Genomic DNA, 72,089 nt, shown 5'->3' on the forward strand with positions numbered 1-72,089 from the left:
ATGAATATGAGTTGGGCCCTAGTCCATGGCGATGGTTAAACTTCGGAGAGAGAGGAAGATCTACTTGTTTTATGACCTTCTTGAGTGTAATGTATATTATATTTGGTTCATCACATCATGGAAGTATATTCACGACTTCCTCAACCACGTCACATATTCATTATTCAACCAGAAGCCGCCCATCCATAGATATATGTCTTGTCCAACATTTGTGTCTATAATTACAAACTTACAACCCCATACACATGTATCTAGAATGATGAATTGACTAGTCTAAGGATATGAGACTTTGAAATCAATCTCACTTGGAGAGATCCATGTTTTGTTTAATTTTGATGTTATTTTTGTGTCACATGTAATACAATTGTGCATTATAAAGCTTGGAGACTTTATTTACAAAATGTAAAATTGGTGACATTTTTTTATTTTTTTTCCAAAAAAAATACTACTTCCATTAGTTAAGAAAAAGTACATAGGATAATATACAACTCATATGTTACAAGCCAATTTGAATGGCTACAAGAAAACAACATGTATAAAGGAAACAACAAAGCCTCAACACAGTATTACTCGACAGAATCCCCTCTATATCACCAAAACCAGTGACACTTATATATCACCAAATTGATATGTTTGCATGCATAAAACATTGATAACATTGATGACTTTCATGATTTTATTAATGATGTCAACATAATTGTTGTCTACGATTTTTACATATAAGTTTTCCCAATGTATGACAGAGAGAATTTTGGGCCTAAGGTTCATTAGAGAACATTGTAGCGTAAAAAGCACTATTATTAATTTCCTAATTATAACTATAAAATCTAGGTTCAATGTAACCAACCGCTTAGGGTTTAGACTAGGAAGCAAATTCATTGTGTCAACATTTTTGGTGAGCTAGAGCTGTCTATTGTGTTGCCAATATTGATCAAACAATGGCATAAGAGTTAGGGTTACACAAGATTTCATCAAATTCATGAAGACCTAAATGATTCAACGTCATGACTATGTGAAAAGATTGCAAACAATGACAAGATCACAATAATAATGCAACTACTCAAGACACAATAAGATAGTACATGGATTCAATGGTTAATGCAAAGAAGGAAACCTTACTGATAACAATATTATATAGTACAGGAACTATTTTTTTTCTTTTTGTTTTATAATATTGTAATAAGCTTACTCTAGAGGTAAGTTGTTAAACTAATAGCACTTTGGAGACGCACGGTGGCTTTAGGAGGAGCCTAGGAGGTCCCATTCCCTCCCCTCAAGGGAGCCATGAAAATGCGGAGATTGCTAGCTGAGGCAGTTGATAGGGTTCTGATGGGGGAGGTGAGAGAAGATGTTTGGTTTGGTCTCTTTGATGAGGCTGTAAGGGTTAAGGCGTTGAAGGGCATGAGCGGATCGGGAAGAGATAAGAGTTTTGGGGAGAGTCAAGTAGGGGCTCTTGGCACCCTATCCGCGTGGTGGCGCAGGTTGGTAACATCTGGAAGACAGACCCGGATGTTGCTAAGGTGGAACACCATTGGAAGTTATGGGTATATGGTTGTCGTCCCCTCGTCAAACTAGAATGGGACCCAGGGGATTTCAGGTGGAAACATGATGGCAGATTTCGCCATTTCTTTGAGTACAACACTAAACTAGGTCGGGCTTTTCAACTGCAGCTAGACGGCCCCTTACGCAATGGCTGGCGTACATTGGGCATCCCTGATGAGGTGCTCATTACCTTTTGGAAGGGTCTTTGGCGTCTCCACTTACCGTCAAGAATCGGTCATAATGTGGTTCCCGTCAAGAATGGCTAGGTAAACATGGTGGCCCGTTAGGTTGCCCACTTTGCCATTCACCTATTGAGACTCTGAGGCATTGTCTGTGGGATTGCCCTCACGCTCAAAAGGTATGGGATAGAGTGACTCGCCTGCTTGCGGCATGTGAAGTGGAAGGAACAACATCGTGGAGTGCTGTGGCATGGCTTGATCACTCTGTTGATAGGTGGATGGATGCCTTCAATGCGGATAGTTGGTGCTATGTATGCATGAGAGGAAAAATCGCCAAGATTCGATTTGAGAGAGGCTTGCAGTCCACATCCCCTAGGTTCCCAGACATTTGGATGCTAATCGCAGGCTTCACCTTGTGGTATGTATGGAAAGCGCGTTGCCTAAAGGTCTTCTAGGATCTGGTGTGGCCCCTGGAGGAAGTGATCATGGACATGTGGTTTGCGCTTATTAGCTGCCTACGAGGGCAATTGGACGAGGTTTGTAGCCATTCCTCTGACGTGGGTACATCCCATTTGCGCTTTTGGCAGAAATGGTGGAACACGCCTATGGTGACGCAAGGAGGAAGTGGCCCAAGGTGGAACTACCAGCCCCCACGGTGGTTGTTTTCGGCTCACTTACCACCCTCCCTTTGTTGTCGACCCCAAGAGTTGTCTCGTACTAGCCAATACTGCAGGGCACTGTTTTAGTTGTAGGTACTTACACTAAGTAGTCAGTCCGAAAGGCGATGTAACTAGTCTCAATTTCTTGAACTTGATCAGAGGGAGATTCCCCGATCTATGTTTAAGCCTCCTTGTACAGTCTCTTTGTAATAATCCTACCTAACTAATGAGAAAGTAGCTTCATTTTGGGAAAAAAAAAATAGCACTATGTCTTGTGTTTGAAACCCAATTTTCTCACCTCTCTATTACTCCTTACTTATATCTTAATTTACTAGATGCCATCGTGGAATGCTTACCAATTTAGACGCACACTGCAAATGCTTACCAACTGAGCTACATCCATCTAGGCTCTCTCTCTCTAGCCTATGGGTCAATATTGGCCTCTCTCTCTCTCTCTCTCTCTCTCTCTCTCTCTCACACACACACACACACACACACACACACACACACACACACACACATTGCAAAGCTCAAATCTAAAATCATAATATGTGGAATCATTAGGTAATTTCATTGTGATTAATGTTTCCATCAAATTCCATACTATGTGGAATTATTAGGCAATTTCGTTAGGATGCCCTTATTGACATGGTTCTCACAATGAACATAGGTTCCATGTTTAAATAAGTTAGCATGTTGAGATACATTGGCGTTCCTTTACTATGTCATATACAAAATAGTGTTGGAAGTTTGTTAATAAACTTTTAAGGTGTTTTTGTTAACACTATAAAAAAAACACATGATTTGAACACTTGCTTGATTATCAATAAACATGCTAACAACCCAACCAAGTTACTATCGTGAACTTGGCGCATGCTTCGGTCTTATATTCAGAAGGAACAATCTACTTGAGAAATAATATTTCCTTGTTGGAATCTAAACATAATGCTATAACTTTTGAGTCATTTATACATGTATGGTTTTCCAGCTTGAGTTCATTTACAGATTGTAGCATTACACAATAAGACTTTTCTCATTAGATTAAGGAAGCAAGTTAGATTGATGTAAATATTTAATAGACGAAAAGGGTTCTTTTAACATATGAATATAGAGAGCAAGGATCAATGAGCTTTTGGAGCAAGGAGGCCTTCGCTAACTGAGAAAGTACGGAAACGAGGTGAGCAATGATGAGAATGAATGACAATTAGTGTACACACTTGTGGAATGACACCACAAAGTAGGATCAAGGACTGCTAGGGTGCCACCTAATAGTCTTGACATTTAGTGAAGACAACACAAAAGAAAAGATAGAGGATATCCTTGCTATCATATGATAATGAGCAGAAGATCTCTCAAAGACATAATGGAAAGAGACCTTCCCTAACTTAGCTTAAGCATAGGAATGTGAAGGGCCCAATCCCTACACAACAATTGTATATTTAATGTTGGTTGGATACCGATTGCAATCTATGAGACGGAGCCTAGCCCATGCCAAGGATAAAACCTAGGTTCTCTCAAATTTGACAAATAAAAATAGACTATATTCTAAGAAAGTTTCGTCAAGACTTAATCCATAATCCTCTTACATCAAGGTCTTTGTTCATACCACCAATTTAGACTAAATTAGTTATAATAAAGTCAATATAAATTATAAATGTACTTAAAAAGCTTTTCAAGTGCCATGCATGAATTGAACAAACAATAGTATATAAGAACCTCACATCAAATAGATGAAGATCATCATGAAAGAAATATCCGAAGGATTATTATAGTGAGATTATATTTGACAATAAGTATGAAGATGTTACATTGATTTATTGTTAAGATCTTCTCTATCTTCTTTTTCTCTATTCAAAATATAACCAACAAAATGGAGGTCATTTTCTCTTTTGAGGGATTGAGATTGCATTGTCATTGGAATATGCTTAGTGCTTTCATGTTAGATGGTACACACGGAATTAGGGCATCGCTATGGAAGTTGAAGGGTGATCAATAAGGAAACTCTATGGAGCATGTGGAAATTCTCTCTCCTCGATGATGTGTTCTTGCGCATTGACGCTTCAACATGTCCCATAACTACCCACAAAACATTGAGCGACATTAGTTGTAATAAGTGTTTTTCAAGTGCAAATCTCATTGTCGTGTATATTCAAAAAAAGAAAGAGAGGAAGTCATATATATTGTGTATGAGAATTCGTCTTGGAAGTTCCATTTTTATCTCTTTGAGAGCAAGAGGAAAATATCTCCAATAGAAAGAATCCCTCATGAAGCTTTATTTTGTCTATGAGGAAGCTCTATTTTGTCTCTATGTCCCCATATGTGCTTGAGACCAAGAGGAAAACATCTCCCAGAGAGAGAGAGAGAGAGAGAATGTCTTCTAAGACCAAATTTGGCCCATGAGACAATTGGTTACAATAATGGGATATGTACCCAATCATAAAAAAAACAATAACAATGTGTTATAATGGAATCTAGTTGGAACTCAACTTGGGATCATCGTGATCTTCACCCAATTTTGATCGACAACTTGCTCTCGTCGATTCTCCCAGATAATAGAACAATGATTTTAAGTACAAAGTAAGTGTCTTGACTATATTATTTAAAATGCCTCTCAATATTGTGACCCTTTTCTAAAGTTAATATATTATTTCTTCGAATTACAAGTGGTAGTTTGTAAATTGTGTGTTTTGGGATACTAAGCACTCCTCCCCCCATTAAAAATAAACTCTTATATGCATTTGTAATATGTTGAACTCATACTTAGGCAATATATTAGGTTAGTTTAGTCTAGCCACTTCCTCATTAAAATGAATATGTCATCCTATACAATTGTTTGGGAGCTGGATCCAAGATTTTATTCCTCCATACATGCTCTCCTCATTCGAGGGAACCTAGGCTTTCTAATCAAAGCCTATGAACTTACTATCTTCGATATTATTTTGGTGCACATGGTAAAAATTCACCATAAATTACACATCAAACAAAATCTACACGACATAGGCTATTCTCCAATGGAATTTTGGAATGAAGCCTTATTTAGATTTGAGTAAAAGTGTCTCATTGCTTTGTAACTTTTGGATTTAAGAGAGTTCCCTAAGCCAGTCTAGTACTCTAAATGTTCACAGTGTCGGAAACAAAAAGCTATGCCAAATTTTTAAAATACCATCATTTGAAATTTGAGGAATTATTTGATGGTAGCAAATTTTAAGGTTTCTCTTCTTGATTCTCTCAAACATGATTGATCTTTAAGCTCATAATTAAAAGCTGATTTCCAAACATTACAAGTAATAGGTGTGCAAATTACATAAGTGGGTTTTTTCTCAAATGTTTCTCTATAAGATTTATATGGAGCTATTTAAAAGAAGGGCATTGCCCAAGGTATTTTACTCTCTAGAAGAATTGAAACTTGCAAATTTGGACTAGTCTCTAGTCATAGTTCTAGCCCTAGTTCTAGTTCAACATATGAAGGTCGCTATCTATCTATCTATCTATCTAATACTCATTCGGAGTTTGTATGCATGTGAATAACAAGTCTCAATATGAAATATTGCATAGATGATGAAAAAAGAAAATGGCTTTTTCTAGAATGTAAAAGGAGGTTTTTAGTGAAATTTAAGAATAGAAATGAACAAAATGGAATTAGATGCTAGAAAATTATTAATTAAGTTAAAGTAAAAAATACAAAAAATTTAAATGTTAAAAAGAAATCCAAGAGAATAAGGAAAAGGAAATAAAACTACAAAAAAGGGGGGGGAATAAAAAATAAATATGAAAAAGTAAAAGCAAATTAATTTTAAGCCAAAAATGAAAAGAAGAAAATATAATTAAAAAATATAAATAAAAAGAACATTATCATTTTTTGTCCAAAGAGGAAAAGAAGGCTGAAGTATAAGTAGTGGTATTAGTAGTAGCTGTTGCAATAGCAGTTGCAATAGGAGGAAAGTGAGAGACATTGTTGGGAGAACTTGGGACGTGTCGGAATGTGTATGTGTGTTGCCCGTGGGTTCACATGGGTGGGGGGGGACAATGGAGCACACCCTAAGGCTAAGGCTAAGCCTAAGGCCCCTCTTAAGGATCATGTCATGTCCTTACATCATGCTCTACTCATTTCCACACCTATAGAGAGACATACAAACTCTAGAAAGAGAACTTCCAACACTTGAAATCTCATAGAATTACATGGCATCACATGCTCATACATATGCGTTTTTTGGCTTTCGCTTTTTAACAAGACCTTGAAATCTCCCTACACTGACTGGACCTTGTTTCACCCGCATCGGTTGCACCAATCCCAATCTCGATGTGTTGTCGATTAAGAAACAGAACTCTCGAGAGAAATAGCTCATCACCAAGAGTACGATTTGTCCACAACAAGAAGAACAAGAACAAGGATGCACTACCTTCAGAAAGGCTATTCAACATCGGTTTAGGCAATGATCGTCAAAGTTTGGCTCATACTTGCTATGACATCTAGGTGAACATTCTCATGTTGTTTCAAGCAAATAAGCGAATTGGGCTCACAAGTTCACATAGAATAAAAGAGGAACAAAGAATTCCATGTTTGTACAACATTCATTTAACATGGACATTGGTTGTCCCTCACACCTAGACCTTGATTTCATGGAGGTTGATACATTGCATATGATCTCTCTTATGTGCTCATCCATCATATCTTCATTACAACAGCTTTGAGACTACATAAAATTTTGTCACCACCTAGTTACTTTCAAGCTTCAATCAAATAGAGCAATAGCATTTTCCCATTCATATTTAAGAGTTTCTATGTTGTTTCCTCGTAAAATTTACCAAAATTGCATTTTTATGCTATTAAAAGACTCATCTCTTCTTGAGATTGTGAGTCAATCTTAGGGTCGACAAATTATTATTTTAGGTTTAATTAAGATGGGCGGATATGTTCCTATTTTAGGCTTCACTCAATCCTACTTTTTGCTCACACCCCAAAGTTAATGAATTCATACGTGTTCTTGTGAATCATGGCTTACATATAATTTGTACTCAAGTGCCTTTCAGTATAATTACATGAACAAGCACCTTGCATTATCCTAACTTCCCCAACCTTGAAGGGTCCTCTATTGACAACAAAACTCTCTCTAAGAGTTATTGAGAGAAAAGAGTACTCTTTACCTGTAAGAAGAAGAAGAGGAATGAGGATGAACTACATTCCAAAGGGCAAATGCATCTAGAAAGAACACTTTCGTGTTGTTTTGAGCAACGCACAACGGGATAAACAATTTCATGTTAGTATACCATTTATTAAATATGGACATTGGTTGGCCTTTGAAGCAATCTAACATTATCATGGATTTGTGGAATGTCTTGAGTTCTCTCTTATGGACTCATCTATCATTTCCATATTACCAAAGCTTTAGTTTGTGGTACTTCTTATTCATTTCCAAAGTCAATGATCTTATATGTGCTCTTGTGAATCAAGGCTTACATACAATTGGTACTCAAGTGCCTTTGATGATGTTCCATCATTTTAAGTCTAGTTACATGAACAACAATCTTTATGCAACTTATTGGTGGCATTTTGGGTGAAATTTTGCTCATAACAATTGGGAAAATGGATATTCGAAAGACCTAAAACTACTAGCCTTGGAAAAGCTCGACACACTTTTTAAACATTCAGCCTTATGAGAGCTGTCTTCTGAGGTTAGAAAACTTTTCTTTCCCAAAAATACTTTATAAAAGTTCATGCACAAGACCATTTCAACCAAATTGAGTAGTTGGATCTATGGTACCAAAAAAGAGAATTCTTTCCTCCATCTAAGTTAAGACATTATTTGCAACATGTAAATTGTGCCATTCTATTTTCTACGGATCCAATTGGACTTTATAGTCCACATGCTAGGTTAATCAATCCATTTAGTTGACTAGGTGGAGGTCCTTACCAATAGAAAATTATTCATGTATGATGTGTCCATTATTATATATCCATTCACATGTCACAAATGAGAATTGTTTCCTCCGTCTAAGGTAAGACGTTATTGGCAACATGTAAATCATGTCATTATATTTTCCATGGATCCGACCGGACTTTATGGACCACATGCGAGGTTAGTCAATACATTAAGTTGTCTAGGTCAAGGTTTTTACAAGTAGAAAATTATTCATCCATGTAAACTACGGCAACCACATTCCGTTGATTTGTCTATTATTATATATTCATTCACATGTGCATCCTAGTAAATATTCTATAATCCAAATTATCCCAACCAAACCCTCAACAACCTCCAATTATTCCAACACATCAATATTGGGAGCTTAATTTCTAGTTGGCACAAGACATCAACATATGAAGACATATTTTTCGCATTGATGAATGCATTGGTTGTAATGAAATTCCAAGACCAAGTAGTTTTAGGCAAATGTTCATTCTAGATTTTGGTAAACCAAAATGAATAAGGAAAGCTCATTCTAGATTGTGATAAACCAAGTGCGATGTTATTATATCATGTCTAGAGATATAAAGTATGGAACCATATAAAGGTCTCATATAAAGGTACATCATGAGAGGAGGGAAAGGAAGGGGGAGATGAAGGTACATCGTGGTGTACCCTCAATATTGTCACCAATTGTCCATTAGCCAAACAAAAGTTCTCTAACTTGATTTCTTAATGCAACTAGGCATAGGGTTTAGATTCTAGACCAACAATTAGTGGGCACATAACTTTAGACCCATATACCAATTTCTATTTCACTTAATTTCATATTCCCATGAATACAAGATATCTTGAACTAATCATCAATGGACACATGACACATTAACAATGTGAGATTAGAAAGCACTAGGAGGAACGATATGTGCATGGCAAGGGGAACAAATAAGAGTAACACATTATGAGAGTAGTGATAGCACAAAAACATAGAAAGTAGTTAAGGAAACGAATAATAATGTTTGAATGAATGCCTATACGGTGAGGCTAAGGTACAAAGCCCAATGTCATTGCATGTAGAATCTAGATACAAAAAGTTATGTTATGGTAATGGTGCAAAAGAGGGATGGCTGGGTTTGGAAGGTATATTGTGATGGTGATGTAATGTAAAAGATTATAAATATTTGAAACATATCACATTGAACCCCATATGTGGGGACAAACACATACAAGGATAAACGACAAAAACAAATGAAGGGAGGGAGATTATAACTTGTTCTATTCTCGAGGCGATTGCCTAGTGTTTGCTAACGGAAGAGCCGACATTATGTGTGTTATGATTTCAGCTCACAAGTCGGAATAATGTCGATGTGAGTTGCACTCTCTACTTTGATCCTCTTCACCATTCATCACAATAGTTAAAAATCCACTTCTACTTTTACTATTACTTGTTACTTCTACTTGCATATAACATACCTACCCCTACTTCCTCCATAAAAAGGGGAGCACAAACCCAATCCCAAATTCCAACTCATCATTCCTTCCTCATTTCATCCTAGTGCTTATCATGGTACCTACCCCTAAGGTTCCGCATTTATTTGTCACTTCACAAGAGAAATTGGCCATATTCCCAGTGCAATTCCGGCTTTCATCGTGGTATATCTTGAGATGAGATGTAACACTACTGGTGGGCACAAAGTTTCAACAAGCAAGAGAATGTCGACCTTGGATTTGGATGTGGGAGTTGGTACCCCCAAACCTCCTACCCATACCTACCTAACTAGCTATGTTGTGTCTCAAATTAGAAACTCATAACGATATTCATAAGTATGAAAAGTTGATGGCACTGAATGTTACAAGACGCCCACGATATTGAATGCCATTTCTAAGAAGCTCATAGAATTGAACGTTTAAAGGAATATTTAATGAAAGGAGGCTATTAGATAAAATAAAGAAATAGAAATAGAAATAATTGAAACTCTTGTGTTTACCTTTGTTTTTATCCCTTCCCACAAGTTTTACATTTGCTAATATTGTTGGATCCCCTCTATTGGCCACCTAAAAGGATTTTCCCATTCCCTGCATATTTTCAACCACTTGGACCATTCTTTCTAGCATTTAGTCATCATTTCAATGCATAAATACCAATTCATTGAATCCACCCCTATTGAACTTTTGGTGCACCCAAAAATTGATAGTACAAATCTTGTTTTGCAAAAGCCCAAATTTGTTATTAGTTGTTGGCATCTTAGATCTTACTGTTTCAAGCAATGTCCAACATTTTCACATATATTCTTTGATAGGATGCTAAAATCAATGGCCTTTCTATAGGTTATTCCTTACCACATATGGTCTATCTAAGGTAGAAGATGAAACAATGGAACTTTGGTGATTTTTTGTCTTCAAAGTTCCCACATAAAGATATTCCCTTTAGATCTTAATTGAAAAGAATTAAACTACTCATAAAGCCCATTCACACAAATTATAGAGACTTTATCTTCGTGTTTATGCTAGACACAATAGAGGAATATCTTATTTCAGCTCCATGAACGCTTGTGCTTATAAACTTTATTGTTATCAACAAGTGCACGTAGTGTATCGAGAGCCTCGAGATTTTAGAGTTGTTCGGCAATTCACCTGGCACAATCCTCAAAGATAAGTCATTAATGAACGTAATAAAATATAACATGGTAACACATGCATAGTTACCTAACTGTAACTAATTTATAAGGAAGAGAGCCTTTTCATATACACTTTTATGTACATTACCAATGTAAGAAGATGAGAATGAGAACTTTTATACTTATAAATTATTGAAAAATAAGATGACCTATAAACACATGATAAAGATTACATCCTATGATCAATTTCATCAACCACGCTAGCAAAAACCTTGTTATGTAACTACCATGCAAATGTTGGAACAATTTTAGAAAACTTTAAAAGTATCGGGAGACACTCGACTTTAAGTGGATATGCATTGCGATCAGTGTGCAAGCATTACTTATACATTTTAATGTGAATTTTATATATATACACGCTCATATTATTCCATCGATTAGGTTTTCTTTTAGTATGATTGTTGACTGTTCCTATTCTCAAAGTCGAAAGTTCTCGTGAAGAGCATGTTTGACGCAAAGGACATGAATGGCAATTTAACAAATGTTCTGTATAAAATAATAATTTGATTTACAATTTTACTCTACAAACAATGTGCATGAAAAGGTGTGACCAACAACTTGATCCACACGTAGAACCTAATAAGCAAGTATAACCAATCAAACATGCCAGGAAAGATCAAACTACCATAAAATTCAATCACAATGCTATTCATGATGCATGGAATTCCTCAATTCTTTGATGAGCATTTAAAGCCACTTCGATTAAATGGTCAACAAAGATATTTAAAAAGACATTTTAGTTTTCGTAGGGTATATATTGTCAAGGTGACCAACTTACACGAGATGAATCAATTTTGTTAAATTGTAGGTAGCCTGACTTCCTTTCTTGATACTATCGGTTCCACATTAAAAATAATCAACATAAAAAGAAATAATCTATGTTAAAGAATCCACAAATTTTTGTTTAGTGTCTCCACTATAAGTGTGCTACGTTCATTGTGTCTATTACTAATATATTGATGCATCGTCAATCAATGTATATCATAAGTGTGTTGGTGTACATGTGATCACGCATATTTCGGGTTTATAAAGCGTTTGAGATATAAATGTGAATGCTAATGAATATAATAAGACCCGAGGTAAGTGTGAATGCTCCATTTGGTATGCCACCTAGTAAAAGTATATCATCATCCAAAATAGATATATTTGCAAGAGAAAGGCTAATCTTGCAAAGAACCAAAGTAGTTTATACCAAGGATTGTGTAGATAAGACTTATGTTAAGCAACATGAGGTATAACAATACAACAATTAATCAACATTAATACGTGGAAAAGAGTTGGTTTATTTGCTACATTCTATGTGTACTTATATGGAAGCCTAAATCATTTTGTCATTAGGGTATACTGAGTGGGATATCATAAAGTATCCATTCCATTCAATATATATTCCCACATTTTTATAGAAGGGTGGACTTTTATGTGTGTTATTAAATGATTGTATTCACATTCAAAAGATGAGTGGTTAAGCTTGACATCTCAACAAAAGTCACGCCCATTGTGGGGAGTTAGTCATATTGCTCATAAAACTCCTAGCTCATAATATGACAATGGATCAAGCTTGTTTGATCAACATGAAACTCCTAGCTCATAATATGATCATGGATTAAGCTTGTTTGATCAACTTTTGTTGGTAGTGTTGTGAACCTTGTCTTGCATTGGATATTTGCGCGAGCCCAATACAAGTTGATATTTTTGTACATTTTTGTGAGCCCTCCTTAGAGTGAGGCCTCAACCATTTTTGTGTTGATCACGGCCAATCCATTTTGGAAAACCCTCATTGAATCAATTCCCTATCCATATCAATGAGCCCCCTTTGAACCAATGCCTCGTTCATTTCAATGAGCCTATTCTAGTAGTAATGTTCACAGTCTTGATTATTTACATGAGCCCAATATGAGCTTAGGCTTTGTCTAACTTTTGATTATCTTATCGATGCTTTGTTTCATTTTCACAAACCTTTCCTAGTTTTGTCTACCTTCAAGAGACATGCTAGGATCTTATTCTCTAACATGATTGTACTTGTGAACCTATAAAGAAAATTACCAATACTCTTGATAGACATGGAATTCCATCACGACTAACCAAAGAAGCCTTGCTTGCGTACTCGACACCATGATCTACTCACATCATCATCATAGATAAGGGAGGGTGAGACAAATTTGGGTATCATACTTGTACCAATTAAGATGACGGTCACATGATTGCACAAAGCAAGGTTTGAACTCACAACCTTTTCATTTCAAGACCTGAAAAAGTGTCAAGTGAGCTAGCGGTGCATAAAGTGCATCCACAACATGAATGTCACATAATTGTGTTTAGCATTATGTGTCCAAGGTTTTCTACAAACATTTATTCTAAAGTGTTTACATAATTGTAGTCTAGTGGAAATAACGTAGTTGACGTAATGGAACTCTGGAAGTTTTGATATTAATAGTGGAAACATCGAAGGTCATGCATGCACTCAATCACAACTGCATTACAATATTTCAATGTTCAGTATCCTCACACAACATCAAAGCTTGTGTTTGTGATACCTTTAGTTATTGGTATTTTCCTAGCGACTCATAGCTCAGAACTTCATTCACTTGCTTCTCACCATCACAAGGTAATATTTGTGGATGATAATCCACTCATTTATTCACATTTTAGGCTTCACAATAATGTTCAATTAAATTAGACAGGAACATTCGTCCATGAATGATAGCATTGGGATCATGATCAAAACAGAAGATAATTTTGTGATAAAGGTAGAGTATGAGCAGGGGAACATCTTAACTCCACACCATCGGCTGTGACAATATATCTCTCGGGATCAACACAAATGACTGGAGTAGCTGAATTCAATTTCATATCCTTCTTTGTTAATTTTCGAACATTTTCAACACTAGCAACAATCTTATTCAATCCATACTTTTTTGCAATGCCAGATTGATGGGCAATCTGTAAAAACAAATAAGAAAACGGCACTGCATTAATGTGCCCATCTAAATGAACATGGTAATAGTGGCAGATGATTAAGCCCTAGTCAATTCACATAAACATGTTAGAGGCACTCACCTTGCTAACAAACGCAATGGAGTGTGAACTACTAGCCTTCCCCAAACCACCAAACATTGGCTTCATTCCGGACTAAAGAAAAAAGCATTCAACTAGCTATCACATATAAACTCCAAAGGATCATGCATGTTTTTTTAAACAAGAAAACGTTGGCACGAAAATGCATTACCGGCTGGGGTGTTGGTATACTAGCATTAGCATCTCCCATTTGTGCCCATGCTATGCTACCACCTTTGATAACCATTTGTGGCTTCACACCAAAGAAGCCAGGATGCCATAGTACAAGATCTGCCATTTTTCCAACCTAGAAAGAAAGAATGGTATATTAATATCTCTTAAGAGGCCAAAATGGACTTTAACACAAAAAACAAGAGTATATCTTTACAATGTTTTCTGGTCTTTGAGAACAAGTAATAAATATAGCAAAACATGGGGTACTGAAGAATTTTCGGATATCCTGAATTTAATCTGAAACTTCGGTCTTTGAAATATCTCCAACATGGGTCTCTCCAAGATGGAGATATCTTTAAGGTGAAGGAAACACTTTTGGTGGGTGATGATGGCCTTTATTGGTCGGTGACAAGGGTGACAAGGTTGTGGTTCAATGGTTGGAGCTTACATGAATGGCCCATTGCTCGAGAGGGACAAACATGTCCATCTTATATTCACTATACATGCAATATGCCCTTTCTAAAACATGTGTACTTAAAACACTTTACATAAAACAAATGGCGAGTGATCTCACCTCAACCGACCCTAGCATGTGTGCAAAACCATGAGTGATGGCAGGATTTATTGTATACTTTGCGATATAGCGTCTGATTCGCAAATTATCATTGTCAACATCGTCAGCATCATGAAGTTGTCCTCGTTGAACTTTCATTTTATGGGCAGTTTGCCATGTTCGAGTTATAACCTGCTCAGTGAAACGAATGATTTTTTTAATCTATTGAACCTGATAATCTTTAGTTTGAATAGCTATGATAGAAAGTTTAATGTTAACGCTGATAAAATCCACCTCTCCAATTCGCCCCATGGCCTGAGAATCAGATGACATCATGCTGATTGCTCCCATATCATGCAATATATCTTCAGCTGCTATGGTTTCACCACGGATACGAGATTCAGCAAATGCCACGTCTTCGGGGATATTTTTATCCAGATGATGACAGACCATCTAACATAGTAAATAAATAATCATTTACATTAATGGTTGTGAAAACCAATATTAATGACTTTCAGTTAAAAATTAGATGTTATTTCCACTTTAACTGCAAAGAGGATTGTTTACCAACATGTCAAGGTGTTCATCAACAGTGTTTATAGTATAAGGTCTTGTAGGATTTGTTGATGATGGTAGCACATTTGATATTCCACAAACTTTGATAATGTCAGGAGCATGCCCTCCCCCAGCTCCTTCACTGATTCGATGGATGGAAAGCATCACAGTTACAGTAGTTATTTCCATTATACATTATTTACCTTCTTTATCAAATAAATGATGACCTGTGGTATGTGTGGATAGTACGATTCCCAAATGCTTCTATTGTATGCTCCACACAACTTGACTCATTCAATGTGTCTGTGTGGATGTTTACCTACAAATCAAAGTAGACTTAAAAACTGGCGAGGAGAAATTCCATCCATGTGTTTGGTTTTTAGAAAAGGATATTTGATTTGTGAGAAAAAGAAAGAAAGAAAGAAAGATTTATGAGAGATATATTAATATCATGATTCATGAGTTGGACCAATGCAACTGGAATTCTACAACTCAAAAGATTGCGATCAAGAAAATATCAGAGTCCCCTGCCATCATATTCTTTATGGAAAAAACCAAAACCTAACTAAGCTTTCAAATATTAACTAGGATATAAGCTATGTAGTAGTGAATTGTGCTCCTACAGAGGGGTATTATGGTAATTTTTCAAAATTCAAGGATATTCAGGTAGATACCCAGCAAATTAGGAGCATTTCGATGTTTCTCACCACTAATCACTGCAACATTTTCTTGTATTAAATTGAATTATCCATACCTGCACGTCATACATATCTGCAACATCTAAGCATTTTCTTATAGCAGCAGGTGTAGTTCCCCAGTCTTCATGAAGCTTTAGGCCAACTGCTCCTGCTTTTATAATATCTTCTAAACCTTTGGAATCTGATGAGTTTCCCTAAAATCCACCACACAAATTCCAATGATTTTGGGATACATGTGAGATAAAAACAGTGTTCCATTATTGTAAAAGATTATATATAGCATCATATGTTATAAAGAGTGAGTCTAACCTACAATGTTACTGTAAATGATTAATAATATCTATCTAACATTACATGTAAAACCATAACATGTGACTAGCAGCATGCTAGACATCGATCTAGTGGGATTTTGATCCAGGCACTGATGCAGCACAGAGACCATCATATGACATTGCAATACCATGCATATAAATTTTTTGGCAGAAGCCACCGAATGAGGAAGTTGATATGAGACCTAGAGAGGTCACTGAATATACTGGACACTTTCTTTAGTAACAACATGGAATGATTAACGAACAGGAGTATCTATGTATTTATCACTTGGACGTGTTCAATACTCGAGATATAATTCAAGATTCCATAGATAGAGAGCAATATGTAACATTCTGGGCTATAAATAGGTAACATGCTTTATTTGTACATGAATAGTATGACTATTGGTAGAAAGAATGAAAGAAAGAGAGGTCCTATCAATAGCCCAAAAACAACAAGCCCAAACAAGATAACCATGGATCCATAGACATAACCAACCCTAGATGCCCAACCTCTAAATCTTCATTTTGATGTTGATAGTCCAATTAGTACTGACCCGTTTTCTTCACGTATTTTGTCTCAATTCCTAAATGAGTACTTGAAACAGTTACTTCAACGTTAAGACTGTAGTTGATTAATTCAAAATGTTTAAATTACACATAAAACTTGAAATTTTGATGTTTGAAATCATTTAGGAAGAACTTTATGCTAAAAGGCAGGACAAGATGCAAAAAAAACCACCTTTCCAGTAAAACCAATGTTGACAGGCATATCATCTGTGGCCCTGAGCATCATTTCAATGTGGGCAGGAGCTGGTGTGCAAGTAGTGGCACATGTTCCATGTGCTGGCCCTGTACCACCACCTATTAATGTAGTTATACCTGTTGAAGTATCAAAATACTGATATTAATACCAAAGATGTGGCAAATAAGTATTGCATCACATGTTTTACATCAAGTGTTAGTTGCTCAACTAGGATGTATCTCCTATTATATAATTAGCACATTTTTCATAATATGGCTGGGATTACAAATGTTATGGAAAAGTCTGAAAATTCTCTTGAAGCATTTCGGCAATAATCTTTCAGGTATACAGTGTCATATGCACAACTATCACACAGCTTTATGTCATCTCTTTTTCATTTCTTTATACAGAAGACAGGCCGGCCTTTTTTACCTTTTTATGGATTTTTGTTAAGCCTCTATGCTGACTGGTATTCAGACTGTATTCTTCGATAAGTCATTTTGTAACAGAATTTCTTTTACTCAGAGAAATTGAGAGATTGTTAGCAGTTGACGATTCCTGACAGTTGTATAATGGCCCTTGGTCACAGACATAGGGCAATGTTATTCATATTCTCTGTAGGAATTTAGATAGAAGAGATATGGCCATCAAAGGTCATAGGTACCCCTATATATTGTTTAGGTTTGGCTCTCTTTTTGACGTTTGGAAAATAGAAAAGATCAACGATTCCATTCTGGATGTTAGAACAAAACTCTTATTGTAAAATACCATGTCTGCAAAATAATCAAGCCATTTATACATCATAAAAAGATGCACTGATAGGATGTCCTATTGTCACTGTCCAGTAATATCATTCCCTACAGACGAACTTAAGAATAAATTACAATAGCAAATCCATAGTACAAAATTTTCATATACTTTATGGAATGGGCCTTCAGAGTGATGACATGGATTGCATAGAAATGAAATGCTGAAAATATAACTGAGAAATTTACCACTTGCAATCGCCTCTTCAACCAATTGCGGACAGATAAAATGGACATGTGCATCGATTCCTCCTGCAGTTAAAATGAGTCCCTCACCAGCAATGGCTTCAGTATTGACCTGTTATAGAAATCTTTTGCATATGCATCAATAACTCTTATATTATGTGAAGTACATCTTTTTACAGAATTCTCACCCCAATAATCATTCCAGGTGTCACGCAGTCCATTATATCTGGATTTCCAGCCTTTCCAATGGCACTTATAATGTGGCCCTTAATTCCAATATCAGCCTTGTATATAGATGTGTAGTCAATTACAATTGCATTTGTTATAACAGTATCAAGCACTTCATCAGCATTATATCCACTTGCTTGGCCCATGCCATCACGCAATACTTTCCCTCCCCCAAATTTGCATTCTTCACCATAGATATTGTCATCCTTTTCGATTTCTGCATACAGATCTGTGTCACCAAGACGTATCTTATCTCCAGTGGTAGGGCCAAAAATATTTGCATACTCTTCACGCGAGACCTTACAAGTAACATGAGCATCTTCTTCTGTAATACCATATCTGTAGAAATGATGATATTACATAACAAAAAGGAAAATAAAATGACAATTCAGACATTAAAAAGAAATTGCATAAGCCAAGTATACCATACGAATATTTACAATATAGACAGAATAAGCATACCTTGCATTCTCTTCAGCAACATGCAAAACGTTTTCTGCTTTTAGTTTATCAGGTAGGCCTGATAGCTCAGTTATGCCTCTTGCAATATTATTTCCACCTTTAATAATCTTTTTCCCACCAATTTCTACGAGTGTCACTGTCTTCGTCTCACCTGGCTAAAAACAAAGTTAGAACACAAGGTCTGCACAAATAAAATCAAGCATTATAGGAATACAAAATGAACATAAGACATTTAACAAAAATATAAGTAGCATTCAAGCTAATCTTCAGGAAATAGCAAAAATATATTTCAAAAATGGAAACAAGGTTATACTTTAATTTGGATTAAAAATTCTATTTGCTAAGGGAAGCAAGAAGATACCTCAAAACGAACAGCAGTACCCGACAGGATATTCAAGCGCATGCCAAAGGCCTTCACTCTATCAAACACAAGATAGGGATTTGTTTCAATGAAATGATAATGACTTCCAACCTGCAAAGAAGAAACAACAATATGATAAGTCTATCCTCCAACAAGTGTAAAAAGAGGCGCTCCAGAGTTGATCCAATTTAATAATATTTGTTTGGACTCTTTCTTTCCAGTCTGGTCATGTCTAACTATGAGTAATCAAGCTATATTGCAAGGGATACTGTATTTGTATTCTTGCAATTCAGCAAATCAACAACGATTATATTCCAACTCTGCCAACTGTTTTGATAACATAAATTACCAATACTAAGTACTGTTGTGATTGGAGCTCTCAAATCTGTTGGATATGTATAATTGATCAGAATAGTGTCTCGGTCACTATCAGGACTGCTCTCAGCTCTGTTCAGGTTGTATCATGGGGGACCAATGTGTTTCTCTTTATCATGCAATCAATAATCAATACTAAAGGCCTCTCCATATCTGTCCACTTTTGTGCCCTATGAAGGGTCTGTCTCAAAGTGTTCCACCCCATAGAAGAGATTCAGTGTTGCATGGTGTTCTTGGAACAGTATGTGTGCGCATTGTCTGTTAAGGGCCTCAAGGGCTACATATACACTAGATATCTTATCTGAAGTCACCTTCCATAGGGAAGAACCGTGGCCCTGTGAACATGGCTCTTCCTCAGGAATGCTCCTGAACTACCCAATTTTTCTATGTAATCAGACACCTCATCTATATTAAAAAAAAGAGGGTGTCAGAGCATATGCTTGTTTCACTCCAATCGTGCCAATCACTACCTCCAACAACCCATTAGAGGCACATACTTGTCCTGACATTAGTTCATATATTGGATAGCATATTTGGTGGAACCCTGGGGGCCTCTTGTCACTTCAGAACCAAGCATATGGTACAGTGAGAACCTTCTGGAAATACACAAAACAGCCGATTCGCCAGAAAGAAAGAAGGATATACAAACATTTATCAAAGGTTATCTATGAGACTAAGGCATTTCACTATAGATAATAAATACTAGATAGTTCAACACATTTGAAGCTAAAAACTATAATTTCCCCTCAGAATGTCTCTTAATGGATGTGCTAGAGCGACGGGGTTGAAATAACGTGGCATATGCCTTCTATGACAAGCAATGATGAGTTGATCTTTCCAAGATAGTGAGCTTGTGGTTCAGACCCCTGCTGTCGTGGCTATTTTGAAACGATTGGTTGGTTCATAGAGGTTGTGGTTGGTGATGACGATCCTGAGACAAGTATTATTACCAAGATGACCTACAAACAATACTGATCCCTAAGAGGGGATCATCTACACATATTACTGGAGAGAAACTCTACAATAGCCATTCTTTAAAATAAGCTTTTATGATAGCTTGATAGACTATGCTAACATTCTCCTTGTGAAAAGAAAAGCTCAAAGCTGCTAAAATTGAAACTAAATGTACCACTCCGATGAATGAATGGTTATCCTAGAGATAAATGAAAGACTACTCTGGCGATATACATTTAAGGATTATCAGCAATGTGTGAATCATGATAAGAGATACAAGACACAAGACACCGGGTAGGGGGATAGTCATCCAGAAGCATTCCACATAGCTTCATGGGCAACATCCTACAGATATGAGCTTCTCCTCATCCAAGGGGAGTGGGAGTTGTTCCTGGAAAGGTGATGATCTGTATTTGTTGTCCATTTCCTCACAGGGCATTGACCAAGTGACTGTCGAATATATCCTCTCAAGCCCATAACATCTATATGCTTAGATGCAACAATTGTACAAGACACAAGACACCGGGTAGGGGGATAGTCATCCAGAAGCATTCCACATAGCTTCATGGGCAACATCCTACAGAAATGAGTTTCTCCTCATCCAAGGGGAGTGGGAGTTGTTCCTGGAAAGGTGATGATCTGTATTTGTTGTCCATTTCCTCACAGAGCATTGAGCAAGTGACTGTCGGATATATCCTCTCAAGTCCATAACATTTATATACTTAGATGCAACAATTGTTTATCTACTTACAAGCTTATAAATACATACCAATTGCAAAAGGATGAAAATTTAATTTTAAGGTAACAATGAATGTGGTTCTGAAATTAACAAAATCATGGCTTTCTTAATGAATACCTGGATTGGACGGTCTGCCTGATTTGTTACAGTGAGCATGATAGCATTCTTCTTTGGATTAAGTAGAATCTCCCCTTGTTTCACAATAAACCTACCTGGTGCATTTTCTTCTGGAAGATGAGAGAATTTCTCTAGATTTGGAACTGGAAACATAAAAGTTGATATCCAATAAATTAGCTTTTCTCAGATGAGAATCAACTGGAATGTGATAGCCTTGATTAATAAGGTATTCCAAGTACAGGATAAAATGAGCTTATACATAATATTCAGAATGTCATGTTTTATATAAATTAATCATTAATATGTAATCTCAAAACAAATTCATGAGTTCTTATCTCTCTTCATAACCATGCTACCTTTACTGAAAATGCTCCAGTGATAACTGAAGTTCTGAATTCATATATTTTCTACAGGATGAAAAGCAAGTGGAGAGATTTACTTGGTAAAAATGAGCCATGAAGTGCCAAGGAAAGGTCTCCATCTTCTCTTGCAATTGGACAATGGATTGTTACAAGTTTTGTGCCATCTGCAAAAGTGCCTTCAACCTGCAACAAAAAACATTCATTGTGACTAAGCAAAAGCATTCTCACGGCCACAAAGCCAGTATAAAAGCATCTCAAAGAGTAAACTGACCTGAACTGTTTCAATAAGATGAATTACGGCAGGTAGGACTTGGCGTCTGCAAAAGCTCACCTTTAGAGGATAAAATATATCATCTAAATTTTGCATTCAACACCTGAATGTAGGATGCAACTATCAAACTCTCAAGTTACAAAAAGAACTTAGAGAATAGAAAACCTGTAGTTACCTGATACAAATTCATCTCTTCCATCTCTATTCTTTTTATCTCTAATCTTGCCAAAAATTAGAATAAACTTCTGGAAGCTTTGCTGACATGGAATAAGAAGTGATTTCGGATCTTGTATGTTGTGAAAAGAACATATAATAACAAGAAACTAATCCATTCTGGATACAAAAGACTGATTCTGGATATTGGCAGAAGTCAATCATGCACTATAACTTATTGACAATATCATGCTCAGATGTACAAGGCCAAAAGAAGTATGTTACTATGCAGTCCAGCAGAAGTCATCAACATAAAATAAGTTTTACAAATATCATTGACAGTGTTTTAAAGTTTTGATGAGAAGAAAATCTAGAGTGAAGTGCACTAAGACGGTTTCTTTAATACCTATACTTAAATGGCAACCAAATGAAGATAAAAACAGATTGATAGGGAAATGGCCATGCTGCAATTGGTTTAAGAGATACATGCTATACACCTAAGGGAAGAGGTGCAACTCCATGAAAGATATACACGTTAGTAAATCTTTGTATAATACACAAGTCCCAAACTGTATAATTCTCTCTTTCATAGAACAAGAATTCTATCTCAGAGGATAGGCATATTATGCAGAGGTACTATGCCTCAGAACACTTTCATGATGAATGCAGAGAGATAAGAACCTGAATGCAGAAAGTTTGGTCTCACAACGCACAGCCAGACATGCATTGTCCTTCATCACAGTCTTCTGCAAAAGAGAGTGTTCCAAGCTCAATTTAAGAGAGATCTAACATTTTTGATAAGCGCAGATTCCAGGGAGGCATGTGACTTGTGAGGAAAACCTCTCCATCTCCACCTGTTACCTCTTAGATATGTGGTGGGAGTGTACAACTACTTTGTTTCATGTAAGAGTGCAGCCACCTTTACTAGATCCAAAAGTGCCCTGCCTTCCACTTCTACTTTCTTAGGGGATGGTAAAGAGGCTATAAACAGGTTTTGTGCGATCAAGATACATAAATATTTTTTCAGCGTCTACAGAGAGGCCAATATTGATCCATGGAACCTGAGTACATAAATTTTCTTGAGGTGTGTCTCCTTCCTAAGAAGGGATATTCATACTCTTTAGAACTACTGTCTGAGGGCTTTCTTGAGAATTGGGAGTGCTCAAGTCAGGGGACCATGCATTGACCACAAGGTATTGCACTATCATGACCTAGTTGCAGGCATCCATATTTGAGCATGAGTAGAGAAGATGGATGTACCTTAAGAGTCGAGGGACTGGCAGGGATTACCAGGAGATTCTCCACTTCAATCATATCCGAAACTAAGGACTGTTATTGAGGAGGTTTGAGCACATAGCCGATGGATTTAGTGTGTCTCAGAGGATTTCCACAAAGCTTCTAACAGAATCTCTAGCATAAGATTGATTAGCAGGTTACAGGATTCCTTGGGAACTCCAGGAAATCAAATGGGGGATCATGGAACTCTACCAGAAAATAATAGGCAGGGTACAGACTTCAGAGGGACTTTTAGAGCCAGTTCATTTCATTATTGGAGTGAAACACAGGGATCCCCCCCTCTCTTTATAGTCTTTGGGCCCTGCGGATAAGAATTCTAGCAGTATTGTGAGCAGGGAAAGAGGTGTCAATTGGTGAATACTTGGACACCTATTCGGATATATGCATATGATAGTTTACTTATAGCAGGCTCTCTAGAGGACTTAAAAAGACATGTGGACACTCTACATTATTCTGCAAGAATAGTAGACTCTCAATGAATCTTGAACAAAATACTACATCTCAGTGGATAAGGAGATCAGCGTATGATATTAAGGAGAGGGTATATTATGAAGAGTATTAAATATGCTGCTTCACAATTAATTATGAGATTCGAGGACATTTTCACTCTCAAGAACCAGGATTTATGGAGGCCTTTGGACAATTCTCAGGTCATGGACTTCTACGATTTCATTATTTTTCCCTCCTTGCAAACCTACTAAATGTACTAAATGTATTTTATTTTATGTATAATAATATATGTCATAATTCAAAGAGCAATGCTTTGACAGAAAATAAATCTTGACAAAAATAAAAAAATAAAAAAGGTTCAATTTTTATTACAGATCCACAGATTTAGAGAGTGTCTCTCATATTTAGACATAAAACCTGATTCAAAGTCCCTTTTTAAAATCCTTCGTATTAATCTTAAGTATTAATCATCACTAGCCTTGTCATATACTATCATTCAGTTCCTACAATGTCGTGTCATTCAGCTGATTGTCAGCTTACTGTCAGTGTATTTGTAAGTCGAAAATGAGATTATCAATATATCCCAAGTAAAGAAACGGCCACTTTCTGAAGACATAGTTGCACTAGATATAATAGAAATACTATATGTGGTCGGAAAAGAAACCATGATAAAATCTCACTTTAACATAGACATTAAGTAGGATATCAATACTCCTCACCTTCCAAGAAATTGCCGGCCCAGATCCATAAGTTCCGCAACATTCATTCCTTCTCTTATAAACTCCAAGACCTTTCATTCCACACACAAAATAAAATATTATAAAATTAAGAAACTACACAATTCCACTAGGAAGAGCACAATTCACCATCATTTCATTAATTGTAAAACATAACAGAAGCATTGTGGATCCATTTCATACCAAGGTATAAGTGAACATTCACGAATTCAACAAACACTATCAAGGCATTGAGCCGAAAATTTTCTTTATGTTAGGTACATAGAATCATCTCACGTTATCACACAGCATCATGAAATAAAGAGACACAAAAGAAACGTGTTCTCTAAAATCACATGGTAGATATTAAGTTCATTCAGCATATGAATGAACTATTCATACTAGTCTTTTGTAACAGTTTGCTCTATCCATTTAAAAGAAATCATGGATCACTCTGTTCTTCCAAACTTGAGCAATGTACATATACTTGCATGTTTACCTTTTATAGTCTATCCACATTAAAATATATCATGCATCACTATAATTGATCATCTAAAGGTTCCACCATTGTTCTTTTAAGCCCAAGACATTCATGTTATCAATCATCTGTAGTTTAGCTATTTATTTGTCAGTTCAACATCCGAAGCTTTATTTTATTGGTGACTAGTGTCGTTTTATCCATTTACTGTGCCATGTAAATGATATAATATGTTAGAATAGATTCCAAATATATCCTCTGAGACTGGTTTTTGAGATTTTGTAAACAATTTTATGTATTATAAACAATGTGATCAACCCCCCCCCCTCTCAACTCTAGATATTTTCTCATAAATGATCTAAGATTTTTATAAGATTTAACAAAATGATTGGCAAATACCCCAAAGCTTCTATGGATATTAAGAATGAATTCTAATTACATGAAAATTAACAAGACGTGCATTTGTTTTACGACTAGTTAATCCGTCGAGAACTCCTCACAAAAAACCAAAAACAAAAAAAGCAAACGAGAGTAAGTTTTACGTATATATTTTTAACTTACTTGGGATGCAATGAGGGCAACAGACTCGGTGTAATTGAGGCGGAGGCCTCGAGCGAGTCTCTTCTGGGCAAGGAAACCTGCCTGATGCAGGCCAAGCTTTTCCCTTTCTCTAGGTAAAAGCTTCATCTCTGCGGTCGATCGACACAAACACAGAGACAGAGACAAAGAGACAGAGAGAAGAAGAAACAGAGTGATTAGAAATGGAAGGAAGAACAGAGTGTTTTGATATATGTTTGTATTAAGTATTATTTGTGTTCTCTTTTTTTTTGCTCTCCTTTTCTTTTCCTATTATTATTACATGATAGATAGATCATAGTCTATAGATATTATTATTTCATGTTTTTTGACATATTGCCTTCCGGACTCGAACCTAGAACCTTCACATATATGGCGATAGAGCGAATCCAACATCACCCTTGCTTGTCCGATTCCCCCCCCCCCCCGATATAACACGAAACAAAAGATCATATGAACTATGTACATATGTTGTGTATCAAATGCATTGCAATGCATGTCAAGCGCTTAACATCCTATCTTGTGCATTCATTACATTGACTGAAATCGGCCAAAAGAACACACACTATGTTGTCCGATGGCCACACAAATGCCTCCAAACCACTCCTTACCACGTAATTGAGTACATATTGAAAGATTAATCGCTTTCTAGCATTTCGATGACAATTGCATCTGGCTTGCATGTTCTGATCTTATCTGGTATGTATTACATGAGCTTCTTATGATTGAGTTGACTGGTTGGTTCTTCTTTCTTGAACTTCAAGATTAGTCCACAGTTATGTCTTATTACATAAAGCAACATCCAACCTCATCGTTGAAAAGGTAATGCTTTGAGTTGTGTGCATTATATGCAACGACTTTGCTATATGTATTAAAAAAATAGTTAGCCATTGTTGTAAAAGGTAGTTGTAGTTTTATTTAAATAAAAATAATATGATGTTTTACTCGTAACGATTAGATGCCCACATATGGTTCATCACACAAAAATAATATTATGTTTACTTCACTGATTCTTCTCGTTTCTACCCTCTATCACATATATTTGTTTATAATCCATCAGTACATGCACATATAAGAGGATGTCCATCACATCACATTTTACACTTTTTTATGCCTTGTTCCCATTATATTCACTAAAATCTTCGAGAATGACATACATTTTGTTGCTGCTAAAATGCGTCTCCTTTCCTTTGATCAATCAATTCACTACTAAGGGTATTGATTAATTAACATAATTTATTTTGTCATGCATATCTTAATTTATGTTACTTAATTAGTTGTATATTGATTGATTAATGTTGATTACATACTTATAACGATTGGATGTAGACATACATATTAATATTCATTAATTGATTTCTTAATATGATTGAGAATAATAAAATCAAATGGGTCATGGGTCCTCGGATACGATCCCTCTTCCAACTAGACATTTCATGGAACTTCCCCATGCCCATGTAATTTGTACCAAATTGTACAATCCCTTCACCCATCTAAGATCTTGATTCCATGTACCACTAGAGTCATAACCTTATATACTTCTTCACAAAAAGTAGACAATCCATCCAAGTGTGGGGTTACAACCTTGCATACTTCTTACCAAAAAGTAGACAATCCATCCAAATGAGTGCCAACTTTATATTCTAATATGATGACTATGATGTGGCAACAAATCTTGATGGGTAAGATGGGGTGCTTTTACATTAACCCCACACTAATCTCAAGGATGGGAATAGAAAAAGCTAAGAGAAGAAGATGCATTACAAGTTTTATCAAGAGATCAATCTACATATGGCATGTTCGGAATTACTATTTCCATCAACACTACTTTATTCTCTTTGATAGATTGTTATAAATTCCTTTAGAATTTCAAGTTCGTACTTCCAGACTCCAATTTCGTTGAGCCTCAATCTCTCAAAATGGAGCATTTGAATGCTTGAATATGAATCCAAGAGCATGGAGCACAACATATGTTTTGGCTTTGTACATTGTGAAAGTCCTCGACTCTCATGTAAAAGTTTGGCACACAATCAACTAATGCCAGTTGGGGTTCAATCAACACAAATCCATGAAACAAAGAGAGATGGCGAGCAAATGGGCAACGCCTTCTCCGCTAGGTTCCAAATATAAGTAGGCATACAATGGCTAAGTATGCAACATTCACTTAAGGTCTTCGGTACATTATAGACATGACTCCTTCCAAGTGCAATATTCTTATTTAATTGATGGTCGTGGTCCCAATCCTTTTTATTCAAGATCAATATCTTAAGGTCAATCCACTTGCCCACTTGAGCACTTTTTCATATGTCTAATAAAATGTTAGTTTAAATTTTTTATTTGTGGAGAAAGTGGTCTTTGACAATGTACTATCCATCATGTATGCTAAAGCATCATTGATCTCCATTAAAAGTATATTTCTTACTCAAAAGGTTCTAGTATTTGATATTTATTAATGTAGTAGATGAGCTTCCCCAAGGTTCCAAGCTCAAAAGTATCTTTCCTACCCAAAAGGTTGTCGTATTTGATATTTATTAATGTAGTAAATGAGCATCCCCAAGGTTCCATGCTCACGTGGAGAGGACATCATTTCCTCTTTGGCATAATAAACACATGTAAACCAAAATTGTAACGGACTTGCATAAATAGGAATCCAACTATATTAGATGTTACAACAAACATATTAATTTCATTTGACTAAGTTGGTTGTTAAACTATAGGTGTTATTGACGTTTGTATTTTCAAAGCTTTGTCACATGTGTCATGGTAATGGTGTGTGAGTTGTTGCATGTAATTGTGTTCATCTTTACCAATAACATAATTGCATGTCAGTCTTAATGGAAAGTTCCCAAACTCATGGGCATGTAGCCTCAAGAAAAGAAGACATTTTGCATCAATCAATGGTAATATCATCATCCTCGACGATGTTAACACTACAACCAAACATATTCAAAAGGTTTCTAGGTTATTTGATCCTCCTTGCATTTTGCAAGTCATTATTGTTAGCATTTCAAGAGATGGAACCATTGTTTTGAGTGATGCAAAAGTCATTCAAGAAAATGTACATGAATTTTGGAATACATGGGGTGACAAAGCTTCTGTAGATCGTGGTTTTAGCGTGGCTACAACTTCACTCCATATCTCCTAGAATAACGTCGCCTAGTGCACGGTTTGATTGGAGAAGACCCACCTACAATGTTGTTTCCAGAGAGTCAATAGTGTTATTGGGCTGATAAATTCTAGCGCGATTTGAGCTTTAACATGTTGTATGGGGAACATGATATATGAAATAATTAACCATCTCCACCATTTTGTACTCTTTGTTGGACCTTCTACAATGCTTCCCCATGACAACCCCTTGATCCAATTACTTTACTGGATTCATCTCGGATACATGGATTTCCATAGAATCGTTGATTGAGCCAAGCAAGTTCTATCATGATATAGCATGGTATGGCTTCAAAAGGATTTAAACCCATAACCTTGTGTCACATGGGTTGAAGCCTTACCATTAAGCTATACATTGTAATACAAAGAATATTATTTCCATTTATAACACATTCACGTTCACAAGTGGAAGGATCGCGCATAAATAGAAGGATAAGGATTATTTCGTTTGATTTTAGTACTTTTTCAATGATATTACAAAACACATCGATACCATTATCATACATTCTCAAATATACAATGAAAATGGTTGAAAATCCACCATTTTCGTGATTTTAAAATAAATAAATAAAGAGCAATTTCATAAAGTTTAGGGTTTAATTTATATCACAAACTTTACAACCAATGTTTTTCTATAAGAAACGATATTCATTGGAATCAAAAGAATTCAAAACACATGCTTTTATATTACTCGATTTGTTACAAGCTGACGGTAGTTACACTTAATAGCCAAAAATACATTCATGATCATTCCTTTACGGAGAATCACCACTATAACTAATATACAATGAGGATTCCTCCTCGGATGTACCAATCAATGTGTTAGAGACATGAACTAATGTAAGCATAAAATAAGGATAAAAGATAGATCTAGATAGAAAGGAGAGAGAGAAAGAATTTAGCCACGTGTATAGAATACTACGGTAAATTCTCACCACGGTGTCGCGTTGTTACGCGCGTGCGTGGAGAAAGGCGGGACCACGGGGGTCTTGGACCAGGGAGTGACGGAGCGTAGGAAGTCGTGCTTCTCCGTTTCCGGGGGATCCCAAAAGAACACCGGAAGCGACCGAAGGGAGAGAGAGAGAAAGAGAGGGAGTGCGCACTTAACACCGACTCACGCACACACACACACACACATGCCGACACGACTCACGCCCTTATGTACAGGAAACGCAGAAAAGGGGAAGCACTCGACACCAACAGAGACGTGAATATACAGACAGGCACAAATGTATATATATACACAGAAGAATACATTCTCGGCTTCGAGCCGGACCAAGGTAGGTTACAATAGTCGTCAGCTGCCAAGCCGCCGGTCGGGGAGCTCACGGGCTCGTCGCGCCGAGCGGGGTCTTGCGCAGGAGATGAGCTGAAGCAATCCCTAAGCGAACACGAAGGGGGGAGAAGAAGAAGCAGAAAAATCTCTAAACCTAACGGTATACCCTCTAATGCAAAATGGGCAACCCTTTCGCAAAGGGCGTTCCCTTCCTTTTATAGAATAAGGAAAGGGATGCGTTACAATGTGGGACAAATCCCGACTTACATGGGATCGTCTGTCCTGACTTGACTACTCTTCAGCGCCATAAAGGTGCCCTCGATATTCACACTAAATGTACATGGGTGCGTACACACGCTGCACCCCGCCGATGTAGCCAATGTTCCTGGTTTCCGCCTCTGGCCGAAATTCTTCACGACATCCGCCCCCCACCTAACCGCACATCCACCGGTATGTGCCAAGTCCGGTTGAAGGGTGAGAGATTTCGACCGGTGAAAAACCGGTCTTCCGTGATCCGCATCCCGACTCGCTGCCGGTTTGACCCGTCGGCTTCGATTCTCCCTTCGCGCTTACCTCCCCATAGCTCGTTCGTCCCGTCGATGGGTCCTCTACCGCGATCTCCGTAGTACGCGTCCTTCCGCTGGCCCTTGTTCGGCCGTATGAACGCCCCGCTCCCGTCGTATGCCCGATGTCCTCCGCTTGAGGCATGCCCGTAGTGGCCCGCTTGGCCTCCATTGATCATTCGCGTCGTCCTGATTGCCGTCCCATGTCGTTTCGCGTTGCCCTCGTCCTCTCGCCGCCACCTTCCTTCTCCATGGTCTTACATCGCCGCGTCGGCTCGAACCGCCATGGTCTCCGGAACGGTGTGGAGGATCCCCTTTCCGGCCTTCTTCGCGCTACCTCCAAACCGCACAACCTATCTCCGCGCTCGCCTTTCCGCTCCGGCACCTCCGTGTGCCGCATACCCTCGTCCGTTGTTTGGCACTACCTGTGTTGCACTCTTTGTCGGCCCCCTTTCCGGCCATATCGTGCATCGCCGCTTACCCGCATACCGGTGTCCTTTGCATCCAAGGAACACCCCGTAGTAGCCCGCTTGGCCCTTCCTGTCTTCGTGCTGCCGCGATAGGTCCTGAGTCTTCCGCTTGCCGTCGTCCCCTCGCCCCCACTATCTTGTCATCCCGACTTGCCGTGTCAGTCTTCACTACTTCGACGGAGCTACCGAGATCTACGAAGCGAGTGTGGAGGATCCTCCTCCGGCCTCTCTTGCCATCCCCTGACTCCGACCCTGTGCAGTCCACTAGGCACTTGTCACCTCATTCCCGGCACCTCCCTTGTGCCGTCTTCCGCTTCCTTCGTTCGGCACCGCCCGTGCCGAACACTGTCCCGCAGTCACGCTTTGATCCGGCCCGCGATGGCCACTTGCGAGACTCTTATTCCGTCCCAGGCGTGCCTTTCCGGCCTGACACACCTCCCTGTGTTTGCCCCTACCAGCTCCTTCCGAAACCTCGTGTCGTCGGGTCCTGTTCCCTGCCGCCACCGTCCTTCTCCCTCGGTCTTACGTTGCCACATTGGCCGAACAGCCGGGGTCTCCGGATCTGTGTGAGGGTCCCATAGGACCGGACTCCGTTTCTATGCCTGCCGTAATTCAGGTGTCTTTTGTTTGAGTCCCTCCCAGACTCTCCTCGTGTCTTCCGCGTAGTCGGGTCCGGTTTCCCGCCGCCACCAACCTTCTCTCTCGGTCTCACGTTGCCACGTTGGCCGAACTGCCGGAGTCTCTGGTTAAGTGTGGGGATCCCGTAGGACCGGACTCTGTTCCGCCCTTGCCTTTCTCACCTCGCTGCCACCGTCAGTATCTTGGTCTTACGTCGACCGCGTTGCCGACCGCCGAAGTCTCTAGAACCGGTGTGAAGGATCCTCCGTAGACCGCCGATCCGTAGCCCCTTTGCCTTCGTCACCTCGTCGCCACCGTCAGTATCTTGGTCTTACGTCGACCGCATTGCCGACCACCGAAGTCTCTAGAACCGGTGTGAAGGATCCTCCATAGACCGCCGATTTGTCTTCCCGACCCTGTCTCGGGTCGTCCTTCTCCGCATGCCGAGAGGGCGTTTTGTTCCGCACCCTCTCCCGTGGTACTAACGTACTGTGTCCTCGGCCTCTTCGTAGGCCAGCTCTCTTCCTCCCTCCTGGAATGGTCATCCGGGAGTCCGCTCCGCCCGGTTCTCGCTCGGGTTCGTTCGTCTTTCTCCGGATTACCGAGTCCCGTTCTCCTGTCGCCACCGATCTCTCTTATAGGACTCACGTCGGCACTCGGGCCGGCGGCCGAATCGATGTAAGGAATCCCATAGGACCGGCTTTCATTCCCTTTCCAAATCTCGACCTTCGTCCGGTCGGTCTTTCTCCCCATGTAAAAGAGGGCGGCTTGTCCCGCACCCCTTTCCGTATCGGCACTTTCATGCCGAATCCGGCCCCGATCGAACGATCCACGACCGGATTCTGCTCCATCCGAATCGGAATGCAGATCTCCTCGTGCCACGTCTGTCCTCGGCCTCCTCGCAGGCCGTTTCCCATCCGACTTCGCTGGCATCGTGCTAGGACTCCTCGGTACCGCCATCCATCTCCTCGGTCTTACATGGGCATACGGGCCCGAATGCCGAGTCCTCCGGAATTGGGTCCGTGGGCTTTCGTCCGCTCCTTCTCCGTATCGTCTCGCCGATGATTCTTGGCCTTCCGCCGCCTTCCTCCGCTTGGGACTCACGTGGGCACTCGGGCCCGACTGCCATCGTCTCGGGAGCAAGTGTGGGAAGACACAAAGAATCGCCCGTCCGTTTTACGCCCTTGTCAGTAGCCACCGACTCTTCGTGGTCGGCGGTCGTCTTCTTACCGATCGCGCAAGCCCCGTCTGGGCTTGCTTCTCCAATGACCGGGATCTCGGGCTGACACGCCCGAAACCGCTGGTCCCAACGTTCCGGTTCCGCGATCTGTATCTCGGCCTCGTCCTTGGCCGTTCTATCTCCGCAAGTCGAGAGGGCATTTCGTTCCGCACCCTCTCCCGTGGTACCGTCGTACCGATCTTCCGCCGTCGCGTGGCGCAAGTCCGTCTTCTCAGTCTTGGCTTGCGGCCTCCGTCTTTCCTCTTCCTCGAGCATCGCCTCGAGAGCTGCGTATGCCTCCGCAATCCTGGCCCCAACGCCGACCCTTGCCGACTCTCTTTGCCGTTCGGTCTCTTCCCGCTGTGATGGCACGCCGTTGCGTGCCTTCCTCTTAGCCTTCTCGGTTCGCTCTTTGTCTAGCCGTTGGCACACCCTTCCGACCTTCGACCAGTCCTCCGTAAGCCCATTCGCTCCGTCATCGTCTTCAAGCTCAATCCCGATGGCCTCCCGTTCCGTTCGGTCGATCGACCTGACGAACAATAGGACCTTGTCCGCCCCCACCAAACCTTGTTCCCGCTCTAGGAGCCGAGCAAGCTGTCGTTCGAACTCTCGGAACGCCTTCGTCGCGCCCCGGTGGGTCTTTGCCGATGCTACCCACTGGTCGAAGTCATGCCGTCCCCGGCTCTTCCGCCGTCCTCCGTATGCCTTCAGGAGCGCCTCTTCGAAGGCCTCCCACGAACTATGAGCCTCACGGAGTTCCTTTACTTCCGAATGCATCCGGACAGCTACGACCCGACAGAAGAACTCCAGCCTCAACGCCTTGTCTACGCCACGCTCCTCCATTCCCGCGTTGAAGGCTTCCAAGTAAGATGGGACTTTGTCCCTGTTGAAACGGCCGACTCTTTTGACCACTCGCTCAACCGCCTGTTGCGCTGCTTCTCGCCTCCTCACCACTCGTGCCGACTCCAACACCACTTCGGCGACCATCTCCGCAAGGTCGTCGTCTTCTGACTCCATCCTCCCTTGCCGCCTTTCACGTCGGGTTCACCAAAATATGTCGCGTTGTTACGCGCGTGCGTGGAGAAAGGCGGGACCACGGGGGTCTTGGACCAGGGAGTGACGGAGCGTAGGAAGTCGTGCTTCTCCGTTTCCGGGGGATCCCAGAAGAACACCGGAAGCGACCGAAGGGAGAGAGAGAGAAAGAGAGGGAGCGCGCGCTTAACACCGACTCACGCACACACACGCACATACACACACATGCCGACACGACTCACGCCCTTATGTACAGGAAATGCAGAAAAGGGGAAGCACCCGACACCAACAGAGACGCGAATATACAGACAGACGCAAATGTATATATATACACAGAAGAATACATTCTCGGCTTCGAGCCGGACCAAGGTAAGTTACAATAGTCGTCAGCTGCCAAGCCGCCGGTCGGGGAGCTCACGGGCTCGTCGTGCCGAGCGGGGTCTTGCGCAGGAGATGAGCTGAAGCAATCCCTAAGCGAACACGAAGGGGGGAGAAGAAGAAGCAGAAAAATCTCTAAACCTAACGGTATACCCTCTAATGCATTATGGGCAACCCTTTCGCAAAGGGCGTTCCCTTCCTTTTATAGATTAAGGAAAGGGATGCGTTACAATGTGGGACAAATCCCGACTTACATGGGATCGTCTGTCCTGACTTGACTACTCTTCGGCGCCATAAAGGTGCCCTCGATATTCACACTAAATGTACATGGGTGCGTACACACGCTGCACCCCGCCGATGTAGCCAATGTTCCCGGTTTCCGCCTCTGGCCGAAATTCTTCACAACAACGGGATATTATATAGTCATGCCCATAACACAATGCATTATCTTCATCATAAACCAAATGGTGTGACTCTAGATTATATGTAGCAGATCTCGTTTGCCTTCGACTTGAGCCACCTTGTAGACTTGATAATTTTTCTTTTATTATATCTATTGTTGACTTCCTTAAACATCCAGCTTTTGTAAGCGTGAAGTCGTACACGATGATATCCACATTAGAGATATCAAGGGTCGAGGTGTTACGAATATTTCGCTTCCTCTTCCTACCTCCCCTTGTCGTGACTCGTTGGGCATTCAATCATCTCCAATGTATACTTACCCATAAAAGCATTTTCATTTCTAGAATGCACTTTGATAGACTTGATTGTGTTTTCTATTTCATGCATTAGCACTTCTAGAATTTTACCAATCCAAAATTGGTGGCCATGTGAGTTCTCATCAGTAGGTGTTGCAATCAACATCCCCGCCACGAGCTCTTGCAAATTGCCTTGCCATCTAGCTTCAACTGCTTTGGTCATCCTTGGTCCCACATAAACGTCTCTTTGTTGTGGATGGACCAAAGTGTCATTAATTCCATTAGTTGGTTGCTCCGGAGTTTTATTTACACGATCATGTTGTAGCGACCATGTGAATGGCGTTTCCAAAGTCCAATTATCACCAGATACACAATTGTCAATAATTCCTTTTTTATCACTAAAAAATACATCCCACCATGACGTGTCTTGTTGTGCGGCATATTTCTTTGTCGTGTCGTGGTGTGGCGTGTGCAGTGTGAGAAAAAGCGAAGTTCCACACACATCTCATGAAATAATAAATAAATAAATAAATACTAATAATAATAAATAGGTTATAGTAGCTTAGTGGTTAAGGCTTATCCCTTTTTCCTTCATCTTTTCCTTCTAGGGTTAGGGTTTGAGAGCTTCTTCTTTCTACTTTTCTTCTTTTCTCCTCAACATACTAGAGGAGTTAGGATTTTAGGGTTTGCGTGTTTTGCCTCTATTATACTTCTTACTCGAGATATTTTAGGGCTTTGATTCCTTATACATCAACTTCTTCAGCATCTTGGTGGTAGTCAACTCGGTAGACGGTGGCCTATGGGAGGTTGTAGTGGCACGAGAGCTACTCCGAATCGAGGCAACATAGTCGTCGGAAGTAGTCAGACTCGGAGCCCACTAGACTCGCCTTCGCGGTTTATTTTAGCCCCTTTGGTTGATTTATAACCGATTATTGTAATAACCACCGAAATCGTGGTGTCAAGCCTAACAATTGTAAAAAATAAAAACAAAAACCCTAATTTATATCAAAACTTATGTATATTTCCCCATGTCTTTGACTTAATCTCCCAATTCCTCACTACTTTTGTCTCCTCGGTCCAAGGCACCGACGGTCCCATTCGAGTGACACACGCAAGCGAAACTTTACGACATCGACACTTCTTGGTCCACACAATCGGCTCATCCCTGTTTTCGACTGTTGGCTGTCTCCGAGCAGTCAGCTCCTCCCACTGGAGGGACATATTCCTAACAAACTCCCCCTTCACTCCTGTGGGGAGGAGTACGTTATTCCCGTCCTCTGTCGACAGACTCCGAGTCAGTCCATCGGTAGGTTCTTTGTCAGCATGTCGGATCCATTGTCGTCAGTATGGATCTTCATGAGGGTAAACTCTCCTTCTTCGACTTTCTCCCACAACCAGTGATACCTTTTCTGTATGTGCTTCGTCCGGGAGTGGTATGCAACATTCTTGGCTAGGTGTGTGGCACTCTGGCTATCACAATGAAGCAAGAAATCCCTTTGCTTCATCGCCAATTCACTGAGAAAGTTTCTCATCCAAATTAGCTCCTTGCCAGCCTCAATCGCTGCCATGTACTATGCCTCTGTGGTCGACAAGGCCACAGACTTTTGCAGTTGTGACTGCCACGACACTGGTCCCCCTGCATAGGTCATCACGTGCCCTGACGTGGATCGACTTGAGTCTACATCCCCTGACATGTCCAAGTCGGTAAACCCTTCGAGCATGGGTTTTCCAACACCATACTTAAGACACGCACCCGAGGTGCCTTTCAAGTACCTGAGTATCCATATCACCGCTGCCTAGTGTTCTCGTCCTGCATTACTCATGTATCGGCTTACTATTCCCACCACAAAAGCTATGTCTAGTCTTGTGCAAACCATAGCATACATTAGACTACTAACGACTGAGGCATATGGTACTTTCCTCATCTCAACCTTTTCTTTCTCCCCTCTCGGGCATTGCTTTGCATTTAAGTTGCAGTTAGTCGATAACATAGAGACGACCAACTTTGCTTCCAACATGTTGAATCTTACGAGGATCTTAGTCACGTATTTCTCTTGTGACAACCACAACACTTTCTTAGGGACAAGACCAGACAACAAAAGCTATCTTGAACTATGTGCATCCCTAAGATCTGTTTCGTCGGTCCAAGATCTTTCATGGCAAACGATTTGCCTAGAGCGTTCTTCAAGCTTCCGATCTTTCTTGTATCTTGGCCGACTATCAACATGTCATCTACATATAATAAGAGAATCAAGAAGTCACCTTCATCGTACCTTTTGACGAACACATAGTGATCCGCCTGTGTTTTCTAGAACCCATGTTCCACCATGAAGGATTTAAACTTCTTGTACCACCGATGTGGAGCTTGTTTCAGACCATACAAGCTTTTCTTCAGTCGACACACCATGTTCTCTTTCCCTTTCTCCTCAAAGCCTTTGGACTACTGCATGTAGATTTCTTCATCTAGCTCCCCATGCAAGAATGCCATCTTCACCTCCAACTATTCGATCTCCAGATGCATATTGGCAGATATGCTCAGAACAATTCTAATGGATGTCATCTTCAGAACAGTTCTAATGGAGCGAATATTTCGTCAAAGTCGACGCCCTTTTTCTGTTGGAAACCCTTCACCACAATGCGGGCTTTATACCTAGGTGCACTGTCGACTTCTCCAGTCTTCACGTTGTAGACCCATTTATTCCTGAGTGCTCTCTTACCTTTTGGTAGTTCTACTATGTCATAGGTGTAGTTCTCATGCAGGGAGTTCACCTCATCCTGCATTGCGCTCAACCATTTTTCTCTGTGCTTGTCGGCATTGGCTTCTTCATAGCACTCAGGTTCACCTTCATCAGTCAAGAGGATGTATTGACTGACATACGTCATCGGTGCTCTCCTTTCTTTGAGTGGGTATCTCCTTCCACTCATTGTTGGCCCTTGTTTGGATGTCTCTGCCAACTCTTCTCTCGGTTCATTCATGTCAATCGGTTGTCGGATGTCCACTGACTCCGATTCGTATTCATTGATCAACTTTAACAGCTCTGCCGACTCAAACTCATAGTTGGTCAGTCTCTCTGAGTCGACCGACTCGGATTCGGCTGTGCTGAATGGCTGTCTCTGAACAACCGATTGTGTTAGTTCACTTGGCCTTAAGTTGGTGGTAGTGGGAGTCGATTCCGACTTCTGTTGCTTCCAGTCCTCAATCGTCTTGTCTTCCAAGAAGACTACGTCCTGACTTCTCACCACCTTTTTGTCGACTAGGTCCCATAGCCTATAGCCGAACTCATCTTCTGAGTATCCCATGAATATGCATGGTTTCGACTTACTGTCGAGCTTTGACCTCTGATCCTTAGCTACATGCATATAGGCCAGACATTCGAACACCCTCAAGTGTCGGTAGGAGACATCATTTCCTGCTCACACCCTTTGTGGGACATCACCTCTCAACGGTACTAAGGGAGACCTGTTGATAAGATAAACAACTGTGTACATCGCCTCAACCCATTATATTTTCGGCAGTTTAGCATGCGACAACATGCTCCTTACTCTCTCCATGATTGTTCGATTCATCCTCTCTACAAGTCCGTTCAACTCAGGGATCTTCGGTATTGTGTATTTGATTCGAATACCTTGGGTCTTGCAGTATTCCTCGAACTGTCCTTTATATTCACCCCCATTGTCAGTTCGGACAACCGTCAACTTCCAACTTGACTCCCATTCGGCTCTTGCCTAGAACTCCTTGAAGAATGACAATACTTGATATTTTGACTTTAGTTCGAAAGCCCACAACTTCCAACTATAATCATCGATGAAAGTCACAAAATATTGTCCGCCTTGATGCGACGGAGCATCTACATAACACACATCCGTGTGTACTAGTTCCAGTACAGATTCTCTTCTTCTTGGTGGTCTTGTGTGGAATGTTGCTCTGTTTTGCTTTCCGACTAAGTAGTCGACACACTTCTCCAGGTGCACTCCCTTGACCTCTGGCAAAAGCTTCTGGTCGGCCAACAAATGCATTCCCTTCTCACTCGTGTGTCCTAGCCTCTTATGTCATATCTGTCCTGCCAAGTCGGCTGCCACATTCACTTCAGACTTGCACAATCAGGCTTGCATCATATATAGTGTGCCTTCTTTTTGTGCTCAGGCCACTATAAGATTTCCTCGACAGAACTTCCATTTCCCATTTCTGAAGCTACCACTGTAGCCTTCGTCGTCCAATCTTCCAGTCAATATCAGATTCAGTCTGATATCGGGGACACGTCGAACATCCTTTAGAGTCAATCGACACCCTGTCGACGTCGTCAAACAAACACTTCCCACTCCGACTATCTGGCACTCCCCACTATCACCTATCTTTACACAACCATGATCACCGGCTATGTAAGTCGAGAAATACTATCTCGATGGAGTTATGTGGAAAGATGCACCGGAATTGATCACCCAAGTGCATTCTTCGGTTGCAAGATTTGCACTTGTCTATTCACAAATAAACAAAAGTTCTTCATTGCTCGTAGCAATGACTGAAGTGTTCTTTTCTTCAGAAGACTTCCTGGGTTTGACATTATTACCGACACTCTTTTCTTTCTTGAGATGTCGGCAGTCCTTCTAGAAGTGTCCAGGTTTTCCACAATAAAAGCACATGAGCTTACCTCTGAACTTCGACTTGACTTGTGACTTTTCTCTCCTTGGTGGACTCCTTTGCCGGTGTGTTGAGTCAAATTTGACTCCGACTGTATTAGGACACCCTTGTCCTTCCTTCTCGCTTCCTCAATCAGGATGCTTGTCTTCACAACTTGTAAAGACAAGTTCTCTTCTTGACAGGAGGTGTTGAGAGTAACCACCAGGTTCTCCCAGCTATTCGGCAATGTGCACATCAATAGGATGGCCTGCATCGCATCATCAAGAGGAAACTTGGTTGCGACAAGTTCATTCACATACCCTGTGAAGGTGCGGATGTGTTCGACGATTCTCTCACCGTCTCTATATTTCAGCCGTATGATCTTTCTCATCAGTGAGGTTTTATTGAGGGCGTTCTTCCTCTCATATAGACATGACAGCTTCTGCTACATCTCGTGGGCATTTGTGTTGTTCGCCACATGCTGAAGGACACTTACATCAACGCATTGTCGGATGGTGACCATCGCCCTTCTATTAAAAAGTTTCCATTCCGATTCTAATACCCCCTTGGGTATTTCTGCTTTGTCGATCGGCTCGTATAGGTCTTTGACTATGAGAAAGTCCTCCATCTTTATCTTCTAGTCTGCATAGTTCTAAGAGTTTAGAACTATCATTCTTGGGAAGCCACTCACACCTCCTTCCATGCTTGCACTCAAGCTCTGATACCAGTTTGTTGAAAAAAGGAATCATTAACTCACAAGAAGAATACGTTGAAATACACAATACACACGAAAACAGCAAATGCACAGTACACAATGATTTACGTGGAAACCCTAAAACGGGAAAAAACCACGGGAACTTCACTATACAATGGATATACACAGGAGAATATTACAAAACTCTCTGTGAAGTGTATCAGCCTCACAGGGCTCTTGGTACCTGGTGTTACGAACACACAACTATGGCGCCACTCACTCTCTACAATGTGTCATCCACATACATTGTTTGCCCTAGGTGTATCCTTACTAATACACAGTATTGGCTATTTACAAATGTATCCCCTACTATACATCACTACTAGTATTATCTATAATAATAAGTAGCCATCAACCGACTCTAATGTCGACTGTCCAATCGGTCTGGTCATCGACCATCCGGTCGGGGGCCGACTAATTGGTCTTGTCTTCGACCTGGATCTCCTTTCTGTCAACTCACCCAGTTGACTTTCTCACAATCGACTCTTCAACCATCGGCACTCGGCTTGAACAGTTGGCTCCTCCTAGTCTTTGATTGTCGGCACTTATTGGTCCACACAGTCGGCTCCTCCATGTCTTCGACTATTGGTTCCCTCCAAGCAATCAACTACTCCCAATGGAGGGACATATTCCTAACAGAAAGTTTTCTTAGGGATATCTGACGAGCTTGGGCAAAATTCCTATCCATGAAGCAAGAGTTGGCTCCAGAATCTAAGAGTGCTAAGACATGTACTGGAGGAGTACTTTTAGTACTAACCATTACTTGAGCTAAGAACGCATTGCTAACTTGCTTAGAGGGAATGGAACCACTAATGGGCTACACAGAGCTAGGGTTGTCCAACCAAACAGCTCCTATTTTGGCTGGACTTAGTCGTTTAACTCTTCTTCTAATTGACTAAGGACTTCAAATTTGTTCAATAGATTTGGGTTATTAGTACTATTAGGACTATCAGGAATTTCTAATGAAATAGACTCATGTTTAGTACAAGTTACTACTCGATTTACCTATTTTCTTGGCCTATGTGAACAGTTTATTGCGATATGCCCTGGCCCTTCGCAATAGAGACATAATCAATTTGCTCGTTGCTTTTCTTCTTCCAACAATGGACCACGACGACGTGTAGTGTCGATTTCCATAGGTGTTGGAGTATTTGCCGGAGATGCATTGTATGAATTCCTTGCAAATGGTTTTGCTGTGACCGAGGCATATGTGGGCTTTGACATGGTCCTTGGCATTTGTAATTGGCGTTCCGAATGTCGCTCGAAAAGCCGGTTATCGCATCTTACCGCTCGACTGATTGCCTCTGTGAGCAATTTTGGTTCTTCAGGGAAAGTCAGGAATAAGCCTTTGACATAATTTCGTAGGTCATATCGAAATTGTTCCATTAATGCTTAATCATCCCAAGGGATATCAGAGGTGAGTAGACGGAACTCTGTAGCGTATGCGGAGGCTGGACGATCACCTTGACGTAATCGTCGGATTTTGTTGATTCCCGTCCTTATGCTATCAGTATCTCCAAAACAAGCTTTAAACTCACTTATAAACTCCTTAAAATTATTTAGTAATGGAGATTCCTTTTCTAACAACGGAGCAAACCATGCCAAAGTTGAGCCACTTAGCAACGTGCCTACTAGACCCACTCGTGATGCATCGGTGGGATATCAGGAAGGATGCATTTGAATGACTAATTGTACCTGATTAAGGAATTCTCTGAATTGTGATCGCATTCCATTGAATTTCATAGGAAGGCCGATCTTGGGTTCTTTATGAATCCCTTGCGTACTTGGTCCTTGTTGTTACAACACTACAATGGTTGCTTCAAGTTTTGCACGCGTAATGCTAGTTCCCCATGTTGTTGTTGCGTTTGCTGCTTTTCTAAGGAGATTTGTTGAAGATCCCCCAACAACCATTGATTTTCTTGTTCCAATGCGAGAAACTTCTCTTTCAAGCATTGCAACTCTGAGAAAATGGGTTGATATTCTTGAGCGCTAATAGTTGCCATAGTATTTGAGAAAGGTGGGGTAAGTAAGAAGATAGAAGGAAGGAAATTTTGGTTCAAACGGTTAGGAATAGTAATAAAACAGAGAGGGAATTAGTACTAAAAGATGAGGATTAGTACTAAGAGGGGTGTAGAACTCTTGAGAGAAGGAGAGAGAGAGAGGGAGAGGGAGAGGGAGAGGGAGAGGGAGAGGGAGAGGGAGAGGGAGAGGGAGGGAGGGAGGGAGGGAGAGAGAGAGGGAGAGAGAGAGGGAGAGGGAGAGAGAGAGGGAGAGGGAGCGGGAGAGGGAGAGGGAGGGAGGGAGGGAGAGAGGGAGGGAGAGAGAGAGAGAGGGAGGGAGAGAGAGAGAGAGAGAGAGAGAGAGAGAACGATGATAACAAAAGATATATATATTATATGAAGAGAATATACATGAATAGCTAGGAGGCTTAAGACTAGCGTTGAACTGATTTGGTTCTCAATAATGCCATGTGCCTCTTTTTATAGTGGCTTAGGAATACTCTTCACATTTCTGGAATGTTCTAGAGAAATCTAGAATATACATGGATTTCCTAAGTGAATTGCGTATTCCACTTGTAGATTCTTCTTGAAAATATCCAAATATACCTTGTCTAGAAAAATTGGATGGACTAGTATCACATGTTCCACAACTTGATTAGAAGTTGCAAAATTAAAAAAACATGATAGGTCTCCCAGTGGAGAACATTTGAAATTCACTTAAGTTTGGATGTGTTGATATGTTAATGCCATTATAATAAAGTTCAACAATGGCTCAATATCACACTATTGTGCGACATGGCAAACACTCAGATAAACACTTATATTTTTTTGGTAAGTTTTGGAAAAATATGAGGTGTACTTGTAACCATACTAATAAAATGAGTTATAATTTATACTTTGACCCATAATCGTATGTGTATAATTATGGACAATGTAAGATAGTGAACTTTAGGATAATGTGATTGAAATAACAAACTTATTAAGGCTTTCAATACTTGTATTTAAAGTTGATCTAATCTATTCCTTAGGTGATTCATATGGGATCAAACCGTATGTATATAATTGTGGACAATGTAAGATAGTGAACTTTAGGATAATGTGATTGAAATAACAAACCTATTAAGGCTTTCAATACTTGTATTTAAAGTTGATCTAATCTATTCCTTAGGTGATTCACATGGGATCAAACTCCGAAGGATAACGCGGTTGTAACTACAAGCGTATAAAACATGTGGATATTGCTGAGAGGTGTGCTCCAAGGTCGTGCAACTAATGGGACAACGTGGCATCGACCATTATCAACACAATACACAATGTAAGCAGCAATGGAAGACAAACATAATAGTTTGATGATTAAGAACACACTACACATTATAGGTAGCAATAGAAGACAAAGATCCATAATATATGGATTGTTATATATTAGACACAGTATGACGGTCTCAACAATTGATCTCAATTAACGACATGAACAGTCATGATGACAATTCTATGGGCATATTATGTTTAGGTAAAGTTTGACCGAAATTAGCCTTAAGGTAAACTAATTCATGTTTCTCCATATTTACAATCAGCAATAGATGCGGTGAAACCGATGTCATAAGTCAACAAACCAAGTATATAGGAATAAAATTGAAACATATAGAAGAATGTAAACAATGGAGTACATCAAGTAGAACCCAAAATTTGTATTAGTACTTTGAATTCATAAGTTTACACTTCATCAACAAAACAGTCTATAACATAGCAATCAAATCATCAACATCATTATCTTCTTCATCCCTTATAGAAGTCTCTTCAGCTATATGTGCATCGTCTTCCCCTGTTAGCTGAGCCACCATAAGATCTTCTATAAGCTCATCATCAAGCTCAATTAGCTCCCCTGGTTCCCAACCAACGAAGGAATAGGCTCTCGTGAAGCCGGTTGAAACCTTTCTGTATCAACGATGTGCTTTGCACCAACCTCCTCGTCCTGGTCTGGGCATTCCCACAAGGCCTTAATCCTCATATTTATAAATACAACCTGCTCCTCGTCCTTCTCCAATGCTACAGTGTTTCTGAAGAACTTCAATGCACATGTAGACGTTGTCCCTGTAAAGAAAGTGACAAGAAGATTTTAGTTTTCAAACAATAAGAATCAGTATTGATTATCTCAACAATGTAAACCTAGTTCGAGGAATACCTGTGCCAGAAAACAAGCCTAATATCCAATCTCCTTGTACAGAGAACATTTCGATCAGGCGCATCATAAGACGTTGAGGTTTTTGGTATGGGTTGACAAGTCCCCGTTCTGTCGTGGTGACCAAGCAAGGTTCTCGATGCCGTGGCAATGAGATCTTAATGCTTGAGCTACCGAGTACCCTTGGTCCATACTATGAAACACATCTATCCTCCACAAGGATGCAGTTGTCAGCTCCGCAAAATCCTTGACCATTTTCTCTAATTGTTTGAACCTAAAAGGTTCATCATCGTATGATGACCCAACCATTTGAAATCCATATGGAATATCTGCAATCAGTAGTGTATATTCTTTCTTTGGCACTTTCTAGATCATCTCAACGACATCGCCACAAATCACATTGTAGTAGAGATATTTGGTAATGTCTTTCTTGTGGCTAAATTTTTTGAAAGAACCATCTTCTTCCGTTTCATATGCCTTGACTAAACGTTGATCCTTTTCTTTTCTAGCTCTCTCGAGATGTGCAAGGAAGGATGTTGGGAAGTCGTGTATATCCTTGACTTCTCCTGGTTTCTTGCCACAACACAGTTTCTAATAGAGGCAATAAGACATCGAGTATTAATACACAACCTCTATATATGAAAAAAACTTTATTAAAAAGACTAATACTAACCCAATCGTTGAATGCAATAAAATACTCAGATAACGCCTTATATGAAGACATCAGAGGGTAATCCTCGATCACTTGTTCCCAAGTTATACATCCAAGTTGTTTTATCATAACTTCTTGGATCTTCATATACACCTTATGACTGTGAAATCACAAATAGAGATTAGAACTTTATATAAAACCATATTTGTTTCATTTAACTATTTGAGAAGACTTACTTATTGAACTCAATGACCATTTCTTCGAGGCTTAATTCTTTCGCCACAACCCTTGAAAAGACAAACACCAGAAGCTGCTCCTCCTTAATGCCTTGCATTACTCTCCACAGAGACAACTTCATGTCGTCGGCCACATAGTCAAGTCAATTTTCTTCGTCGCTTGTGACTTTAACTCAAGCTGGTGGTCTACCTTACATTTCTTTTGTTGTTGACCCTTGACCTCCTTATTCTCCCACATTGAAAAAATTTGATCTTGTAGGTCCCACACTTCTCCATCTCTAAAATCAAGTTGAAACAATGACTCGTATTTACGAAGAACATCCGACTTAACATTATCATCCACCACAATGCCGACCTCATGAAGGCATTGACGTCGTAGTCCGGGGTGTAGCTTTACACCGAACTTTTGTTTGACGTCCAAGTACTCATGGTGGAAGAACCTTATCCGTTCGATGGATGACATTTTTTGCCGGTAGTCGTTGTCATTGTTGTGGTCCCATTCCAAGAGCTTTGCCTCTTCAGTTGTGAGGCCCATGTATATTTTGCACTCGGCATACTTGAAGAAGAAGGTGGTTGGGTGCTCTCTTACAAGTTGTCGTCGTTCTTCAACCGAATGTGATCCACCAGTTACAAAGTAATTGTATTGATCATGCTTTCTCACGTCAAAGTCGTCAATTGTGGAACACTCTTCAGGATCCACCATTATAATAAACGGTACAACTATAGCATGTGGATTTATTTTCATTTTTTTCTTGAGATTTTGAACATGCATTCGATGTGGCTCTCTAATCTCAAGTGGTCTTCGTCCTATTTTCACATCTATTGGTGGCCTATGAATGTGTGGTATAGGCAAATTGAAGACTTGCCCTTTTCTCACTAGTTTCAACTGCATTAACTCTCTACGAACCTTATTCTGCTCAGATGTCAAGACACCGGCTCAACACCTGGTGTCACTCTAGTTTCCTCATCTTCAGTTGAGCTTGATGATTTGGAGTCTAACATATTTGTGATCTTTTTCTTTCCCGGTCTCGATTGCACCTTAGAGGCTTTTTTGGGGGCCTTTACCAGGGATGGTGAGGCATCCCTTAGGGTTATGTGGCCTTGTATATATGGTCTTAAATTTAGATTTTGTGAACTCTCAAGATCGAGTTTAAAAGATTCCACAAGACTTCTTGACAAGCCGATCATCCGAGAGATAGACTTTACGTACTCCCTTAGAGCATTCTATTATGACAAGAATGTTGAGGGAATCAGAATCTTCATAATCAAGGTGTAAAATACGAAAGGGTGACGGTGAGCTTGAAAAAGACACAACCTTTATGTATGGTCATATATTACGCCTTGACTATGAAGATTATGATTCCCTCAACATTCTTGTCATGATAGACTGCTCTAAGGGAGTACGTAAAGTGTATCTCTCGGAAGATCAGCTTCTCAAGAAGTCTTGTGGGCATGAATCTTTTAAACTCGATCTTGAGAGTTCACAAAATCTAATTGTAATGTTAAGACCATATATACAAGGCCACATAACTCTAAGGGATGCCTCGCCATCCCCGGTAAAGGCCCCCAAAAAAGCCTCTAAGGTGCAATCGAGACCGGGAAAGAAAAAGATCACAAATATGTTAGACTCCAAATCATCAAGCTCAACTGAAGATGAGGAAACTAGAGTGACACCAGGTGTTGAGCCGGTGTCTTGACATCTGAGCAGAATAAGGTTCGTAGAGAGTTAATGCAGTTGAAACTAGTGAGAAAAGGGCAAGTCTTCAATTTGCCTATACCACACATTCATAGCCCACCAGTAGATGTGAAAACAGGACGAAGACCACTTGAGATTAGAGAGCCACATCGAATGCATGTTCAAAATCTCAAGAAAAAAATGAAAATAAATCCACATGCTATAGTTGTATCATTTATTGTAATGGTGGATCCTAAAGAGTGTTCCACAATTGACAACTTTGACATGAGAAAGCATGATCAATACAATTACTTTGTAATTGGTGGATCACATTCGGTTGAAGCACGACTGCAACTTGTAAGAGAGCACCCAACCACTTTCTTCTTCAAGTATGCCGAGTGCAAAATATATGTGGGCCTCACAACTGAAGAGGCAAAGCTCTTGGAATGGGACCAATAAATGACAACGACTACCAGCAAAAAATGTCATCCATCGAACGGATAAGGTTCTTCCACCATGAGTACTTGGACGTCAAACAAAAGTTTGATGTAAAGCTACACCCCGGACTACAACGTCAATGCCTTCATGAGGTCGGCATTGTGGTGGATGATAATGTTAAGTCGGATGGTCTTCGCAAATACGAGTCATGGTTTCAACTTGCTTTTAGAGATGGAGAAGTGTGGGACCTACAAGATCAAATTTTTTCAATGTGGGAGAATAAGGAGGTCAAGGGTCAACGACAAAAGTTCTTGTTTATAGCCCTACTTGAATCAAGAACTCGATACGGTGAATCGACTTTATGTTTTAAAAGGTTTCCCTAAACATAAACTCGATACATCGTATCGAGTTCTTGATTATAATAGAGGCTTTTAAACAAGAACTCGATACGGTGTATCAAATTCCTGTTTGAATCAGAGTTTAGGTGTGTTTATAGATGGCTTGAAAAGTAAAAAATACAACAGTGTCCATACAGTCTGTTGCTTACCTGGAGTCCGTGCGTTCGAACTTCTTCAAAGACATGATTTTCGGGCTCGGTGTTGTCAAGGAGATCTTCGGTTGTTATTGCATTTGTGTAGCTTTGCGTGCTCTTAGCTCTGTGTGCTCTTGATTGCGCGTGTGAGATCTACAAATGAGGAGGTCTTCCTATTTATAGGGCTTGACCATCGTGGTTACAGTGACTGTGGTTAGTCTAACCATAGTTGGTTACCTACAAGTTAGTTAGTTAGACTTTAGTACACTTTGTACATGAATGAATTAGTACAATTTGGTTACTAGTACAATTATCATAGCTCCTAGATGTTGATGAATGAACCAATGATTGAGTATTGAAACCAACATATTTATGACTCAATATGATGTTCATGAATGAACCAATGATTGAATACTCAAACCAACATATTTATGACTCTCTAATGTTTTTGATTAAATATGATGGCATGAATAAACCAATGATTGAATACTCAAACCAACATATTTATGACTATCTAATGTTTTTTATTAAATATGATATTCATGAATGAACTAATGATTGAATACTCAAACCAACATATTTATGAATCTCTAATGTTTGTTATTAAATATTATGGCCATGAATGAACCAATGATTAAATACTTAAACCAACATACATATGACTCTCTAATGATTGTAAATATATAGTAATATACTATATGTATATAGAGACTTAATGTTTTTTATTTAGTACACATTATGGGAGTACCAAGTTGATTTACATGTGGGGAATGACACTTTTAAACGATTGTTATCTTCATTATTGCACAAATGATTGAGATTATTACTTGCATATTTATGTCTCTCTAATGTTTGGTAATATTATACTATATGCATAGTGTGAAGTCAATTTTTGCTGTAAGAAAAGACCGTGGCAAATACATCGAATACTAAGCTCTATAAGCATAAAGCACAATGTGAAAGGCTCAAGGGTTAAGAGAAGAAGAAAATTGAAGGGATATGAAGTTAGAGATGTTTTTCAAAAGTAAAAAAAGCAAGAGAAAATATAGAAGGGAAAAAACGCATAATAAGGCAGAGAAAAAAGCTCATAACTTCTACACCTCTTATCCAAATTTCCAAAAAAAAAGATCCATAAGAAAGCTAACAAAGAGAGCTTTCTTTATGATAAATTTAGAAACATAAAATAGAAATAATGATATGAAAAATGCATCACATAAACTCGAGCATATGTAAAAGAAAAGAAAAGAAAAAAGCAAGAATAATGCAACTAGAAACCTATAAATATGAGGGTATTCTTAGCAATAGAGGGGGGGATAGATTATCTACAAGAAGAAGGGAGAAAGAATAAGAGGGTTATAAGAAGCTTACTAGAAGAAAGGGTGAAGAAGAAAAGACTTTTTTGTCTAATATTATATTTAAGTAGTTTTTTGGTTTTTGTTACTCTTAGAGTATAAGAGTATTGTATTCTTTTCTTATTAGTATATTGAAGCATTCTTTTTTCCTCCTCCTCTCTTCTCTATCATTTTTCTCTATCTCATCATCACATAGATTGACATATTCGCATTTGTGGAGGTTACCAAACGAATGCATACGAATACACATAAGAATACATGAAAAAATATTCATAAAGAAAAACAAAAAAAGAAGAAGAGTTCATACTTTTTAGTTATTTAATATATCATATAACAAAGAGACTTTCACATTAAATAGGGGATATTTAACTTCACATTAAAAAGGAGACTTATACTAAATAATATTTTTATAATATAGATGAAAAACTTAAAAGCTATTTTATTTTTAATAAATAAAAAATAAAAAATAAAAGGTTCATTAGTTCCCCACTTTTTACTCTCCCACAAAAATTGATATTTTTATTTGTTATTAAAAAGGGACCTCACACTAATAATATTTTTAGAATAGATATAAAACTTAAATTATTTTGTTTTATTTTTTAATAAAACTAAAAATAAATAAAAATATGTAAAATAAATATAAGGTACCCATAAATTTCATATTTTTATCTCACATTAAAAAGGGGAGCTCACACTAATAATATTTTTAGAATAGATATAAAACTTAAATGTATTTGTTTTATTTCTTAATAAATAAATAAATAGAATAAATAAAAGGTTCCCATAAAATTTCGTATTTTTATCTCACATTAAAAAGGGGACCTCACACTAATAATATTCTTATAATAGATGAAAAACTTAAAAGTATTTGTTTTATTTTTAATAAAACAATAAAAATAAAAGGTTCATTAATTCCCTACTTTTTACTCGCTTGACATTAAAAAGGGGACCTCACACTAATAATATTTTTATATGTAGATGTACAAATATTTATTTTTTTAAATAATAAATAAACGAATAGTTCTGCAATATTCTTGGGGTCATTTCGTATTCTCAAATATTACAGATGTCGAATACTACGAATATCACCCATGGGTCAATCTATCACTATATGTATAAAGTAAATTTAATTTTAATTATAGACTATAAGATTAATAAGGTATAAAATATAATTTATGGACATTATACTAAATAGAGTATATAGTTATTAATATAATCAATAAAATATATTATATATATAATAATATATTTCTTTATTGTATTATTATAATATTAAATAATATAGACATTAGATTGAGGGAGCTTATGTTTATAGAGGCGCTTATCATTTGTTTCAATCTCTTATATTAACCTAAGCACATAACTTGCAGAGCTCTGTGTGGATCTTAAGCCATGAGTGAAGACTCACCGTTTTCTATTGAAGAATATTGTTTGTCAACAGACTCATCGTTTTCTATCAATATTGTCTGTCGACATACTCACCATTTTCTATTGACGAATATTGTCTGTCGACAGACTCACCGTTTTCTAGCAAAGAATGTTGTCTGTTGATAAACTCACCGTTTTCTATCAAGGAATATTGTCTGAGCTCATCTTCTCCTAAACCTCATGTGAATAAAGACTCATGTGAAGAGTTCTCTATTGAAGAATACAATATCAATAAAGATACAAACAATGAAGGTAATGCCAATGAAACATCAAAGATCATGGTCGGGCATCCTAACAACAATGAAATTGACTGTAACGTGGTTACCCCAATTTCTAGTCAAGAAAAGAAATCGGGAAGCCCTGTGCATATTAGAAGAATCCCACGTAGAATTCGTTTGGCCAGATTTAACTTGGTGACATCAGATAAGCAACTTGGATTTGATGTCAACAAAACATGTTGTGCCCGTGGTTGTATGTCAATGATTGGAAAATCAAAGTTGCGAGATTTAAGGCGTTACTATTTTTTGATGATTGGTGATGAGCAAGACGCTTACCTCAGCTTACCTATGCAACTGTTCAAGTATTATGGTTTTCAAATGTTATTATTCCGTGTAAAGTACGCATGGTGTATTGCTCGATTTATGCAAACCTTAAAAGTTTGGCTAAAGGTGCGAAGACATCAATGGAAAAGGATATGAGTAAGAAGTTACTACATGAGCATCGTGAGGCACAATCGTTAGAACAAAAGAAGGCGATGCATCATAGAGAGAAGTGTTTGAAGAGGCCCGAACAATACATGTGCTTAATGATCGATGGCATGGACTAGAAGAAGATGTGATTGCCGCATATGCGGAGGCTCCCCAAAGACCTCAATGATGAGTGCCTTGTTCAAATGCACTTGGTGCGATTCTTGGCTTATAATAGGTCAGTTGGACCTCACGTCTTCATTGCACACCCCAATGTTCACAATGACTGTTACGGGCTTGACCATATAATATCCCGTGGTGAGAATTTACCGTAGTATTCTATACACGTGGATAAGTGTGAGGGTTAAACGAGAGTGTAAAGAAGGGGAGGATTACTTTTAATCCTCGGGATTGAGACAACCCATTAGGTCAAGTGTGAACTTGCCTAGGGGCCTTGGGTATCGCTATAAATAAGAGGCCTAGCTACCCTCATTTGATCATCTTTTGACTACATCGAGACTCTGCTCTTGTGGTGGGTCAACTGTTGTAGCGAGCGCGCCAGCACCAGGTACGACTCGACGCCACGGCGGTGGTATGGGACGCCGATCAAGGCTCGAGTCCGTCTCGATCCCTTCGCTTGGGGGTGGTCGGGTGGATCAACACCCTTCTTTCTCTTTCTCCTTTCTATCTATCATTAGTTTATCCTTATCTTAAGCTTACTTTAGTACCTAGATCTCTAATATTTGGTATCAGAGCTATGTACTAATGTTTCTTTGTTTCTCTTTTGTCTTTTGATTGATGGTGATCGATCGATGTACGGTCGGCCTTGATCCAGACAACGATCAACAAAGAACTTCAGTAACTCTTTCCGTAATTTTTTTTTTCTATTCTCTCTTCTCCCATCTAATCATGTGTTTAGTTTATATGTCATTTTTTTTCATTAAGTCAATGATGTTGTAGTGGTCTTTAATTGATTATCTAAAACGTTTACATATGTGCACGAGGTCAATACCTTGTTTGACATATAAATAATATGTGATGAGTGTCGTATGCGTACGAGGTTAATACCTCAATTACGTATTACGTTTATGAACATATGTTACGTTTGCGTATGAGTTTAATACCTTGATTTGTTGTAAATGATATGTGTTTGGTCTTGTATGCGTAAGAGGTCAATACCTCAATTTCGTATTACGATGATCTCTTATTTGTGGATGTTTCGTGTGCGTAGAGGTATATACCTCGATTATGTATCTCGATCACATCATTTGTGGCTATTTAATATAATGATATGTTTAATATAGGCATATGTGGTCACGTATATACGTATTTGATCATATATATGTGATAAGTAAACATATGTGTATATTAGTTATTACGTGATTATATCGAAAGTTGTACTTGTCGGGAAAAGGATGTTGGTGGCCGTCCTCACATTTTTGTGAGAATGGCGTTGTCACCATCCCTTTTTCAACAATTTTTTATTGTTGACAACCTCGTTGATGACCTCGATTTCGTTACGTAAAGAAACGCCTATAGCCATAATGATGTTGAGTACGTAGGGCTTGACCCACTTCAAGTGAGGTCGCTCCAATGACACACGTATCCAACATCCCTCCCTCGTTACATGGATACGATGCCACCATGAGCTCGTTCTTACGAGAGGCATTCGTAATGACGTGACCATGTGATGGGCCACGTGGGCCTAATACGAAACAAGGGCTCATTTGGCTTGACCATTAGGTTGCACTTTGGCGTATGCCATCGTAATTACGAGACTTGAGGTTAGGTAACGTACCAACATAGTTTTGGTAAATGAGGGCGAAATAAGGACCCTTGACATATATGTTCTTTTAAACGAAACATATATGATCAAATGCCTCGCATATCTCTTATACGCATCAAACATTAAGCATTCGAGAAGAGCAACTTACTTGGTTGGCTCAAGTATTTAATGTATTTGTTCTCTAGGTCTCGAGTTCAAATATGACCAAGACCATACAACATCCTTGATACACGTGACTATAACACATGTTTAGACTTAAGGTCTAAGTGCACTTCGGGGTCCTCGTAATAGGACTTAAAGAGCCGAAACCACATATGTGGGCAAAGAAACATAGTTTATTGTTAACATTTTTTTTCGTGCATAAACTACTCATGACGCGAACATACATGGTTGAGCCTCGGGGAGCCATCATGAAAAAATCAATATAGAGATCAGGGAAAGACATTAAATTGTCACCCCCATGGTTTTTAAAACACCTTTGTGTTACCATAGTAACCTGATCTTGAACCTCATCTCATACGTCTAGAGGGGTATTGACGTGAGATCATGATATCGATTAATGTTTGCCCATGATATGTTTACATCACGACATGATGTTATGACTATCTCTCTGACCTTATCCTATTTCTTTTCCAGAAATAATCTTTAATGGTTCAAATTAACGACCCGATGTCATCCGCTCAAGCGGAAGGAACTCAAGGGAATCCTCCTGGACAAATGTCCATTGAGATGTATTTGGCACAAATAACCCAATACCTTAGTTTCACCGCTCAACAGATGACCGAACTTCGGCAATCTCAGAGTGCTCTTGAGGCATGTGTCATTAGTCTACAACATGAGACTAATAGACCTGATGAGCGACAAGGTGAACCATCATTTGTCCTTAAGCCATTTACGGGAGACAAAAAGGAAAGAACCGAAGAAGCAATCTGCACATGGCTGGGACGATGGGAGTCTCATTTTGAGCTCTATCCCACGCCAAATAGTACAAAGATTGCATATGTCGTTCGAGAACTTGGGGGTAAGGCCGCCGCCTGGTGGTGTGGGCTCTGTACTATGGGAAAATTGCCCGATACCTGGACAGATTTTGTCATGGTTTTTAAGGGCCAATTTCTGCAACCTCCCTCTCGAACCGAGGCAGCACAAGCTTTAATGAACCTCTCTAGCAGGAAATTTTCCTCGCTAGAAGACTATGTTCACCATGCTAGAACCCAAATCCAAAATTCGGGTCTAGAAGGGGACAATTGGTTGATAACTTGTTTTGTCAATGGCATCCCCAATTCGAACTATCACTGGATAGTGCACGATAAGGATCCAAAATCCTTCGAAGAGGCCGTTAAAATAGTTCTTCGCTATCAACGCACTTCGAAGAAGGACCACAATAAACCCAACGAAGCGCTAGGGACTAAGCAGTCGCAATTTGTTGGGAAATGCAAGACACCCAACGAATTCATGGATCGCGATTGTAAGCGACAACATCCTTTTTGCGTATTCTGCAAAAAGAAGGGTCATACAAAAGATCAATGTCGAAAGCTCCAACGGAAAGAGCATGACAACAAAGCTAAAGTTGCAGACCATAAAGGTCAGATTCCTAATGTCCTTCAGGTCTATACACATCATTTAAGTAATTGTCAATGTTCTTTCCCTCACTATGTATTGGGTCCCAATGATTTACTACGTGCAAACGGGTATATCAATGGATCTCCCGTACAATTTTTATTTGATTCGGGAAGCTCACACAATTTTGTGAATGATCGTTTGGTTCAGATATGGGGAATCCAACCCACCGTAGGTGATCACACCTACACGGTGCACTTGGCTGATGGAAGAGTACAATACATCAACAGGGCGATTCATTCATTAGGAATTTCTATTGATACTTATATAGAGGAAGTAGACTTCCACGTAATGAATCTTTGTACCACCGATGTAATAATGGGTTATCCCTAGTTTTATAATAAAAACTCTTCTTTATCTATTGATTGGGTTCATCATTCAATTACATTTGTACTGAACGATTGTACTCATTTTATTCAATGTGTAAAAAAACAATCCCTCTCGATTGTTTCCTCGTGTCCATCAATATCCGAGTTGTCTTGTTCTACTCTATTTTATTGTGTACTTGATCCGGACATTCACATTTATAATATCGATAATGTCTCAGTTCAATTAACATATTTTGAACAACAACAACTTGATGAAATCTTAAATGATTTTCGTGATGTTTTTCCGAGTGAACTACCAGATGGCTTACCTCCTAAACGTAATATAGACCATCATATAGATATTGTACCTGGTGTTGCACCAATAAGTATACCTCCTTATCGCTTAAGTCGATCCGAAGAGGATGAGGTATCTAAACAACTCAAGGACTATTTACGAATGGGTTATATACGTTATAGTAAATCTGCATGGGGTGCACCAGTTCTCTTGGTTAAAAAGAAAGTGGGCACATGGCGTATGTGTATTAATTACCGACGCTTGAATAAAGTGACGATCAAGAATTCGTATCCATTGCCCCGGGCTGACGATCTAATTGACCGTCTCCAGGGAGCTCGGTATTTTATGAAACTTGATCTCCGTACTGGCTACCATCAAATACGTATAAGTGAGGACGATGTTCCTAAAACGGCATTTCGTACGCGCTATGGCCATTATGAGTTTTTTGTTATGCCTTTTGGTTTGACCAATGCTTCGGCTACTTTTCAACAAGAAATGAATGACATTTTCCGAGAACAACTTGGAAAATTTGTCGTTATTTTCTTGGATGATATTTTAGTTTATCGCCATACATTACAAGAACATGCTAAACATGTCCGCTTTGTTTTACAAACATTGCGTGACAAACAGTTTTATGCGAAGATCTCAAAATGTGAGTTCTTCAAGAAATCAATTACTTATCTAGGACATCTCATAACCGAACGAGGAGTTGAAATTGATCCTTCTCGCATTGAGAAAATCAAGCTTTGGCCCACTCTTCGGAATATTTGAGAAGTTCGATCATTCCTTGGTTTCGTCGGGTTTTTGCGAAAGTCTCTTTGTAATTACTCCCAATTGACGACGCCGTTTACTGATCTTTTAAAAGGTCAAACGCGTAAGTCTACAAAACCTATTGTGTGGAATGCTACACTAGACCTCACCTTTAAGGAACTCAAGGACCTGGTTTGCAAGGCTCCTTCACTTCTTTTACCTGATCCTTCAAAACCTTTTGAGGTTGAAACCGATGCAAGCGATTATGCTATAGGTGTTGTCTTGTATCAAGATGGTAAACCAATAGCATTCGAGAGTAACAAACTTGATTCTGCTCAATGTCGATATACCGTTCAAGAAAAGGAATTATTTGCAGTTATACATGCGCTCAAAACATGGCGCCATTATCTTTATGGAAATCGCTTTGTGGTAACTATGGACCACGAGTCCTTGAAATATTTTTGTGACCAACAAGACCTGAAAGGTCGTAAGGCACGATGGGCTGATCTCATCCAGGACTTTGATTTTTCCATACGATATCGTAAAGGTTTCATGAACACTATCGCTGATGCACTAAGTCGCATCCGTGAAGTTAACATGCTTAGCTTCACTGAAATAACATCAGATCTTTATGATCACCTTCGAGGAAAGTATCCTGATGACAATTATTTTGCAAAATACTGGGCAAGAGTTGAGTCTGGAACAAATACCACCACATCCTCGAAGGAATACTTCCACATTGCTAACGGTTTGCTCTACCGTAATGGGAAGGTTTGTGTTCCAGATTTACCCGAGGTCAAAAAGATGATTCTTTTTTAATGCCATGATGCACCCTCAGCAGGGCACCCTAGAATACATCGTACTCTCATTCTCATCTCCACTCAATTTTATTGGCCTAAGATGTGTCTTGACATACATAGCTATGTGACTAAATGTCACCAGTGTCAGGTTAACAAAGCCGAGCGACTTAAAGCCGCAGGACTTTTACATCCCTTGGACATTCCCAATAATAAGTGGGAAAGTATACCCATGGATTTTATTATTAGCCTTCCTCGCACCCAAAAAGGTCATGATGCCATCTGGGTTGTCGTTGATCGACTAACTAAAATGGCCAGATTTATTGCTACTAAAACCACGATAACAACTCCTGAATTGGCTTACCAATTCGTTGACGAATTATTTCGTTTTTATGGATTACCGATGGATATCGTGAGTGATCGAGATCCAAAGTTTACTAGTGACTTCTGGACGCAAGTCTTTAAGAAGTTAGAAACTACGTTGAGCATGAGCTCCACGGATCATACTCAATCCGATGGACAGACAAAACGAGTAAATCAAATTATTGAGGACATGCTTCGAGCATACGTTGGTGCAAAACCAACAAAATGGGAACGTTATTTCCCAATTTTGGAGTTTGCTTATAACAGCTCCAAGCATACGTCGACGGGATATAGTCCTTTTATGTTGATGTATGGTTTTCAGCCACGAGCCCCGATTGATGTTAATATAAATCATGATGAGTTGCGAAGTACGCAAAACTTTCTTCGGGATATGCAAGATATGTTGCATATTGCAGGAGATAATATAAAAACTGCTCAAGATAGAGCGCGTTTTTATGCCAACCATCATAGGCAACCTCGTGTATTCAACCCTGGACAAAAGGTATTTTTACGTGTACCTCACAATTCTAAGACATTGTCTACAAGTAAGTGCGCTAAGTTAGCCCCACGGTTTTGTGGACCTTTTACAGTCCTCAAACGCATTGGGTCATCAGCCTATCGTCTCGCTCTTCCCGATGGTGTCGGAATTCATCCAGTCTTTCATGTGAGTCGTCTAAAAGAACTTCTAGGTTCTGGCGACAATAAAGTTACAACTAAAACTCTGGTTACTTCTGAAGAATTATCTTCTAAACCACATGTACCAGAAAGAATTCTCGATGTTAAAACAAAAAAATTACGTACTAAAGAAATCCGAGAATTTAAAATAAAATGGATGGATAAATCAATAAAAGATGCCACATGGGAACGCGAAAATACTCTTAGAACTAACTTCCCTAACTTTCAATTGCAAGAGTGCAATGTTTTAAAGAGGGGGAGTATGTTACGGGCATGACCATATAATATCCCGTGGTGAGAATTTACCGTAGTATTCTATACACGTGGATAAGTGTGAGGGTTAAATGAGAGTGTAAAGAAGGGGAGGATTACTTTTAATCCTCGGGATTGAGATAACCCATTAGGTCAAGTGTGAACTTGCCTAGGGGCCTTGGGTATCGCTATAAATAAGAGGCCTAGCTACCCTCATTTGATCATCTTTTGACTACATCGAGACTCTGCTCTTGTGGTGGGTCAACTCTTGTAGCGAGGGCGCCAGCACCAGGTACGACTCGACGCCACGGCGGTGGTATGGGACGCCGATCGAGGCTCGAGTCCGTCTCGATCCCTTCGCTCGGGGGTGGTCGGGTGGATCGGCACCCTTCTTTCTCTTTCTCCTTTCTATCTATCATTAGTTTATCCTTATCTTAAGCTTACTTTAGTACCTAGATCTCTAATAATGACCCTAACCTAACAGTTACAATGATTCACCAAGTTTTGATGTCTTGGGGCCAACTGTTCCCCCCTGTTCTATACATTCAATTGGACAATACTACTAGAGAGAACAAAAATTCAATTGTGTTTGGCTATCTAAGTATGTTGGTCATCCAAGGATTGTTTAGAAAAGTGAAATTCAATTTTCTTTTGGTTGGCCACACACATGATCATATAGATCAAATGTTTAGCACATTCTCCAGAAAGTTGTCTCGGCATGATGCTTTCACATTACCTAAACTATTTGATGTCATTTGTGATGCATACACGCCACGACCAAAAGTGTTTCACTTGAAGGAGGCATATGAGTTTAAGAGATATATATCAGATGGGGGTGTTGGGAATGTTAAAGTGCTCACCCAGTTAAAGAATATAAGCTTCAATCACATTTTTATGATAAAGAAAAATGAAATAAGTGGTTCTACGCTTTTGTATGCCAAACAATATTCATCTTCTACAAAATGGGAACCTAAAGGCGCCAGTTCTTACTTTGTATGTCGAGTACAATAGTCCATGGTGCTAAACAAATGCCAATTGAGAAGAAAGGAAAAAAACACTTATGGCTCCAAGCCTTAACAGAAAAAAGAAAGCATATTGAGGCCGTTGTCGTGGAGTTTCACATGCGTGTGTCGCTCGAACGGGACCACTGAGGCCTTGGACCGGGGAAACAAAAGTAGTGAGGAAGTGGGAGATTAAGACAAAGACATGGGAAATATAGATAAGTTTTGATATAAATTAGGGTTTTTGTTTTTATTTTTTTACAATTGTTAGGCTTGACACCACGATTTTAGTGGTTATTAAAATAATCGGTTATGAATCAACCAAAGGGGCTAAAATAAACCGGCAAAAACGAATCTAGTGGGTTCCGAGTCTGACTACTTCCGACGGCTATGTTGCCTTGATTCGGAGTAGTCCTCGTGCCAGTACAACCTCCCTTCAGCAATCGGCCACCGAGTTGACCTCCACTGAGATGCCAAAGAAGCCATTGTAGAATGAATCCTAACCCTAAAATATCTTGAGTATGAAGTAGAATACTAGAAGCAAAATTCTCAAACCCTAAAATCCTAATTCCTCTAATATGTTGAGGAGAAAAGAAGAAGCTCTCAAACCCTAACCCTAGAAGGAAAAGAAGAAAGAAAAAGGGATAAGGAGAAAGGGAGGCTACAAAACCTTAACCCCCGAGAAGAAGACTAGAAGAAGATGATACCCTAGTGGTACACCCCTACGGCAAAATGAGCGACCCCATAATAGGCCCTATTCCTCCCCGCTTATAGAGGAAAGAGACGCCTATTTTAACGTTACATGCTTTTTTTTCTATTACCTTTATCGCAAAAAACAAGGGGAACAAAATGTTCCTAGATTTTGGCTAAGGGAGACTCGAACTCTACACCTTTCAACATATAATTATTATTATTATTATTGTACATGACTTCAAGCAATGCATGTGGAACCTCGCTTTTTCTCACAGTGGACACGCCACACCACGACATCGACAATTGAAGACTAGGAGGAGCCAACTCTTCAGGCTGAGTGTCGATGGTTGAAGAGTCGACTACAAAAAAGTCTGTGAGAGTCGATTGGGTGAATTGACAGAAAGGAGATCCAGGTCAAACACACGACTGACTAGTCGGGCTGACTGGACGGTCGATGACCAGGCCGACTAGTCGGACTGATTGGACAATCGACACTAGAGTCGACTGATGGCTACTTATTATTCTAGATAATACTAGTAATGATGGTAGTAGGGGCTACATTTGTAAATAGCCAATACTGTGTATTTAAGTATAAATACACCTAGGGCAAACAATGTATGTGGATGATACGTTGTAGTACAGAAAGTAGCGCGGGTGTAGAAGTGGTGTAGCTAAGCACGTGAGTGTGAGAGTAAAGAATCGATGGTGATTCTTGTGCAGCGGAATAGATGTGCGCTATGTGCATATATGTGTGAGAGGAAAAGAGAGGAGAGAAAAGGGTGTATATTTCACAAGTAGAATAAGATTTACAAAATGTAGCATAACATGGAGTCACAACCGACTTAGTATGAAGTGTGAGGAGGGCGCTTTATATATAGTCACCCTCTCTCTTCATTAACTAACTACAACAACCATTCTCTCTCTTGGGGAATGTGAAGACTCATTGTCATGGGGAATATGTAACTCATTAGTTATGTGTCATAGAATATGATTCTATGACACGTAGTTAATGTGTAGAGAGTAGTGGTGTGACTCTTGACCTTTGAGTAATCATAGATTCTCAAAAGGTGTGTTCACATGTTGCACTATGTTGAGCTTGATTCTCAACACGCCCCCTCAAGCTCAACTCAGGTCGGTTCCTTTCAATTGATGTCCGCTTCGACTGGTATCCGGTTCGGCTCGTACCCGGTTAGGACGGTATCCGGTTCTCGCTTGTACTCCCCCTCAAGCTTGGCAAATCTGGGATCGTCAATCCAAGGTTTGACATAAATTGCCGAAGCTTGTTGGCTCCTAGGGCCTTGGTGAAGTGGTCAGTTGTCTGAAGATTCGTGTTGATATGTAGAAGATCGACATCTCCGGCCTGAACACGCTCTCGAATGAAGTGGTAGTGCACTTCAATATGCTTTGTGCTTGCGTGGAACACCGGGTTCCGAGCCAGATATATACTGCTCATGTTGTCGTAGTAAATGGGAGTCGGATCCTTGATGGGAATGCCTAGATCCTTCAAAATCCTCTTGAGCCATACAGCTTCACATGCAGCTACGGTTGCGCCCCTATATTCGGCCTCCGTACTTGAAAGTGCGATAGTAGGCGGCTTCTTACTACTCCAAGATATTGCTCTGCTACTGAGCGAGAAGACAAATCCGGAGGTCGATCGTCGATCAGTTCTGTAGCCGGCCCAATCGGCATCCGTGTACCCTGCGAGTCGAATTGGTGTGGCTGATCCATTATGTCGTTCACGTATTGTAATACCCGCTTAGTGCAATCGAAATGGATATCTCGCAGAGTTTGCATGAATTGGCTAACGAGGCCGCGCACGTATCGTAATACCCGCTTAGCGCAATCGAAATGGATATCTTACAGAGTTTGCATGAATTGGCTAACGAGGCCACTCACGTATCGTAATACCCGCTTAGCGCAATCGAAATGGATATCTCACAAAGTTTGCATGAATTGGCTAAGGAGGCCGACCGGATGGTTGAGGTTGGGTCGAGTAATCGTGAGATAGATGAGGCTCCCGATCAGTTGTCGATATTGAGTCGGCTCGCACTCGTCTATGGCGGAGACCGCATCCAGTTTGAGGTTTCGATCGAGAGGGGTTGCCACAGATTTGCATTCTGTCATCCCGAACTTGTATAATAAGTTGAGAATGTAGTGTCGTTGAGAGATCATAATGCTAGTCGGAATCCGAATTATTTGGATGCCTAGGAAGTAATGAGTTCCTTCAAGTCCGTCATTTCGAATTTGTTGGAGAGGAGGGATTTCACCTTGTTGATGTCGACTAAACTTTCTCCTCCAGTGACTAGATCATCCACATATAGGATGATGACAATCGAGCTTCTAGGGTCGTTCTGTATATAGAGGGAGTTGTCGGATTTCAACATTCGACAACCGATTTGATGAAGATATTGTGTAATCTTCGAATGCCAAGCACGCGGTGCTTGCTTGAGGCCGTAGAGTGGCTTCTTGAGTCGGCACACGGCTTTCAGATGAGTATGCGATTCGAAGCCGAGTGGTTATACCATGTATACCTCCTCTTCTAATTCCCCTTGAAGAAAGGCGTTCTTTACGTCCATCTGATGGAGGTGCCACCCTTTTGTTGCCGCAAGCGAACAGTCGTCATCTTTGCCACCGGGTCAAAGGTTTCCTCATAGTTGACTCCGTGTGTTTGTGCATATCCTTTCACTATGAGTTGAGCTTTGTAGCGGTTGATGGAGCCGTTGGCATTATGCTTCACCTTGTAGATCCATCTATAACCGATCGCCTTCTTATGCGGTGAATGGGAAACAATATCCATGTTTCGTTCTTGCAAAGTGCCCACATTTCCTCGTTCATTGCTTCAACCCATCGCGGGTCCTTCACGGCTTCGGAAAAGGTTTCCGGCTCCCATACTGTCGCGACCTTCATCATAAAGGCGTAATGGTACACCATATAATCGTTCTAGCCGAATCGGCTTACATGGTTCTTTTCACAGGTGGATCGGTGGAGGTTTTCGTTTGCAGATACTAAGGCTTTCTTCGCTCCATTTGTCCGGATGTCAAGGCCTTCAAACTCAATATCGAGGGAGTGAGTCGATTCATTGCAGTCGAAGTGATCGTCTTCATACTCCGGCATTTTCGCCTTCCCTTTGTCCAGCTTCGGACTCAGACGAGATGTGCTTTGATCGCACAGAGGCTCTTGTGGCCCACTAAGCCTTGTCATAATTGGGCTTTCTTCGAACATGCGCGTGAGCTGATCTTCGGCTTCTATCTCTATTTCGGTGGATTCTGGGTTGAGCGGAATCGGAGTCGAAGTTGTCTCTGGTGCGTACCAAGATGCGGAGTCGTCAAAAATTACGTCTCGACTTACTCGAGATTTTCAAGTTGAGGGGTAATAGCACTTGTACCCCTTTCTCCAGTGAGTATCCTATGAGGATACATTTCTCCGACTTCAGGTCGAGATTTGGTCGCTTTTCATCGGGGATGTGCACATACATTGTAATACAAAGAATATTATTTCTTTAATAATTTATTATTTCACTTAGGAAATCCATGTATATTCTAGATTTCTCTGGAAAATTCTAGAAATGTCAAGAGTATTCCTAAGCCACTATAAAAAGAGGCACATGGCATTATTGAGAACCAAATTGGTTCAACAGCAGTCTTAAGCCTCCTAACTATTCCTGTATATTCTCTTCATATAATATATATATCTTTTGTTATCATCATTCTCTCTCTCTCTCTCTCTCTCTCTCTCTCTCTCTCTCTCTCTCTCTCTCTCTCTCTCTCTCTCTCTCTCTCTCTCTCTCTCTCTCTCTCTCTCTCTCTCTCTCTCTCTCCTTCTCCCGAGAGTTCTACACCCCTCTTAGTACTAATCCTCATCTTTTAGTACTAATTCCCTCTGTTTTAGTACTATTCCTGACAAGTTCGGAGTTGGGCTAGCTGCACTTGAGCCCTCATCTTATATCACACCACGCCTTCCACATGGATGCATTGAATCCATCCTCCAATTAGCATGAGGACCTTGGTTTGAGATCCATGTTTAGAATCCATTCCACATGAGGGGCCAATTAGCCCTTGTTTGTGGCTTTAAGTAACTGAAGCGTAGTCTCGGTTGCATTTTCTAATAAACATCCCTTGGTTAGAGTCCTCCCACCACAAATTTGGCGAGTAGTACTTTGGACTGTGAGAGGGGATCAATCAGACCCATCCCTCCTCTCGACTTGGGTGATGTGAGAACATACCACACCACCTTGGCCCGAGCTACATGATTTTCCTTACCATACCAAATGTAATTGCATACCAATCATTGAATCTGATGTATACTTCCTTTGGAGATTATCCAACATGATAGGTAGTACCAAGCTGTTGCAAGTAATGCCTGATTCACCACTATGATGTGTCCTGCCCGTGAGAGTTTTTTCGAGCTCCAATGTATCAACTTTTGTTGAATGGAGTGAATAATTGTGTGCAATCATCATCTCATGAGAAATGTTGAAGTCAATTTGGAAGCCCAAATACCTAGTGCTCGCTCCTTGGTTGATCCACGTGAAACTAGGATGTGGGTGTCAGGTTGGATGTGATTCATCAACGAGCCATATTGCATAGGATTTATGATAGTTGATCATGGTGTTTGATATCTCACAAAACAAGGATAGTCCACTTTCTAACTTCTTTAGATTCTCCACATTCCCTTGCATGTAGACTATGGTATCATCCACAAATTCTATATCCATGAGGCATTGGTGAGAGTGTGACACAGGAAGACCACGTAGGCTTTGATGCCACAAGTTGAGAAACCTAGAGAGTGCTTCTACGTATAATAGAAATAGGGATGGAGCAAGCAAGCATCCCTATTGCACAGAGCGTGATATTTGGAAGAAGGGGCCCCTTTCACCCGTTATTGATACGCAATTGTTGGCATTTCTATAGAGGGTTGCAATGCCTTTAGTCCATGACTATTGGAAGCCAAGTTTCCCCATTGCGTTTTCTAGAAAATTTCAGCACACCCTGTCATATGCTTTCTCAAAATCTAGACGCACCACATCTACCTTGTTGTTGGTACGTTTGGCAAGGGCTATTGCTTCCCAAAACGAGAAAAGGTTGTCCACGATGCCCTAATTTTTAACAAAACTTGTTTGGGAGCACTAAATGAGTTGAGGGAGAAGGGGTGTTAGGTGGCGTGCTTGTAGACAATATTGAGAAGATTTATGGGCCGAGGCCCGAGACTTACGGATGTCATTGGCATTCCCATCACCTTTGGGAATGAGATGTATCATCCCTTGTCCAAATTCCTTCGGCATATTGCCAAATGTGATGATATCCTCATATGCTTGGAGGGTTCTTCTTTAATAATATCCCAAAGGTTAGACTTGAAAAAGTGAGGAGTTAGGCCATCAATTCCGAGGCAACTATCTGCATCCAATTCAGAGATAGCCTCCCATATTTCGATGATCGATAGGGAACGAGCAAGCTATGTATTCATTTCAATCATGCTTTCTGGAGTATTCTTTGGAGGATAATATCTTATGTCATGTCCTCCCCTGTGGCTAGTCAATCTTCGGTAAGTAGGCATCTATAATAAGTTGTGGCTATGTTTCTCATTTCTCTGCCATCCTCTCGGTTGAGGTTGCGCATCACCGTTCTAGCATGCCTTGGCCCTTTGGATCGGAAGATTCCTTCGTGGTTTTGTCCCCTACTTGAATCCATCGAGCCATGCTTCCATGAAATTGCACGTCATAGATTGCCTTTTCTACCATGAGGAGTTCTTGCTTGGCCATGGCAAGCTATCCTGCAATCTAACTACATGATATGGGTATCTCTGTTGGAGTTGTTGTAGGGTTATTAGTCCCTGCTTGGCTCTCTATCTCTTTTCCTGAGCGTCCTTGCTTCTAGTCTTGATGATCTCGTGTAATAAATTTGAGGCTCTTGTTAGTTTAGATAACACTTTCTTAGATGATGATGAGTCATTGTCATGCAATGACCATTGGGTGGCGAGTTGTTCCTTCACCTCTATAACCGTGTAAATAGTGTGAGGGATTTGAGGCTGAAATGAACTCCACATTTGGCGAATCTGAAAATAGCCAATTATCGGAGAGTGGTCGGGGAATGTTGTTCCTGGATCTATGCAACACTAGCCTCCGTTCACTTCGAGTGCTTGCCCCACATAGATGTGGTTGATGCAAGAGAGGGTGGATCCACTATTCCTCCCATCTGATTGGGTGAATAAAAGAGAATCACTTTTGCGTTAGAAATTAGCTAAATGCCAAATATCACGCAGGTTAAGGTGACGGGTTGTTTTCTTTGTTAAAAAGTCTCTATTGAATGGTTGATTTGTCTATTAGCAACAATTTGTTGAAGGGTCGAAAGGACTACAAGCTATTCATCCAAGGGTCATGTATCAACAATGTAGGAAAAGGTTGTATTGGCGATCCATTCAATAGGGACCATGAATCCCCACTTTCTTCACAACCTGTTAGTAGTAGAGGAAACAAAAAGTAAAAAAAGACAAGCTTGTAATTAACCCTAGGGGTATTTGGGCAATATTTAATACTTACTCTTACTCTTATGGTTTTTTTTCTAACCCAAAGGGTACTTTGGGGCTATATATATATATATGAAAATTATTGCATATTAATAATCCTGACATATAGACGCAAGAGTATGCAAGGTATACATAGAAGTGATGAATATCAATCCCTATGTGTACATGTGTACCTCTAGAGTTACATGATCAACCTCCTTGGCCAATTCATGTGAGCACCAATCAATTTTCATGCTAAGAGGAAGGAGGATGTGTGTCAACCAAAGAATGGAAAATTCTTAACACTAGAGGAAGGTCCTCTCCATGAAACTATAGGTGTGCATGTCCATCATACACACAATGGCCCTTGAACGCAACCTATAACCTTAAAGATCCATATATTTAGTTGTATCACCTTTCATCAATGGTGTTGTTTTCAACCCTAGGGTTGCATGAAAAGTTATTTGTAGCACCACAATCTGAGCAAAGTCTTTAGTGTACATTATCTTTAACTAAAATGCTAAAATGTACATTATTTTGTGAATCTATACAGAATAAATTGTTGGTTGGTTAGAATGTTTTAAAGTCTCACTGAAGTAAATAAAATTGTTTTCCCTATTGTATATAGCTACATCCATATTTTAGATTACTAATGTACACAACAGACTTTTTCTCCATTAATCACCTCTGTCTGACAGAATAAGTCATACAAACATTGATTTGGTGGCACAATATTACAAACCAAATGTGGCATTGATGCATCATCCATCTTGGAACTCTTCATTTCACATTCACCATCTTCCACAGCAATCGCTGCATAGATATTAGACATCCATACGTATAAAGTTGTTCTATCAGGATGCAATTGCATTGCATGATCAAAAGCCCATCTTCCAAGCTCGGCATTGCTATGTGTACGACATGAACCCAACAAGCGTAACCAAATTGACAGATCTACACGTGTTTGAATCCTCCCCAAGAGATCTTCCACTTGTTTGAAGTTCCCAGCACGGCCAAGGAGATCAACCATAACCGCATGGTGGTTCACTTCCGGAGTCAAGCTATGATCTCGATGCATACATACAAGGTATTCAATACCTGTAAAAATATCTCCACCATGACTACAAGCTGAAAGAAGGGAAAGGAATGTGACCCCATTTGGATCAATACTGGTTTCCCGCATCTTCTCTAGACACTCTGAATTCTTCCCGTGACGGGCACAACCACTAAGGTATGCATTCCATGATACCAAATCCGGGTCAAGAAGTCCATCAAATACTTCTTGACAATCTCCCATACTTCCAGAACTTCCATATGCATGAATTAGTGTGTTTGCGATCATCAAGTTTACTTCATATCCAGTTGACACAATGCCAAAATGAAGTTGCCTACATATTTCTAAACAGCTTGTGTCACCACAAGCTTGCAATGCAGAGACAAAGGCAGAAGGTGAGAATGACACACCATACTTATGCATCCTTTCATATATATGTAATGCACACTCTCCATTGCCTTGATCAACAAATGCGGAAAGGACCAAATTCCAAGCAGAACAACCATATTCGGGTGAATCATTGAGCACTTCAAGTGCCTTTGCAAGGCTACCACTCTTAATGTACATATTCACAAGGGTATTATAAACAAATGCACCTAAAATAAGGCCCCTCTGCAGTGCATCAGCATGCAGTGCTTCACCTATTTCTAGTGATGCTGACTTTATCAATTGTCCCTCAATAATAGCCTCCTCATCCTGTGCAAATCTACCACATGCCTGCAACAGGATAATGTACGTTAAATCATCAGGAACCACATTCTCTGCTACTATATGTTGGTATAGCTGTAAAGATTTCACAGGTTGTCCTTGCTCGACAAAAGAAGAAAGCATCGCATTCCACGATACCACATTCCTCAGTGATAACCCATTAAGCACTTGTTGTGCTTCCATGAGCTTTCCACATTTCCCATACATGCTAATGAGGCTATTACTAACATGTGAATGAAAAGTATAACCCTTCCTGCGAGCATAACTATGTAATGCATGACCAATATCAGCAGCCACTATGGAGGTCAAGCATTCTTGTGAGTTGATACATTCATGTGTTTCTGCAAGAGTACCACATGCTTGAAGCGCTATAACCAGTGCATACTGATCCATATTTACACCTTCTTCTTGCATTTGCCTATAACAAAGCAGAGCTTTACATCCAAGACCCTTTTCAACATACGCTAATAGCATCGCACTCCAGGCAACAACATCACGCTCAATCAATTCAAGAAAACTGTTTTCGGCTTCTTCTACCATTCCACACTTCCCGTACAAATTCACCAACGTGCTAACAACAAATGCATCCTCACTGAATCCCTTTCTTTCAACATCAGCATGTAAAGCAAGCCCAATATCTTGAGCTATCAGTTTAGTCCTTTTCGCACCTATGACAACATCTTCTTCTTCCACTAGGTTGCTACATGCTTGAAGCGATATCGCAAAAGTGTGCCCATCTGGACTTACATTCTCTTCATACATCAATTTGTGTAGCATCAAGGCCATTCGTCCTTGTCCATGCTCCACATGCGCTAGAAGGATAGTGTTCCATGTGATTATATTACAACGTGACAAAATATAGAACACATTCTTTGCTTCGCCAAGGATACTGTGCTTACCATACATCATCACAAGTGTATTCCCAATGTGAGGGTGCGAATCTAGATTCTTTTTCCTAACATCTGAATGCAACGCTCGGCCAATGCATAGAGAAGCCTCAAAATTCAATTCAAAATCTTCTTCCATTTCTTTATAGAAAAACAAATCTTTCTTACCTTTGTTAGGAGAAATAATGCTACATGCTTGAAGGGATGCCATGTATGTTAGCTCATTGGGCTTCTCCCCTTCCTCTTGCATTTGTCTGTAGAGCAACAATGCTTTCGCACCTAGGTTATGGTCAACATAAACTGAAAGCATTGCATTCCATGACACCACATTTCGAGAGGACAAATCACGAAATACGCTCTCAGTTTCAGCTATATTTCCACACTTGCCATACATGCTGATAAGGGTGCTACCCACATAAATATCGGAAATGATCCCTTTTTCAATCGAATCGCAATGAAGTTTCCGCACTTCTTGGCAATCTCTTAAATTTCCACAAGCTTTTAAGAGGCTTACAAATACATATCCATCAGGTTCGAATCCACACTCACGCATATAGGTATGCATTCGGAGTGCTTCAAGGTTGTGACCATAATCGACATACCCCGATATAATAGATCTCCAAGAAATGACACTTTGAGTTGGCAAACAATACAGTGTATGGAGGGCATATTCAAGTGAACCACATTGTGAAAGATGGCAAAGCAAAGAAGTATCCAGCTTGTGTAGATTTTCCGACCGAGCCAAGGTAGAGTCTACCCAAGAGGGTTTGTAAGGACTGTTGAGCCACAAGGGTTGCTTGGTAGATCTATGGCGGAAATCAGGGTATGCTGGGGATTTCTTCGTATGCCGATAGTCGAGCCACTCTGCAGGGGTTGTGAAGAGGCTCTCCCAGAGCTTACTCTGCCTCTCTCCACGCATGATTTCTTTAGCTAAGTGTACACACCCTACTAACAATAGGCAACGGTTCGAGAGTGTCAAAACTGAACCATTTAAACATTTTGAAACTTGAACTGAACCGAACCACGAAACCATTTAAACCCGAAACCGTTTAAACCGAACAGTTACAAAAAAATTCAAATCGTTAAACCGTTAAAACCGCGAATAATGTTAAACATTGTTGGAGAGAAACATGAGGATCAATAATAGCCATTGCCCTCCCCCACATCTGGTTAGGTATGTCGTGCATGGAGCCTCACATGCAAACATCATAATGTTTAAAATTTTTGAAACTTGAACTGAACCGAACCACAAAACCATTTAAACCTGAAACCGTTTAAACCGAATAGTTACAAAAAAATTCAAATCGTTAAACTGTTAAAACCGCGAATAATGTTAAACATTGTTGGAGAGAAACATGAGGATCAATAATAGCCATTGCCCTCCCCCTCATCTGGTTAGGTATGTCGTGCATGGAGCCTCACATGCAAACATCATAATGTTAAACATTTAAAATTTTTGAAACTTGAACTGAACCGAACCACGAAACCATTTAAACCCGAAACCGTTTAAACCGAATAGTTACAAAAAATTCAAATCATTAAACCGTTAAAACCACGAATAATGTTAAACATTGTTGAAGAGAAACATGAGGATCAATAATAGCCATTGCCCTCCCCCACATATGGTTAGGTTTGTCATGCATGGAACCTCACATGCAAACATCATAATGTTTAACATTGTAGGGAATGAGGGTCAACAATCCCATAACCCCTTCTGTGACACCTACCTAGGTGTGCTTTGCCTCACATTTAAAACCTCATAATATTGAACATTGTCTTGCAATACGAGGGTCAGCCATCATTCACACCACCATGGTTAAAATTATCAAATTTACAAGTTTAACAAGGTAAACTAGTGCATTTTGTTTGAAATATTTCATGTAGACATATGAAACCTTTTGTATGATTTATAAAGGGAATGCTCACATATCGTGTTTAGCACATAATGTCTTATTTTGCATCGATGTGTTTGTTGTATTATGATTATGACTCACATGTGAATGATACATACAATTAATAGAATCCCCAAAATATGGTACCAAAAGATTAAATTGTTAGTTTCTTACTCATTGACAAAAGGTTTGCAATTGAAGTCACCATTTGTCCTTAACTGTGTTTCAATACAATCTTCCTTTTTCTTGCACAATTCACTCCTCAAGCTATTCTTCTTTATCTTAGTATTGATTCCGATTATTGCAAATTTATTATAGGTTATCATTGAACTTATCCTTAACACCAAGGATGACAATGCCAACTTTTTGGAACTTGCAACTCTCTTTTAATGTGTAGTACCTAATCAATGTAATCTCTCTACAACATCATCCTTCATTCCATGAAACCTTGCATCAATATCAAGGAGCAAGTGTAGTTAGTAACTTTAATATGCCAACAAAGTAGAGGATGGTGTATTTGTCATGCATACTAATTATCCTTTGGGCCAAGATCCTTGCTAAATTCATTTTGCAGTATGGTGGTGAGTCATAAGAAGAGCAAAAGAGATTTCAATCGCAAGACGAGGAGAACAAGGCTCTTCTCTATTGGCATGAACTTCATTGGTATATAGAAAGTCCCGAGTGTTGATTCATGCATGCTTCAAGAAGCTTAAATCTTCTCCGCGTATATTAGGGCGTCAATGGACTCTAATTGTGTAACCAATATATAAAGAGCTATTGTCCATATCATATAAAAGATCTTTAATGCCTATATTATGTACCCTCCTATCATTAATAACAAATTTAGTCATCACTAGAATTCCAATTATTTCTTCTCTTTCAATCAATTGCCCTCTCATACTAATTTATTAGTTGTAGGTTTTGATGCCAATGTCAAGGCACTTGGAATTTACCAGCTAAAGC

At 39.7% G+C, this 72,089-nt stretch overlaps 2 protein-coding genes across 3 annotated transcripts; both read right to left on the reverse strand.

The window, feature by feature from the left end:
* Positions 1-13,419: 13,419 nt before the first annotated feature.
* On the reverse strand, positions 13,420-25,753 carry URE (urease). 2 transcript variants are annotated; one of them, XM_087325248.1, is made up of 18 exons: positions 25,564-25,753; positions 24,528-24,598; positions 21,910-21,955; positions 21,716-21,821; positions 21,277-21,419; positions 19,092-19,202; positions 18,731-18,885; positions 18,229-18,607; positions 18,044-18,152; positions 17,046-17,185; positions 16,049-16,186; positions 15,522-15,613; positions 15,307-15,436; positions 15,034-15,192; positions 14,761-14,931; positions 14,185-14,319; positions 14,016-14,087; positions 13,420-13,898 (listed from the first exon to the last, which is right to left on the reverse strand). In XM_087325248.1, the coding sequence occupies exons 1-18, from the start codon at positions 25,687-25,689 to the stop codon at positions 13,677-13,679; spliced, it is 2,505 nt and encodes an 834-aa protein (XP_087181374.1). In that variant the 5' UTR covers positions 25,690-25,753; the 3' UTR covers positions 13,420-13,676. The 2 variants fall into 2 exon arrangements, with proteins under 2 accessions (XP_087181374.1, XP_087181375.1); XM_087325249.1 differs by lacking the exon at positions 25,564-25,753 and having other exon boundaries at positions 21,910-22,012; positions 24,528-24,569.
* Positions 25,754-67,116: 41,363 nt separating this feature from the next.
* Positions 67,117-70,153, reverse strand: LOC147858743 (pentatricopeptide repeat-containing protein At4g19191, mitochondrial-like). Its single transcript, XM_087326365.1, has 2 exons — positions 67,236-70,153; positions 67,117-67,176 (listed from the first exon to the last, which is right to left on the reverse strand). The coding sequence occupies exons 1-2, from the start codon at positions 70,151-70,153 to the stop codon at positions 67,131-67,133; spliced, it is 2,964 nt and encodes a 987-aa protein (XP_087182491.1). The 3' UTR covers positions 67,117-67,130.
* Between the last annotated feature and the right edge of the window lie 1,936 nt (positions 70,154-72,089).

This window comes from Azolla caroliniana, unplaced genomic scaffold, assembly GCF_043228905.1.
Source record: "Azolla caroliniana isolate FFs.n. ecotype wild unplaced genomic scaffold, voAzoCaro1.0.p SCAF_10, whole genome shotgun sequence".
Lineage (NCBI taxonomy): Eukaryota > Viridiplantae > Streptophyta > Polypodiopsida > Salviniales > Salviniaceae > Azolla > Azolla caroliniana.

Bases quoted from the DNA above. Each gene is read 5' to 3' on its own strand.
- LOC147858743 (XM_087326365.1), bottom strand. From the start codon at position 70,153: ATGCGTGGAGAGAGGCAGAGTAAGCTCTGGGAGAGCCTCTTCACAACC. The intron at 67,177-67,235 runs GTAATCTAAAAT...TATTTACTTCAG, and splicing joins AAAGTCTGTTGTGTACATTA to TGAGACTTTAAAACATTCTA.
- URE (XM_087325248.1), bottom strand. From the start codon at position 25,689: ATGAAGCTTTTACCTAGAGAAAGGGAAAAGCTTGGCCTGCATCAGGCA. The intron at 24,599-25,563 runs GTAAGTTAAAAA...GTGGAATGAAAG, and splicing joins TTGCCCTCATTGCATCCCAA to GTCTTGGAGTTTATAAGAGA. The intron at 19,203-21,276 runs GTATTCATTAAG...TCTTCTTTGCAG, and splicing joins AGGCAGACCGTCCAATCCAG to GTTGGAAGTCATTATCATTT.